At 34.7% G+C, this 72089-nt stretch overlaps 3 protein-coding genes across 3 annotated transcripts; all 3 read left to right on the top strand.

The window, feature by feature from the left end:
* The first annotated feature begins 37507 nt into the window (after positions 1-37507).
* LOC131054371 (MDIS1-interacting receptor like kinase 1-like) lies at positions 37508-37969 on the top strand. Its single transcript, XM_057988873.2, has one exon. It carries the CDS (start codon positions 37508-37510, stop codon positions 37967-37969), a length of 462 nt encoding a protein of 153 aa, XP_057844856.2.
* Positions 37970-39005: 1036 nt separating this feature from the next.
* LOC131054372 (leucine-rich repeat receptor-like serine/threonine-protein kinase BAM1) lies at positions 39006-40028 on the top strand. The gene has a single exon (XM_059217726.1). It carries the CDS (start codon positions 39006-39008, stop codon positions 40026-40028), a length of 1023 nt encoding a protein of 340 aa, XP_059073709.1.
* Positions 40029-45544: 5516 nt separating this feature from the next.
* LOC131054373 (leucine-rich repeat receptor-like serine/threonine-protein kinase BAM1) lies at positions 45545-46885 on the top strand. The gene has a single exon (XM_057988875.2). The coding sequence runs from the start codon at positions 45545-45547 to the stop codon at positions 46883-46885; it is 1341 nt and encodes a 446-aa protein (XP_057844858.2).
* The last annotated feature ends 25204 nt before the right edge of the window (positions 46886-72089 follow it).

Raw genomic sequence — 72089 nt, 5'->3', positions numbered from 1 at the left:
AAATTTATTATGATGTTCTAAATATAAAAATAAGAGTTTCTTAGTTAATAATTAAATTTGTATAATATAGAGATATAATAAAATAAATTAGATTAAATTAAATTTAATATGATTATTGAATAGAAAATCAAAGCTAATGTTAATTTATTTTAAAATGTTATTATCAACACATAAAATTCATTAGAAGAGTATGAGGTTGTATGGGCCTTAAGAGGAATTGAACTCATAATGTATATCTCTCTTTCTTGTCTCCTCCTCTATCTCTAAACATGTCTCCATCTCCCTATCTATTCATCTCTCTTCGTAGACCTCTACATCTACATCTATTTACCTCTCTATTTCAACATATTGCTTCCTCCATCTCTCCCTCTATCTCTACCTCATTATCTCTCCACATCTTTCTACCTCTATATATCTCACCCTCTCTACCTCTATATATATTTATATCCCTCACTCTCACATTCTCTCCCTATCTCTCCCTCTCTATATATTTATCTCTTCCAGTTGTATCTATCCATCTCTCTTGATCTCTCCCTCTCCTCTCCATATCCCTCTCCCTCTCCCTCTCCATCTCTATTTATATCTTCCTCTATATCTATCTCCTTACTTGTCTCTCTCTCTCCCCCTATTGCACACATAACATCAGGTTATTAGTAATGGACCCTGATTGTCTCCTTCATTCAGAGATTTTGTTTTAGTCTTGTTTAAATCCTTATAAATAGTTGCATATTTGATTTAACCCTATTATTTATCCATTGAGATCTTTTGTATCTCTCTATATATCCCTTTATATATCACCCCATCTTTTCTTCTTTATTCATGGAGATCCCTCTCTCTATATCCATATATATTTATCTATCTCTCTCTGTCCACCCTCCTCTTCTTCTTCTCCTCTCTCTCTACCTATCTCTCCCCCTCTCTCACCCCTATTCTCTCTCCTTCCTCTACTTATTTCTCTCCCCCTCGCTGAGCCTCTTCTATCTCCCCTCTCATCTCTCTCTCCCTCCATCCCTACCCCTTCTCTCCCTCCCATATTTATGCATCTCTACCTCTTTCTCTCTCCCTCTCTATACTTTGTCTCTCCATCTCTATCTATATATCTCTACTTTCTATTTCTATGTCTCTCTATCTATCTCTTTGTCTCTATTTCCCTCTCCCCCCCTCTCTCTATATCTTATTGTATTTCCTCATATCTTTTACTCTCTATCACTCTATCTCATCATCTAGATATCTATATCTATATCCATCTCTCCCTCTTCCTCTCCCTCTATATCTCTTTATCTCTCTATCTCTCCCTATCTATCTCCTTACATCAATCTACCTTACCTCCCCTTCTATCTCTCTCTCCATCCCTCTATTTCTAGATATGTCTCCCTCTCTCCCTCTTCCTAGACCTCTATACCTACATGTTTTTGCCTCTCTATCTCTATCTCTCCATATCACTCTACCCATATATTATTCCTCTCTCTATTCCTCTCCTTATATAACTTCCTATCATGATCCATCTCTTTCCATCTCTCCCTCTCTCTCCCTCTCATTATACTTATCTCTTCTAGATCTATGTCTCTTTGTCTTATCTCTTTCTTTATCTCTCCCTCTCATTTTCTCTATATCCCTCTTTACACCTCTATCTCTCCCTCATTCCTCCTTTCTCCTTGTTGCAAGCATAACATCACCTTGTTGGTAATTGAACCTGATTATGTTCCTAATTCAAACATTATTTCAATCATGTAAGTGGATGCATAATTGATTTGTAGCTAACACTTCTCCATTCATACCTATGCTGGACAAACAACATTACTTGCTAAATGGTCAACCAAATGACCTTATCTACACAAATGTAGGCAAAAAAATTTCAAAATTTACTCCAATTGTCCTTTTATGCTTATTCCGCGTACCCATTGCACACCAAGGTGCAATTGCTAGTTTTAAATACATCCATAATTATTGGCTTAGTGTCGTGAGAAATTTTCGCACGACAATGTAGCGAGGTTAAAAGAAAGAAGTTAATGGAGGGAAATTTAGTGCCCATCTCTATCGAAGAAATGAAATTTATTGCTCATGTTTTTTCGCTACTGACAGCAATTGGCCATAGCCAAAGCATTGAATAAAAAATTTATTAATTGTTTGACTCTTTGATTATCGAATCCTTTAAAAATCTGGTAAATAGTTGAAGTGAGTGCGTTGCCATGTAGTAGTGGACTAAGCTATGGTCAACAAATCACTCATACCTTGACCCACTTACAGTTCAAGGAAATTGAGCAATTTTTGCAGGTTGAGGCTATAAATTGAGATAATGGTGTTCTATTTCATGTCTCATCTTTTGTTCTGAGCCTCAAGTTTTGTTTGAGTGGTAACAAAGATTATGCACGCTTGTTCTATGTCTATGTTTTTAGAGAGTTAATCAGAACTGTTTTAGAGTCTTGTATGTTCACTGTTAAGGAGGCTTCTGGATTCGAACATGGAAGGAGGTCTCTGGTTGTTTGTCCTGGTTTTTCTTTCTCATTTGGCTTCATCTCAATCTTCACATTCTTCCAATGCCAAGCTGCTTCTATCCCTAAAATCCGCCATTATTGATCCACTTGGCTTTTTGCATGGCTGGAGAGAGGCAAATTCTAGCCACTACTGTTCCTGGGCTGGGGTTCGATGTGATGATTTTGATCGTATCATCAGCCTGGATATCTCAAACATGAATCTTTCTGGCCGAATTGTTCCCCAAATAGGTCACTTTCATAGTCTCATCAATTTCAGCGTTGCAGCCAATAACTTCACCGGCCCATTCCCTTCAGAGATCACAAATGTCATAGGTCTAAAATCCTTCAACATCTCCAAAAATATGTTTGTTGGGACTTTCCCCTCCAATTTCTCCAGATTGAAGGCCTTGGAGATTCTGGCCGCTTACGAGAACCAGTTAAGAGGGCCATTGCCTCTGGAGGTATGCCGCATTCCTAATCTGAGATATCTCCACCTGGGAGGGAACTATTTCTCTGGAACTATTCCTCCCCAGTATGGTAAGTTGAAACACTTGGAGTACCTTGCAGTCAATGAAAGCAATCTCCAAGGGAAAATACCTGGTGAACTTGGAAATCTCAGTAAGCTCGTGAGCTGTATGTAGGTTACAACAATGGCTATGATGGTGGAATTCCTCCCGAGATAGGCAGATTAAGCAACCTTGTTATTCTGGGTATGGCAAATTGTGGGTTGACCGGTCCCATTCCTCCAGAGCTTGCGAATCTAAAGCATCTGGAAACATTGTACCTGTTTGAAAATAACTTATCTGGGTCTATTCCTTCCTTTATAGGGGACTTGCCCAAACTCGAAGTTTTGGATCTGTGGAATAATAATTCACTGGTGGGGTTCCGCAGCAGCTCGGAAGGAATGGTAAATTGCGGGTGATAGATCTTTCCTGTAACGAGCTCACTGGTTTAATTCCGCCTTATCTATGCGTTGGTGGGAGGTTGGAGAAAGTGAGAGTTGATTACAACTACTTGTTTGGCCCCATTCCCGGAGCGCTGAGCAGCTGTGTGTCTCTTATTACAGTAATCATGCGTGAGAATTATCTGAAGGGGTCCATTCCTAAAGGCTTACTAAACCTTCCCAAATTGGAGAAGATTGATCTTCGGGCTAACCATCTGAGTGGCAGGATAATAATCTGACTTGAAACTAAAGCCGTCCTATTTTGTCTCCAGGAGAATAATTCTGGTTTTGATGATTGTATAGTCTTTGTTCTAAGTTAAGCTGCTGGTTGCATTCAGCCCCTCTACAAAATTGTTGTATTTCATTTTGATTTATTTTTGCTATTATAGAAATAATTTGTATGGTTGTGGATCTAAGCTTGGTGCATGACACTAAACTCTACAAACTTCAAATTTCTAGTATCTATTTATTTTATTCGCCTCCAAATTTATGATTTGTATTACCTTAGAATCTAATATTTTTCTCTATTAAACATTTTATGATTATATGTGTCTAGAATACAAGGTTACTAATTCATTATGATAATGATAGACAATATTTATTGAAATATTATTATGGGTTGATCACTTTGACCGGATTGAATTGATAGTTATCAAATGACAACATAAAAAATTGATAAATATTAATAGAGCTATCAATATTTATAAACCTCAAATAGGATCAATCAAAAGAGGTTGACTTGATCAAAATTGACTAATGAGGATACCAATGGAATTATTAATATTGGAACCTTACTAGGAAAACATCGCACTTAAGGAGTCAAGATAATGTTGTCATGCTCTTGAACACAATGATAATTAGCATTAAATTATTGCGTTTGTGAGAAATAAAACGGTGATCCCAACCCTTTGCTCATAGTTGAATAATTTGGAATGATACCTCTAGTCAATTATGTATTTTTATCTTAAACTATTAGCATATTTGGAGACTCAACAAAAAAAGCTATAATCATATGACTATTTTGTAATTGAGGTTCCCAGGTATTATGAGGTTTATGAAAACTTCTATGGATAAAATCATGGCTTTATATGTCATCTTGTTCATTAGGAGAATCAGAGACGTGTATCTCTATTTGTTAAATAGATGGTCTAACATTGGGTTTACATTTTTAAGAGTCACCAACATAATTCTTTGTCTCAATATTCACTTCAAATTTTTTTAAAATTATATCTTTTTAAATAAGTATTCCAGATCCACAACATGATATAATAAATAAAACAGTTTAAGATGATAATAGATATACATAGGAAAACCATCTCTAGGAAAAACTAGTCCCTAAAAGTGCCCACACAATTTATTATTTCAAGAACAAGATTACAATACATGTAGAGTCTCCATGTAAGATTTTTAAATCACCAAGCACCCTAGGTGCATTAATCCATGTAAACAAGAAAATTAGATCATGTCACCACACATCCTAATCCATTCTTTTTCTACTCACATATGCAACCTATAAGAGATGATTGACCAAAACATATCAAACATGTTAAAGTTTACACAAGTCAATCCAAACAAATGCTCATGTGATTTTTTAGTAGAAAAAATATTACACAAAATCAATAAGTAGTATTATATAAACCACTTATGTCTAAATCATGACCCAAAATTAATTATTTGGTACTAATTTTTGTAATATCAAATATTTCTTCACTGTGATATTGATATTAATATATATTCCAATATCACATATAACACAAAAAGTGACTCCAATAATTTCTAACCCACGTTGTGTCAACATATCTAAGTTGCAACATAATTAAATACTATTTACAAATTATTAGCATTATTATTTTATCATTATACAAGGTGTACAATACATAGTCCCCAAAATTATTCCACTTGTTTTATACCCTACATAAAGGGTCAAATGTAAAATTAATCATCAAGAGAAAAATCAATATAAAAAAATATGTAATATAAAAACATCCAAGTGTTCCATGTGCTCCATCAAGATACTTATAACAATTTAACCAAAATGACAACCATCTTAAATAAGAGACGCAATGCATCAAGTTCCTACCAATAGTGTGGTTAGTTTAGAGTTAAAAATTAAAAAGCATTTGGAAAGATATTTTTTTTATTGAAAACTCATTTGCTTAGAGACAAAATCTTTTGGCTCTAAAATAATTTGGAATACAAAATCAAATTCACCATGCAATATATTTATATGCTAATTCAAGCATATATTGTAGTGGTAATGTTCTTGAATGTTGATGTAGTTGTAGTTGTGAAGTAGGAATTAGGCATAAGGATCATAACAGTAAATTAAGACAACCACAAAAGCCCAAATGTTATGAAATGTAATCCTAACACATTCAATAAAGGAATGAAGATAAAAATACTAAGACTAAAAATTTAAAGCAAAGCATGTATTCCATTCATTGCTCCTCCATTGTTCTTCTTTCTCCTTCAAATTTGTGTTTGTGGATCTCACCTACAAGTCCAAATGCAATTGAAAGCAAATTGGATGGAAAGATGATAGTGAAATAAACAACATAAGGATACCAGAAGCATGGTTGAAAATGTTGAGAGAAGTGCTCAATTTATAGGAGAAATTGACAAACCATCAAATTGGCATGAGTGATTGAAAGAGGAAATTGATTTGAAAAGGCATGATTATGACAAATTATGACAAACTTCTATGTCAAAATTATGACGAATTACTATGTCAAGAATATGACAAGTTACTATGTAAATTTCTTGACATATTTCTATGACAAGCTATTACAAATTAGCCTCAAAATTTCCCCATTGAGTTATGAAAAATTGGAGAGAAAATAGCTTCACGATTATGACAAAATTGAGAACAAAAAGAGGAGAATTTAAGGGGAAATTAGGTGGCACTAATTAATATTTTTTTAATTTATTAATTAGCCCACAAATAGGAATATTAACCAATTTAATTGTAACGTGAGACATAAAATTAATTGATTTAACCTAAAGGTATGTTAGTGAAGGATTAAACGATTAAATCATAAAACCATAGGATATAGAAAAGAGAGGAATGAATTAGGTCAAGACGTAATTAATATAATAAATAAATAACGATGATTGTGATTTGACAAGAAATTGAGATTGATTGAATTGATAATGACAAAGACCAATGAAAAATTGGTCAAAAATGATAAAGGAACTTAATTTGATAAACTCACAAACTAACACGAGATCAATGACAAACATCGATGACAAATAGATCAAAACTGACAAAGAGATTGATAATTGAAGATTGGAAAATAATGAAAATTGACTCAAACTGATTGATGATTGATCAAAGATGATTGATATTGCAAATGACAAATATTTAGGATAAAACCCTAGTTGACACCGATTAGGGTTTCAACAACATCCAATTGATATGGCAGGTTGATCACGATCACTGATTGAGAATCAAGATTGGTATTGACAAGATCTAATTCAAATGCGAGCAATTGGAATGAAATAGGAAAAGAATGAAGAGGAATGGCACAATTTCAACAAATGATAAAGATCAAATGTGTGACATAGAGGAAAATGTTAATAAGTGCAAAAACCCTAAAAGAAGGTAACACAGACATGCTAAAGTATGTCAGTACAAGCATTGACCATTTTTAGATGCCTACAATAGTTAATGCTCTAAAACAATTATTTAAAGACAACTCTCAATATCTTAGAATGAATTCAAAGAGTCCTTAAATTCAATTCCAAGAGTACCTAAGTGGAGGTAAAATTAATACATCCAAAATTAAATTTACATTTAATGACTACCTATTTATACAATTAATCATCTAATTTGAAATGATTTTTTTCTATAAATAAAAAACAAATATAAATTAAATTATATAACATGTTTTAATAAAAACACACTTCAATGTTGGTGGTATCTTTTTTTTATTGCCTAAATTTATACAATTTACTTATATTGATTTGAAAATAAAATAAAATAATAATACTTATACATTCATCATAATATAAACAATAATTAAATTATATTTTTTTACATTAAACCAATTCTAAAAATTCATTTTATTACACATGTCAAGATTCAATTAAAGATAAAAAATTAACATCAAATCAAAAGCTATATGAAGGTAAGACGAGTTTAAAGTTTCTAAAGAGAAAAATTAGCAACTACATTATTATAAAACAAGAGACACAAAGCGTCATGTTCCTGCTGAGAGTTAGAAATGTGGATAGTAGCGGATAAAAGGAAATGTATGGGCGGTAGAGGGGAGCTAGAGAAGGTTAATGTACATGCTAAGTATATGTTATTGTTTCAGTGAAACAATAGGTAATGGATTGTTGTGTTAAAAAACAATTTACTAATAATGATAATTGTTTTGACAATAGAAGGTTTTGATAACTTCATAAAGAATTTATACATAAACATATATGTTTCTGTGTTCTATATCTCCACGATTGTGAGGTGCATTTAGAATATTAAAAATCCTATTTGCATTTTGTTCATGATTTAAAGAAATGCAATTGATAATGAAACTTTGCACCTTTTAAAAGAGCTATGCTACTTTATTCTATAATTAGAGATTACAATTGCGAAAAAGTGTAGCTAAGATTTAATGTCGTGAATGGCAATAAGTGCAGGGTGAATTGAAACCTATGCCTTTTGACTCAAGATCCAAGAAAGGGAAAATAAAACATATCTATTTTCAAAGGAAATGGAGAAAATATATCTTATCAAATGATCAAATGTTTTTTTATAGTTATAAATAAATAAATTATGGATAGACTATAGTTGCCCGGTTTTACATGAATGAGACCCCCATCTATTTTTCTTGGCTCGATCCAAATTTATTTACTAGTTGTACCCAGGCTAGAGTATGAAACAGGTCAGAGTATGGGCATAGTTACTCCATCATCCGACCAAGTCAATATCGAGCCCTAGGGTTGGGTGGGTGGGAGGAGGTAAATTAGTGGTTAGCTTCTCCAAGCAAGAATGCTTGTTGCTTCAAAGAGAATCCAAGTATCAATGCTCATTTTTGTCCCTTAAAGTAGAAAAGCTATGTGCAATTAAAGTTAAAAACTAGAGTATCAGAAGCAGGTATGGGTAGACTTGAAATGGCATACACTTTTGGAAACGTTTGGAAATGGTAATGGAAACATGTCTGAAAGCCAGAAATGAATTTGTAGATTTGAAAAATGGTTTTATTAATCTTACTAAGTGTAATAGTTTCAAGAAAATGGGTTACTTGCATCAACAAATTCATGTCTCACATTAAGCTGGGAACCAACTTGGCCATGTTTTGTAGGGCAAATTTGATTCTCAAATAACTATTGATGACAAATCAATATATTTTAGAGAGCATAATTTTATTATCAGCTTGCCAAAGTTTACAAAGGACGAATGTAATGCTTTTGCTATTACTGTGATGGATAGCTCACAGTGAACAGTTTTGAGAACATTGTGTTATGTAACAACAAAAAATTGCAGCCATGCAAATAAATATACTTATTTTTCAACAAGATGGACTATTGAAAGAAGCAAAAGAAACAAAGCATAAATCGATATCCATAATTTACCATTCTGTATTTTATTTTATTTTTAAATAAAAAAATGGAAGCTTTTCTGACATTTGAATGATTTTTTCCTCCCTTTTTTTAGCATGAAAGCTCACTGCATAGGCCAATCGGGTATTAAAGAATTTCAAAAAACAAATAGAGTTTTTAAAATTTCATTGGGCAGGTATTGTGGCCACACATAAAAATAATATAGAGTCAGTTGGTTTCTCTTGTTTAAAAATTCCAACCTCATACGAATTAAATAGGAATGAATTAAGGCGTGACAAAAAAATGAAACGACATGTTGAGGGCATTGGACAGCAAAAAGGTGGGCACATGGCATATAAGGATGACTTAATTTCTACATTTGGCATTAATTTTATGTATATGCACATGCTTACGATTACAAACAGAGCGATCGATCTTCCCCAAACTGCATTGCAAAATAGAGAATAGGATTGCCATTACAACATGCCAGATAAGTTTTGAAGCCTACAAAGTTTTTTTTTATAAAAGCACTAAGCCTGAGCCTAACACCCAAACAAAGCATCAGGCATCTGCTTTGCATAGAAGAAACATATTTTATCATCAGGAAAAATGGAGAACAGGTGTGATTTTTCACAATTTGGGTTTTAGTATTGACGGTTTTGCACACTATTACCATGCACTAGTCCACTTCTTTTGATCTATTTCAAATCTTCCTAATTTTAGGTTTTCTCCTTGTATGATTTCTGAATTTAGAAAATCATATTTTTCTCTCATGTACATGACACATGGGTAGACAAGAGTATGTCCATTTAGAAAAAGGGTGAAACTTTGTAGCGATGAAATAGGAACGACTCATGACTTTTATAAACATAGGTCAAACCCTTAATTTTTTCTATTTTGGTTTTTTGTAAATTTGTAGATAATCGATGAGATCAATTAAGTACCCAAAACAATTTATTTTTAGAAAAGGGCTTCAAATTTTCAAGTGTTTAACTTAACATAGATTATGAAATGCATGTATACAATATTTTTCTCCCTAGTTTTGATATATTTATGGTGAGTAGTTTGATCCTTGTGTAGTCAAGAATGCACATTTCAAATTTTGATGAAACTTCCAGCTTAGCCAATATATTGTCGGGCTTTAAGTGGTGTAATTCCCCTGTCACCACGATTGTTTATAGCAACTGGTGTTGTATCCCATTGGAGAGCTTTGCCACAACCAAGGTGGTATTTTTTTGAGGTGTGGAGAAAAAACAAAAAGATACAATCTGTCACACTTTTGGCTAAGCTAGAATGATCCAAAGCATACGGATATAGATGTAGAAGAGACAATGTAATTAAACTTGTCTATTTGTATATCTTGTAATGTTCAGTACTAAATGAATAACTAAGCCTAAGTGCAACACATGAAGCTATTTCAATAAACCAGAAAAAAAGCTACAAAAAAGAGGATTTTGTTTTTACCTTTATGAATTTGAAGGGTGTGAAACCTCAGTAAACTTGGATTTAAGCTCAGCTGAAATTTTGATTTTTTGAACAGTGGAGGAATCTGTTTGATCTCATTGAGGCATGAAATTAATGCTATGGAAACTATGTTTTGCAATTGAAGGCTTTTAAAAATCAAGCCTCATAACCAATCTACCACTACCACATATACTACACAAGTGCATATGAATATAATTACTCAAACAACAACGAAATCATAAAAAAAATTGAAGATTTTTTCAATTAGGGTTGAATACAAATTTGAAGTCTTATGGCATATGCTTTCCAATGCATCTTCTTAGACACTTGTTAGCAACCATAATGCTCTTTATAATTAACCCCCACATAAAAATTGGACTGGAATATTTCAACTCTTCTCAATACATCAACCAATTTGGTTGTAAAAATTAACATTTTTTCTGGTTCCCTAACCTGCAACAGCATTAGTTTGAATAACTAGACTGGGTATTCAAAGCTATCCGTCTTTTTCAACTGGCCCAGGTATTCAAAGCTGCATGTAGCTTCCAGAGAGATGTACAAAAACAATTGTCTACCAGGTATTCAAAGCTGCATGTAGCTTCCAGAGAGATGTACAAAAATAATTGTCTACCAAGTATTCAGAGTTGCCCATAGCTTCCAAAGAGATGTGGAGAAACAACTGTCTTCAACTAGATTGGGTATTCAGAATTGAGCCGCCAGTATCTTAGAGAGAGTTATAGAGAAACAACTAGCTTCCATGTGACATTAATTCATGATGAACCACAAAATTTTTAGGTGAAGTGGCAATTTTAAAACTAAAATAAAAATGAATGAATTATGTAGCAATTACCAATAGAATCACGGATAAATAATATTTTTTTTATTATAAAAATATGAAAAAAATCAAAACTATACAAATTCAAACAAATATTCTTAAATCCTGTAAAATGATTGGCCAGCTCTAATAAAGAAAATTGAATCTAATAGTTGCGTTAGTTCCCTGCCTGTTGGTAGGAACTAAACATAGAAATAAGAATTAAATTTTATTAAATATTATTAAATGTCCACATAAATATGCAGACCGAAATGCATTCAAATATGAAATGAGGTCTAAGCCGAATATCTAAAATGCTATATGGAAGGATTCTGACTTGCCTTTATTTGCAACCTTTTTTTGGAACTGTGTGCTCATTATTATTAGTAAATTTGTACTTTTACATTTAAAAATATGTGCAATGACTACACATGGAAATAAATAAATTGTATATCATATATTTAATATGATTGGACATTTGACATAATTAAATATGCATTATAAAATAGAAAAAATGGATTTTTTATCTATTGTTCACAACACGATCAATAGAAAGCAAGAAAAATGATATTTATATAATCATATAAAATAAAAAGTGAACATAGACTATAGAAGTTTGATTCAAATATTTTAATTCTGTGATATGATTGGTTAAACTAATAAGAAAATTGAATGCAATGCATGCATGAATAGGGAAGAGGGGCCAATAGTTGTACGGGGTCCAATAGTCGTTATAGCAGTTATGCTTATAATATCCAGTCTTGCCACATATTTATACTATGTATTGTAAATAAATAATCCACATTTAAATAAAAAAATTACCAAATGTTGGTCAAAATGGACCCATACTTGACCACTAGATAACTTATAAACATTATATAAAAAAAGGCTTAAATACATTTTTAACAAGTGAAATAATTTTTTTTTTGTTTCAAATAAAATATCACAACTATCGACTATAAGTGTGTCATTTATAAAATAAGATGCTCACTTAAACAATTACCCTTATCATTGTGAAAAATATAGTTCTTATGTGTACAACTATTGGGGTAGCAATGTATATGTATTAGAGTATTTAATATTAATAATTTGTCTTATCACAAATATAAAAGGTGAACACAATAAATACCTTGTTTTTTCCCATGAAATGTGAGGGATTGCCCAAAAGTTTTAGTGTTCAATATAAGTAGTATTTATATAATAATGTGTTGTTTTTATAACAACAAATTTTTTTTGTGTTCAGCTATTGGTCCTTTGGTGTTGGATATAAAAGTTAAAGATAACACACATTTATGATTACTAATAGTTATTTGGTCCATTTAAGTTACATATAAGTTCGTGGGCTGGAATCATGATCAGATAGGAATTCATAGTCATGAGAATATGTCTCACTTTCTATGTATGTTTCAGCTTCTGAGGTTGTATCACTTATCTTCTCTTGTACTTGCATCTAATTTTGTTGTAGATTTGTGGGCCTCCTTTGTATGGGGGTCACCCTTCTTAAACCAGCTATAAGTTGTTGTAGTCTTTCTTCATCTGATTCATTGGGTGGAGCTTGAGTTGTTTTCCTTGGCAAAAGTATTGACAACAACCAAGGATTAGGCTCATTTACTAGTGCTAAGCCTGTGGCTATTACCATATTTTCTTGTGTGGATGTTTTAGATACTATATTGCTGGGTGACTCGGTGCTAGGTTCTTGTAGAAGTTGTCTCATATCTTCACCATTTGATTCCGTACTAGGAGATGTTGGTACTTTCTTGCTTGTTTGAGATGAAGAAGGAAATGCTCGTGTTGACAACTGACTTTGAGATATGTACTCTGATGGTAGCCTTGGTTTGTTCAATATATCTAGTGTACGTTGCCTTGCTTCTGTTATATTTGGTACATAATTATATCCTAACCCTTGATTCTTTGGATTTTTCGTTTGGTACAACGGGTTCTAATCTTCCTTGATTTTGTAATCCCAAGCCTGTGGTAACATCATACCCATGTTTTTGTAGCATCTTGAATTCATTGCCATACTAATCTAAAGGTAACCTGGGTATTGTCATGTCATCTTCTTCTCTATATATCCAGTGATTGACATCTTCATTCAAAGATTCTTCTTGTAAATCTACCCACCTAATGAAAGAGAATGAAGATATGAGTATCTGACTATTTCTTTTCCTCTGTCTTGTTTCATTATTGTGTTTTGAGGCTTCCCAAAAGACCTAGGAGAAAGAGATAACTATTTTCCATTTGAGGTACTGATTATAGTGTTGGAATGGATTTGGATAACCTATATGGTGATTTCAATGCCATTATACGAGAATTTAACACATTGATGAAATGATGATGGTACAACTTGCATGGTATGAATCCATGGGCGGCCCAACAACATGTTGTACCCTAATTCTCTATCCAACACTTGGAAAGTAACCTCTGTTGTTATAAGTCCTACTTGCACTGGTAGAGCAACTATACCTTTTGAAGGACGCTCTTCATCATCATATGCTTTGATGTTTATTCTTTTTGAAGGATCAATGTGAAGCTCAGAATATCCCAATGCCTTAACCAACTTTAATGTACAGATGTTGAGACCGACTCCTCCATCTATAAGTACTCTTCTGATTCTTCTCTTATGTATGTAAGCTTCTAGATGTAGAGGGTCATTATGGAGAAGTCTATTACTGGGAATATCATGTTCTGTGAATGCAATACGGGTACCATTTGCCAAATTCCCGACCATGGATTGGAAGGCATTTTCATCTATATCTCTGTCAACTACTGAATCTTGAAGTGCTTTGTCTAGGATAGCTTTATGAGTTGGTGATATATGCAATAGTTCAAAGAGTGATATCTATGCCGGGGTTTTCTTGAGTTTCTCAACAACATTATAGGTCCCTACTACTAGTGGTGGGTTTGATGGTACTCCTTGTAAAGTTACTTTAGATCTGCGAGTAACTACTGCACAATTTCTATCTCTGGGAGTTATCGTGATTGTAGCCACTGTATCATCTCTTGTGAGGGAACTATCTATAACATATGCTGTGTTATCAAGGTTTATTTCATATCCCTTCCTATAGTCATCATGTGCAAGTCTTACATCCATGATATGTGCTATAAGTTCATCTTTAAACCATTCCGAATGAAATGATTCTTCATGCCCTCAATCCATAAGACAATGATTCTTGTCTTCATCATATTTTGGTGCTTCTGATAGCATGCAATTTTGGTTATCATAGTTGTAAGTCTCTTGATATTGTTCATCATTATCGAGTGCTTCTTGTGAATCATCATTTATTACATCCCCTTAGCTAATGGCATGAATAGTACAGTCATATGAGACTTTTGTGTAGCTAGCTGTATTGTCTTGTGTTCCTGATATAGATGCCTTCCCTTTGTCATGTTTGACAAATGGATCCTTAAAGATGGTGTGATTTGTGTCTGTTGAAGTTTTGTTTGTATCAATTGTGATGTCACCTTGATCGATCATGTCTTGGATTAAGTTTCTCAATTTATAGAAACTTACAGTTTTGTGACCTTTAGTATGATGATATTCACAGAAATCACTATCATTCCACCATGTAGGTTTGAAAGGACCTGGTTCATATACTCTTACTTCTGGAAAAGTGATCATGTTTGTCTGTATCAACTTTTTTAACACTGATTCAATAGGTTCCCCTAGAGGTGTGTAATTTCTTTTTGGGGTATTTACCCTTGGGAATTTTGTGTTCATAGTTTGCGTAGCATTTATATTGGTTGATACAGTGTTATTCTCTATACGTGGATAAATGATTGACTTGGGCCTTGTAAAGACAAAATCGGTTGAGTTCTGTTCACTGTACGGGCGTCTACAACACCATCGTTGGTCACATTTTTGTTTTTCGACCAAAATTTGGATTTATTATTATTGGTTTAATTGTTATATTTTATGAGACCCCTCACACTTTAGGGTTTTTTAGTGATTTGTTTAAATGTGGCCAAACATTGCATTTGTATCGGGTACTTGATTTTAGGAATTAAGTTTATTGTGAACATGTCAACTTGCTCCGTTTCGAGAATAATAGTCTTGCATCTCCTATAGAGAGCTCTCCATCTTTGTATGAAGGACGCAAATGTTTCATTCTCATATTGTTTTGTGGTACATAAGTCCATCAAAGTGACTGGGGTTTCAATGTTATGTGAGAAGTTAGAAATGAAATTTTCAGCTAATTCACCCCATGATGTGATAGTTGGTGGTAGATGTGAAAACCACTCCAAGGATGAGCCTCCCAGACTTTTAGGAAGCAATCTCATTAGATAAGTTCCTTTAGTCGTAACCTCTATACATTACGTAAAAAAATGTTTGATGTGATCTCTAGGATCACCTTTCCCTCGATATCTGTCAAATTTTGGTGTTTCAAAATGTGGTTGGAAAGGCAGCATGTATAATGTGTGATCAAAAGGATAAGGAGGTAAGTCCTGCATTGTGTAGCTCTTTTTATCATTACCGGTTTGCATAGTTGCCATCTGTTGTTGTAGATTCCGTACTTGTTGGGACATAATATCTGTTTGGCTCAGGCTTACACTTTGCGCATCAATACTTTCCACAAAAGGATTTGTGGTAGTATAACTAGGAGGTACATTGAAAGGTACTATAATTATAATTCTGTGTTATGGGTTCCGCTAAGTACTATGAAATAAGCGACATGTGAACCCATGTTTGACTGGGTTTTACTCATTGTATTAGTGGAACTTGGATTTGTATTCTGATGATTGTATGTAGATCCTATAGAATAGGAAACTGGAGGTTGAGTCGCACCTGTTGTATGAGGAACTTGTGTTTGAATAGGTGTTGAGACACTTGACATTATCGGTAGAGCCTGTGTTGGTGCGCTAACGTTTATTGTTGAAGATGATGCACTTGATTGAGAAGTCACATTTGAAATGACTTTTGTTTGTATAGATGATGTTGGTGCATTCTGAGGAAAACCTGAGGTCATCGCTTGCCTTTGTGTCATATGTGGTATTTGACTAATATTTGGAGCTAAAGTATTTCCTAGTGGTAATATTGTTGTGATATCAAAATCTTTAGGTAATTTGGCCCCATTTTGTAATAACAACGAGAGATATTTGTCCCTATCATTATGTATAAGAGCGTCTAAGATCATAAGGACATGTGGGTCTTGTTGGGGTGATTTAATCTCTTCGCATGTTAAATTTTGTTGTAGTTCATGTATTGTGGGCATTGCCTGAGGATTTGACTGTTAACTACTTGATATGTCCATGTTCCAAGTTAGATTTATTGACAGGTTGTTGTTTGGGCCCATCTTACTTTTTGCCTTTTGTGACCTTGTGATGGGCATTTAAGACTTCTATATGAGGATGGTTTAGAACCTAATGCAAGATGACAATAATGTAAGACTCTAGACATAAATATGGAATATGCAACACTAGACCAGACTCTCTATTGAGGATTTGGATGTGAGACTTGTTGAGTATTTTGAGATTTTTGCAACACAAGTTTTTCAAGCTCTTCTCTTAGAAGTTCTGTAGCAATTTCTCTATCAATTCCATGGGAAATTTTATACTCTCTATTTAGCTCATATTCGACTCCTATATAATGAGTTGTGTTTCTCTTTAATTTCCAGGCCAAGTTACCTAAACCATCAATGATTTCTCATTGACCGCCGTTTGGCACTAGATTAGGTTGCTCAAAGGGGAGCAAACCATCACCTAGAAGACCCATTAAGACGCATGCTATGACTTTCTAGGATGATTATGCAAATGATGACAGACTAAGATAGATGTATAAGAAATCTAATAAGGACCAAATTAAAGGATGTATATGAGGAAGATGATAAGGATGTAAATGAGGACTTATGCAACTTCTAAGGGCGATAATACAAACGTAAATGAGGACTATGCAACTTCTAAGGATGATAATAAGGATGTTAATGAGGACTATACAACTTCTAAGGAAGATAATAAGGACGTAAATGAGGACTTATAAGGACTATGCAAGGACTGCCTATGGTCACAAGTATGTAAAATTTTGAGTTTGCAGGACTATTTGATGTTTCAAGATGAACTTTGTTTCCAGTAATTCTATGTGTAGGACAAGTTTTTTGTTTTCCAAATGTGAGAACGGTTGTTTGAAGATAGGTATAGCTAACTGAACTGTGTTCTGACCAACTCTGATAATTTAGAGATACGCAAGACAGGGCCTAAAATAGCCCAAAAAATTACTCAATATTGGTATGGTACAACGATACATATAAAAGCACATAATACAATCTTAGACTAGAAAGTGGACACCATTCAATGAGGCCCCCGCAACAAAATACCGAAACAAGATGAATAGATAGAGAGTTTGGTAGCACTGGGTCCACTCCATGGCACACACTTTTCGGGCATGCCTGTCTCTCTTACCTCGAAGATCCAAAGATCTTATCACCAAGGGATTTCTATCTCATAATGCAAGGTACATGAGGAGTATCTATGGGGTGCGATCCGCACTCCCGAAATCACTGAATGTGGGATTTGGGATACTAAGTTGGTTCTTATTGTAAATTTTGAGGGTTCCCGATCCAACGACAGATTCTCAGAGCAAGAGACTTAAGACTTTAGTTAAGCTTATTACTATAGGGAAGACCCTCACATATGTCGAATTCACTCAACACTTTAGCCATCTGACCAGTATATTTTTATAGCGGCTCGAAAAACCCACTCGAGAGTACGCTGGGAGAGATGATATCCCCAACGCATCCCAATTCGAAGTACCTCTGTGGGGTGATGAAATCCCCAGTCAAAGATACCCCTCACTACTAAAATGAAAAAATTGGGTGTTGTTATCACCTTCTCCTTTTCTCCCAAGACCTCGAAGGGGGGTGGAAAGGTAGTTGATGCAACAATAGGTCCACCCCAAACACGATAAAAAGTTATTTCCCTTAAGAAAAAATGAAATGTGAGTTATTCTATTGAGAAGCCCGATTCACATTCATTTTAAAACCCAAATTTAGGTGTGAGATATTCATGTGCATGTCAATTTTAAAACACCAAACTGAAATGTGAAAGCATGCATGTCAATTTTAACCAGGTTTATTTTAAGCCCAAAATTGAAGTGTGATAACATGCATGTCCATTTTAACCAAGTTTATTTTAAGCCCAAAAATGAAGTGTGATAGCATGAGTGTTTATGATTCAGTAATAATCCGATCCTCTATGTAAATTCACCACATGCTGCAAACAGATAATGAGTAACCCAAGAAAATCCATGAAAAACAAAAGATTAACAATTAAAAAAAACAAATGCGTAATGATGCCTGAATGATTACATGATTCTGTATGATCAATTGTGTAATTATGAGTGAGGGATTGCATAATTCTGACAGAGAAATTGCGTGATTCTGACAGAGCAATTGCGTGATCCTATCTTGGAGAATGCATGATACACAAACATACCAAACAAAAAATAAAAATAACAAAGCTAATTCTGATCTTGAACTTGCAAAACAGATTGTGATGCCCTAGCAAGATCTCTCATCATCCACTCTATGTTAACCAAATCGTATTTTACTCTATACGAGAGAACTAGGCTGTTGTATCTATCAATGGCTGGTTGGTCCTCTAGATCTCGTATCTTCTTTTCTGCCTTTAGGATTTTTTGATAGTGTCTGGTTTGTCTTCTTTGTTCCTTCGTCCTCCTGGCACCTAAAATCTTGAATTGTACCTTACGTGCCATAAGATGTCATAATTAAAGCATTCAATCAATATAAACCATATTTAGATTTAACAAATTTATTATAGAATCCAGACATAATAGAATGCAGATAATGAGAAAAATCAGAAAAATAGAATGCATAAACTAGCTAACGAATGCATAACAGGATCTGGTCGATTGTGTGACAGTATCTAGATGATTGCGTGATGGGCTCTGCATGAATGCGGAACCCTTTATGCTCGATTGCGTGATCCCGTCTATGTGATTGCATGATTTTATAAATGCAATTGTGTGATTCTGACTGTTAGGCAATCCATACAAACCTACAAAAAAAGAAAAAAATATGTAAGATCTGCAAAATCACATAGAAAATAGAGAAGGTTAAATTGTTGTTAGTTCACGTCGGGTTCACCAAAATGTCGTATGTTAAAATTCATAATGTAATCAACCAGAAATCAGAGGGAAATCACCAATCCCTATCCTAATAGAATTCAAACAAAAACACAATGAAATAATGCAAAAGCAAGAAACATGAATGTAAAATTTGTCAATCGATTCTCCTTATTCCATGACTGTATATAGCTTCCATTGCTCTTCTCTTCTTTGTGGTATGGTGGCTCTCAGATATCGTGCTGGCAACCTGCAAATGACACAAAGATTCAAAAATTGTGATTGTTGAAATAGAGATTGAATGCTCATTTTGTAGATTTTTGGATGAGAATTGATTGAGGTGGAACCGATTGATCAAGAGGTGGAACTCAGGTGAGCTCACATGTTGACTCATAGTTGAATTGTTGATTTAGAGGTGAAACAAAATAGATTGAATAGATTAATTGAGAAAAAACTGATTGAAGGATGAAAAAGAATGATTGGAGGAAATAAAGAGGAGATAGTTAACTGATTGAGAGCTGATTGAGAGCTTTATTTAGAAAAAGCTAACTAAAACATAGAAATAGGAATTGAAGAGATAATTGAATTAATTAATTTAGCATGTGCTTGAACTTTAACTTGGATTTTCAATTTAATCTTTGCATGAGATTTAATTCAAATATTAAATGTATTTTAAATTCAATTTGATATTTAAATATATTTAGAACTTGACTTTGATTTTCAATTTAAATTTTGAAATCATGCACATGCATTCTAAATTAGGAGAAATTAAAAGTTAAATTAAATTAGAAGAATTTGGAGAATTAATGAAATTAGAATTAGAAGAATTCGAAGAATTAATGAAATAAAATTAAATTAGAATTTGGGGAATTGGGATTTGAATTAGAGGAATAATTATTTAATTAAATAATTTAAATAACTATTTAATTATTTAGAAATTGAATTTAATTAAATAATAAAGATTATTTAATTAAAGGAATTAAATCATAATTAATTAAATAATAAATATTTAGAAAAGGATCGATTGATTAATTGAATAGAGATAGAAATTGAAAATAGAATTTATTTAAATAATAAAGATTATTTAATTTGAAGGATTAAAATAAAGATTTATTAAATAATAAATATTTAATTAACATTAGAAAATGGTTTAAATGATTAAATGATGATAGAATTGAAAATATAATAATTAGTAAGATGATGAAGAAATATGAATCTAGAAGAATAAGTTTAATTAGCTAAATTAAATAATTAAAGAATTATTTAACTAATTGGACGAATAATTAGTACATGATTAATGAGACATTTTTAGGTGTCTACACCCATAACTCCCCCACTAGATGCTGCTCATCTGTCCCTACCTATAGTGGTCATGCGGGAAGGTCTCCTATAGCTATCCGCCCTAAGGTGTGGAGGAACTGCTGCATAGTATAAGTTCCTCTAGTATGCTATCTCCTCTCCTGCCTCTAGACAAAAAGAAAATCTTGATTTGGAGTCACCTTATGCTGCAACCTGTCCTACCATCAATGCCTCCTCTACGACTGTATATTATTGTATAGCCTTGTCTCTCTCCCTCTGCATCTCTCCTAGTTGTCGCCTCAATCAAGTCACGTCTCTCTCGAGATCATTGATCTCATCGACCTGTCTCTGAGTGAGCTCTCGTAGCATGAGAAGCTCATCCTCCTCCTCATCTCCTCCTTGGGCTCCCTCTACATGTCAACCCTATCTCTATCCCTGTCTCAGCCTAATCTGTATCTGTCCCTGTCCCCATCTCTGCCTAATCTGTATCTGTCCCTGTGCTTAAGTTGGAACCTATAATGGTTGTCCTCCCCTCCCCTTAGGTGCCCTCGGTGGTCCGCCTCCCTCCCCACCTCCCTGTGCTCCCTCTAGCCTCCCTCCATCCCTCTGCCCTCCTCTCCCCCAGACAATCATCCTTGCCCCTCCTCTCCTCCACCTCCTCCGTCGGCCACCTCCATCCTCATCATCATCCTCCTCTGTAGGTATGGACTCTCTAGGATATGTCAGTCGTGGAAATGGATGTGCCTTAAAATATGCTTTGTATTCATCATCCATCTCGACATCTACTACTTCTGCTAGCATGTCCCATGGCATAGGTACCATCTCTTGGAACTGGGTAACTGTCACATCATATGACAAAATGGGCCCCTAGTGAGCTTGCTCTTTGATAGTCCATGCGAACTCTCATGACCCCCATGGCATCCACTGTGTCCTGTCGAACTGCCTAGTAACCCTGTCTATCAGATGCCTGTCCAAAATATAAGGAGTCCTACCGATGAGATACTTGTTGTGGAAACAAAAATGATAGCTTTGTGGCATCCTCTTCCCAGGCCTCACAATCAATATACAACTGCCATGTAACACTGTTTATATCATCGATGATGTATTGCCAATACTCTACCTTCCCAATCTGTGGCTGGAAAGTAATCATGCTATATAGATGTATATATGTCTATCTCTGTCCCCTAAATCTGAAATGGATCGGCCTCGTCACTGCTATATGCTCAATATAGGCCCATACTTGCAGTAATGTCACCCCACACCCTAACCTGCAACCACTAAGGCAAACAAACTAATGAAGCTCATGGTATAGGTGTGCTAGTACATAGGGTCCCGAAGCAAATCTCCTCCTCTTAGTGAGTAGGATCTCCAATGTCCTCCCCCATCCAATGGCTAATCCCCATGTTGCTCTATCAGGACATAGATACCTATTGATCATACCCCCTAGGACTGCTGCCAATGTTTGTCCATAGGAATACATGACATCCTAGCTCAAATGTTCTGGTCTGAGCTCTAAATCTGGGTCTCTAAAGATTCGTTAGAGTGCATCCCTGTCTCACTCCCAGTCATATACTACTAGATCTCTATAGATCGATATCTATAGTATCATGTATACATCCTCTAATGTGATTGACATCTCGCCAATCGACAAATGAAATGTGCACATCTCTGAGTGACACCTCTCCAAGAGTAGTCAATAGTCATGTGTTCGTCCGAATCTCTGACATAAACATTGCATGCCTCTCCCATATCATCAATGGCGACATGATCATCACCAATCAACTCTGGTCGTAATCGTTGAGTCAATGAGAATCTCTCTTGTGACTCTAGCTGGGGAAAGTTCTCCTGCATTTGATCAAACCAATCATGTCAATCTTAGTGGTACTCATGTTCATCACATAGTGCTACGTATCTTATCCTATCTATCCCAGTACTTATGTTTATCACATAGCACCACAACCTATTTTTTCTAGAGCACTCACTGAATTCTATCAATTAGCTGACTTATCCTATACTCAGCTTAGCAAACCTATCTACTTTAGGGAACCTGTTGAGTGAGTCCTCTCAACAATTTATCCAATTGGCAATGTATGTTTATCACAAAATTGTCAATTCCAACCTTGTTTCTAGTTTCTCTACCCTAGGGCACCTGTTTGAGTGAGTCCTCTCAGTATCTTAACAAATGACAGCATACGTTCATCACAAAACTGTCACTTTTGGCCCTTTTATAGACATAGAAGTATTTTTTGCAACAAAGACACGATTTTATATAACCTATGTGTAGTTTGGCACCACAGACGTGCTTTATCAACACAAACACGACACTGCTAGACCTAGACATGCTTTGGCATTGCAGCCACACTTGTTAATCACAAACGTGACACTTTCTACATAAATAAGATTTTTCTACGTAGACACATTTGTTTATCACATATGTGACCATACATGATCGCATACGCGATGACATACACAGACATGTGACCCAGACATTCCTGTTCATCAAAGACGCGCTCAAACCTAACCTAGATGCTATTTTGACCTAAAGACTGCTTTCATATTTTTGTCTAACTACTCTTAGAAGGCATTAAATGCATAATAAATGCAAAATGTACAAAGCTAGGTTAGGGTACATACCGACTCACCCATGTCATCTAACCACTGGAACCGTCAGACGCGATCAAATCTGTGAAACCTATCTGTCATCTCTCCTGTATTGTTGACTTCTTTCTAGGTGCTTTAGTCAACTCTGATCTCCTGAGTGTTATGGATGCCAATGAGGATGCTTTCCTTTGAGCCTGTATAAATAGGCAACTCAACCCTACTCTGTCATTTCCATTTTTTCCTTCCCGAGTGAACCTCTTTTTCTCATCTGACTTTTTCATCCTATCCCGTCTAACTTTGTCATCCTATTCCGTTAGTCCTTTGTAGTCTTTCTTTCTTATCGAGAGATTGTTTGCACTTTCTTTTCATCCAATCTCTCGAGGGGGCATATCATTCCCATCTTGTGACATATTTGTATTAGTTTATCTTATCTTCTTTGAGATGATGCCTAAAATTGTCTCATTTAATTAAATAAACATTTTTATTTATTTAATTGTTTTATCCTTAAGTCTTCTAATAATTAAATAAATTCTTATTTATTTAATTAATTCATTTAGCCTCTTCTAGCCCTTTTCTCATTTAAAAATATTTTTATTTATTTAAATTTTCTTTCTCTTAAATTAAATAAATACTTTATTTATTTAATTGGTCCCACTTCCTTTATTAATTAAATAAATATTTATTTATTTAATTAATTCATTAGATTTTTATCTTCATGACAAATGTCATTGATCTCTTAATTTTCCTCTACCTACCCCCTTCATTATTTTATTATTTCTTCTACCTATACTTTAATCTTAGCCGACCATTTATTTTTTTCACCTATTAATCTTATCCTTCCATTTTCTAAAGCATCTTCTATATAAGAGGATTCTTTCTCTCTCTCTAACACCTAATGCATCTACCTAATCAATACTTTATGCAATCAAGCGACTTCACAACCACTATCCGTTATTTGTTGAGATCTTGTGCACATACAAAATATGAGAGCAAATATATCAAACAAGATCAATGGAGATAGGAGACAATGGAGATTAAAACCCTACTTGACATGTGAATGGCATTATTGTTCAATTTGTTGATTTGCATATTCTTAGGTATCTTCATTGGTGTATGGTGAATGCTTTAATGTAGTACTAGGGTTTGTTGTTGCTGGATCTTTGTGGTTTTGCAATAGTTTACCATCATCACATTTCACTGTATATAGGAAGAAGAAGAAGGAGATAAAATTTGGAAGATGTCTGATAATCTTTTGTTCCATGTTTCTCTATGCTTGAAGTGTCGTGTACACTGGTGGGATGGTTGGAAGAAAGAGGAGAATTCAGCTAAAGAGAAGGATGTTGGGATTCTTACTTACTCCTCTCTTGAGGCAACTATGGCATGTATTGGCGAAACTGTTAATGGCCAAAAAATTGTTGCTATTCATATGGTGAAGGTTGAACACCATGATGCCTTGGTTGGAACTGATGATGATCCCTATGTAAACGCTGTAATTTATTGGCAAAAAGATGTTGGAAAAGAAGTTATTGTTGAAGACGAGGAACTTAGAAGATTGCACGAGAAAGATTGTTAAAGAGGAGGAACTTAGAAGATTGCACGAGAAAGATAGTATGCCATCAGAAACCCAAGTTGAATCTGCTATTGATTTTGCCTCCCAGGATGAGGAGGATGCAGATTGGAGTGAGGGAGCAAAGCAAGGAAGCCTAGGAGTTATTGTGGCTTCAAAAATCTCTATAGATGATGTGGCCTTGGAAAAGATGAAGAGGCACTCCCACGATATTGAGAATGACAATAAACACATACATTCTTATTTAATATATCATAGATGACAAAGAGATAGGAGGAATCATAGAGAGGGAATGGAGATCAATGGGATCATAGAAAAGGCCAAGAGAGCCTATGAGGGTAGATACAATGGAGAAGGAAACTCTGATAACCACCCTCACCAGCGGCGAGAAATAGAAAGGGAAGACATGGATGTCAGGATGGACAAGCGCCACTAAGTGACAGCGGCAGAAGATGTCCATTTGAATTTGGATGGTGGTATTAGCTATTCCCTTGATTTGGGGCTATTCTCTTGATTTGGGGTTTCCTGAAAGAAGCAGAACAATCATCGCAGATGTTGGGATAAATGACTATGATATTGATAATGGAGAAGATATGAATTGAGATGTGGACATTGAGAAGTCGTCTCATATTTTAGACGCTGAAAAAGACGTTAGGAGAGGAATTTTGAACCTTGGCAAACTAGTGAAGACCTTGGTTAAGGAAGAGATTTACGTGGAGGTGCATCCGTTTAATCTGCAATCAGTTTCTTTGGCTGTGGGGCTCATAAGCCTTGGAGAAACAATGAAGCTTCCTTGGAAGGGTGTTGTCGACCTGACTCATGCCATTTTGCCTAAGGAAAAGAGAAAGGGTTCGAATGAACAAGATGACTATTCTTTTTTTGTTGTTTTCGAGGATAGGCTTGTTGGGTTTTCAACACATTTGATGAAGTGAATTCGAAGAGGTCCAGTGAGAAGAATATCATTGAAAATTCAAGAGGAGGAGTGTGAAACGTGCACGGATTTTGTTCCTGAAGAGTCTGCCATTAAAACATATGTGATTGAAGTCAAAGCCACAACTAGTTATACGCATTTGGGAGGCGAGGATTTTGATAAAAACATGGTGAATCATTTTGTGTTGGAGTTTGTGTCATGGCATGGCAAGGTCTGGGCATGGTGGCAGCTTGGTCAGTTAATAAAAGAACGACTAGGGAACATGCACAAACAAGTGCTCTACTAGCGAAACAAGATACATATGATTATTTTTTAGGTACAATGTTTAGGGGCATTAAGAAGATTGGGGTCATTCGTTGGCGTTCTCAGCGTCCGACTCAAGCTCAAAAATTGAGGGTGTCTAAGGCAGATGGAATTTTTTAAGATGTTCTGTTATGGGGAGCACAGGAGCAGGAGACTCCGCTGAAGGCGTGTATTTTGCACTTGTTGGAAGTTTTGTTCCTAGTATAGATTAATGGGTGCAGTAATAGGAGATGAGGTTTTTATACTTCTATCTAACTTGGAGAAGATTAATTCGCATCATCTATGAATAGATTTTGGTGAAGTTAAAATATTCACTAGGTATTGCTTTGATATGATAATTGAAGTGGATGCAGGAAATGTTACCATGCATCGCTGTGTCAGTTGGACTTCACGGGGGAGATTGTTGGGAATGTCAATCCTAATGGTCACATGACCTTTTGGCTCCCCCAACTCTTCAGTTCATATATGAATATGAATGTATAAATGCCCATGTATGATGTATTACCAGATAACATTAATAGAGGTTTTCCCTTGCTTTCAAAGTGGACATAGCCAATTTGGTGCACCGCTATTAAATCTGTGTTTGTATTTTTCTTTGTTATTGTTTTTTTCATTTTATTCATTCTTCTGGAATTTACAGTTGGCTCAAGACATGAAAAGAAAGGGAGTCACTTAGTCCAATGTTGATATTAAATTTTAGAAAGGGAATGTCCAACTTTGTGATTATAGAGTTAACCTTACAACCATAGAAAACAACCTTGAGTGAGTAAGTGATTAGGTATATGTGGATAACAACTATATCAAGATGGGTATATTGGTGAGTGTGATAAATATATGAATAAGATGAATGTATTCAACTATATATGTATACAAATAAAATTAGCATATATTTATGTATATATAGTGTTCAAACTTAAATTTACATGAAATTGCATCTTATATGTATATATACTCACTTTGTTTGATAGAACTTTTATACAATTTCTTTTATATCATATTGACTAGTTGAAAGGCAAATAATCTCACCTTTCATAGTAGATTGACATTTTTATCATTATAACTAGTGGTGTAGTATCATAGATCATATGGGTGAGAAAATGGTGAATAAAATGATAAATATTCAAAATATTTATTTGATGGTGCTCACAATTTCAAATTTAAAAGCATATTTTTTTTTTAGAGTTTTATAATATAATGTCATACACAAATAACATGAAATACATGCACAATTAATATTAAAAGTAAATTTTTATTAATTAATTGACCTAGTCAAAGTGAAACACAACACCCTAAGAAACTATGAGAATTTAATGTACAAGAAGTTATTTTCTCTCCTTAATTTACTTATACATTACAATCATTTCATTGAGCATTAACCAAAACAAGGGTTGTTGAATTGAGCTATGCTTTCTACAAGCCTGTATTAAAGACTTAAGTGACTTCAAATTGTTTTGAGGAAACCTGGAACTAATCCCCATAGTTCAAAATAGTTTTGATTTGATCTAGCTTTATAGTAAATATTAAGCTACCATTAATAATTCCTTATATTAAATGAAGATAATTAAACGTATAAAAAAATTTAGTTTGAAATTGGTGAATGGAGGCTTAACTATTGAAATTGAAAGAACAAAAGTGCTTAGCATTCAGTAAAATAAGTGTGGGATGTCAAATGATCTGCCAAAAGTTTAAAGGAGGGTCTATGCAATATCTAGATATAGTGAAAAATATTCCTACTAATATTCATGTTATCATTAAAAATCTTATTGTTACTACGAAGTTTAGAGACAATAACCATCATAGTGGAATGATGTGATTTGATAGTTAGCACAAGTGTTAGTTACATATTATCAGTCTCAGGTTGAGATCACACTCGAACAAATTGATTTGTTATCATCAAATTTCTTTGAGCATACATCAAGGACAAAGATGATGAAATCCTAAAACATGTGTTACATGCAAAGTCAAAGACACTTGTAATACACACTACATCTATTGTTCATGTTTAATCTCACTCTTTTCAAAATCCAATTTAGTACTGAGAAATAAAAAAAATGAAAGTAGGAGTTTCAGAGTACTTATATTTTTTAGCATCCAAAAACAATGCCTTTGAGAGTACTTAAATTCCTATTGGAACTTTTTTTTCAAATATATTTCTAGATATTTGGTGCTTACAACCTATTTTTAAAAATGGGTAGAAATAATGAGTAATAAGTTATTTATAATCAAAACTTTCATAAGCATCACCCATTTACACGTCGTTGGATATAATTCTCATTGAATGCTTCAAAAATAGAAAAAAGGTGTTATAAGCGTCATTTCGTTGCTGTGGCTATAATTACAACAAATCTTATTAGATTGGTCTAGTGGTAGAGAACTCGTGGTCTTGAAAGAGAGGTCCCAAGTTCAAATATCATAGGGGGTAAGGTATCAAGTCATCCCATTTTGGGGTCAGTGCAAGAAGATGAGTCCACTTTTTGGCCAAAAAGTGGAAGTGTTTTCCCTGATTTTCAGATTTTGTCTCATTTGAGCTTAAATTTTGAAACACTTAGAGATTGAATCTTGGAAAAAGTTAGTAATATAAAAGATATCCCTCTGAGTTTACTTTCCAAATATATAATTTATTTTAATACCCACATAATAAAAAATAACTTTTTGAATGGAGTTCTGAAAACTATGTTTTAAAAATGCCTGTTTCAGGACCATACCATGCATGTGTACGACCCACACTTTTTGACACAATTAAAATTATTTTCTCAAACCTCTTTGGGAAATGGTTTGTAACACATTGAAGATTGATGAGCATATTTTTCTGTATTTTTTTTTTCTAATATTTTTTTTTAATTAATTTTTTAATGGCCGTAATTATCTTTTTAAAAATTTGACGTGTACGACCCACATAATTTGATGTAAACTTAACATTTTTTGATTTTTTTTTTTAAATACAAAAGAATTTTGTGTAGATTGATGACATATAATTTTTTTTCCAAAATTCTTTAAAATAAAAAAGTTATTAAATTAACAAAATTAGTTAATATTTCAAATTTATGGACCCGATTTAGTATAAATTAAATGAAAAATAGTTAAAATAATCAATTTTTAAATAAATTTACATATTTAGAATCTAGACAGTATAATCTGAAATGGGTTTTAATTTCGTATAAAAATTCTCTGATTAGAGGCACGTAAACTATTTTTGAAGTTCATATTTGTGCTTTCATTCATGGAGATTTGAATTTGCAGGTCCATGTCTCAGGTGTGGCCATCCCAGGCCTATCCCGGGCCTAATCCCGAGCCAAGTGGCGGGTTGTGGAATCAACTTCCACAAAATGGGCCCCCGTTTTCAAACAAGGGCGGCTTGTGGAAAAAAAGGAAAAATGCCATTTAGAAACGGGGGCCCGCTTTTAAACAAAATGGGCCCCCGTTTTTAGAAACAGGCCCCCATTTTTAAAAACGGGCCCCCGTTTCTAAAAAACGGGCCCCTGTTTTGTTTAAAAGCAGGCCCCCGTTTTAGAACAAAATGGGGGCCCATTTTTTTTTTGCTTCGGACCCCCGTTACCTTTCGGCTCGGGAGCCCGAAGCATAAACGGGCCCCCGTTTTTTGAAAATGGGCCCCCGTTTATAAGAGCACGTTTTCCAATGCATGGACTTACGCGAATTTGTGACTCATTACCTTGCACTTGCCCTTTGCTCTAAGCCATTTGTAGACCCATATACAAAGCACCCAACATTGTGGACTGTCTAAGATTTTTTTCTTTTTTTCTTTTTCTAAGTGAATTATGGACAATGTATCTCACAACTAGTAAGCAATCACTTTGCATTAATAGTAAAATTTTGTTAGCCATTTTTAGACCCATATACAAACCTCCTGACATTGTAGACTATAAAAGAAGCTTTCTTTCTTTCTTTCTTCCGAGCAAATTGCCGACCATCTGTCTCACAACCAAAATAATCACTTTGCATTAATAGTAAAATTTCGCCAACCCACTAAATTGCATGATGAAATTGCAAGCTCTTTGATCGTATGATTGTATGATATTGTTGTTCCTACGAGAACAATGTTTTGATATTTATGTTATTCATATTTATAGGGGATTCAACACAAGAATTATTGTTGCGTAGACTATGAATAGTGCACCATTCAAAATAGTTTCTTGGTAATCTAACAAATTTCCAAACGTAATTATTCTTATCACCATGAAAGATCATCCATGTAGGTTTTGAAATACATGCAAATGTATATAGGTTGCTATATTAACTAGAGAATTTGCAATTGCAAACATAATTTGATTTTATATACAAATATTTATTTTATTCATTCAAAACAAATTACATCATGCTTTGATATAGAAGTCTTATCTTCATCTCAACACACACATCAAAATTTTAGACTTGATAACAACAACAAACTGGCATTTTCATGCATAACTTTTAAAGCAACTAAAACTCTTAAAAACATAAAAATTACTATCCATAAAAAGTTAGCAAAAAATTACTGAAAAGTAATTTAGACAGTCTATCTAAAAACTCTAACTACATGCTTGCCATTAGTAATTTTATTTCTGGTTGCACGCTTGGCCAACATCATTGTCCAATATACTCCTCTTTGATGCTGAGAAAACACACAATTCACAAATTGAATCTTTGCAATGCAGTATTTGGTATTACCATCACTATTTTTCCTAGTCTTATAGACCCACTTAGTAAGCTTCTTGTAGAAGTCAAGTATCCATTTACTCATTTCTCTCTCTCTCATGAGAGATCAAAATTTTTTCCCTTCCTTTCTCTAACACAAAGAAGATTCATGACACTCTTTCAATGTGCTAATCATAACAAGTAGTCATCAACCATTTGTCTCAAGCATTCAAACCTTTCTTTACCACTATTTTGATGAACATGTGAACATGTAGGTTTATACAACCTTTTTAACATATTTGTATCTTTTTGCCAACCAAATCCATTGATCCACCCATAATCAATTTTCATGCTTCCTGTCATACTTTCATTCTTCAACTCTTTGTTCCAACATGTCTTTTTACAATGATTCTTGAATACACATAAGGTACAAGGATGTATATCTCAATACGAGCATCCTTTGTATGATCTTTCCTATTACAAGTAGAACATTGTATATTGTGTACATTCCTTTAAGTGATTTGCCTAAATTTGTAACACTTGTATTAATTTTTTCTTTACCTATGACATACCCAAGGCCTTATACTTTGACCTCATTGTTTGCTCAACTGGCTTTCTCATTCCTTGTTCATGCTTTCCTAATCCTTGACCTTTATATCCATTTTAAAATGTAGGGTGTTCAAAATAACATTAAAATATTTCGATTAAATTGACAACCAAAAAGCATGACTAATAGTTATAAAAATAATTGAAGTGTTCAACAATTCAATGTTTCATGCTTACATTATGCAAGTTAAAGTCAATCTAGTCAAGAATAGTAAAATTTTGGAAAACTCCATTTTAACATAATTTCTAATTAATATTGATTAAACTTTGAAAAAGAATTATATATATATATTTCTTGATACCAAAAAAATTCATACAATTATAATTATAATTATTTATATATATTTTAAAGAATTGTAAAAATATCTTTTTTTTTATATAAAAGATATCAATTTATCTAATAATACATATATAACTTCTACAGTTAAATTCTTGCAAATAGAGTCAATATAGTTTACAATGTTCACAATTTCTTAATAAAAGAATAATTATTCAAGTATTTTGAAAATATTTTATATCTAATAAAATAATAATTTTTAATTTTATAAACGAATCCACAATATTGGATAGTAGTTCTTGTTGGGAATTAGTGTTCACATAGGTGGTAATATTGCATCATAGGATGCATAAATAATTAAGCCTAGAATATTTAGGGGGGTGTTGATATATGTGTTTAAATAAGTGTCATATTAATATTCAGTTGTTGAAAAACAACTTAATATTATTGTTAGTCACATGGTTTGTTAATAAGCTAATATATTGGTTGAACATACTTGGTTGTAGGAAGTTGAGTTGTTAAATAAACTCATATATTTAGTAGAGTTGTTATAAGAGGCTTCCTATAAAATAGGATTTTGGAATCCTATAAGTATTTAATATATTTGAATGAAAGGAGCCCAACATTACCTCGTGTAATATTATTTTGCCTAAAACCTTTGGCCAATTTTCTATTAGTTCCCATTATACTTAAAGATCAAACTATAAGCTTTGACCACTTGGGTGGTAGATGTGGGCCCATTCCTTTCACCAACATCTATTCCTATACAAACAATAACCATTATTACCATTCAAATTCAAAATTTGTTTTCATGTAAAAGTTTGGTGGATGACTATAAGTATTTGATGATATAAAACAACATATACATATGTCTCATGGAAAATGGTTGTTATAATGAATAGAAGACTTGGGCATCCTTGTGATGTAATCATATCATTTCACCATATTCAATAGACAAGTTTCGAGCCCAAACAATTTTCATTTGCCAACATCATCCCAACTTATTGCCAAATATCCATACCCTATTCCAGAGCTCCCATTTTTGCACAGGTTAGGAGTATGCTAACAGATGAAAACTAATTAGGTTAAACTAATTAGGTTAGAAACTTCTTTATTAGATATGGTGAAATGGTGTGACTACATCATGAGGATACCCATCTCGTCTTTTCATTGCAACAACTATTTCCCACTAAATGCTAGGTATACGTTGTTTTACATAATCAAACACATACGGTTATCCCCCAAACTTCTAGATAAGAATAGAGTTTGAATTTGAATATTAATGATGACTATTGATTGAATGAAAAAGAATGTTCAAAAAAAGAATGGACTAATGCCACATAAGTAGTGAAAACTTAGGTGTGCTTCTTAAGCTTGATCCTCCAAATGTTAAATTTTGAAATCTGAAACTAACCTTATGTTCCCATGTAGCTTCTTAACTCTATTTTCTACTTAAATTTAAGCAGTTAAGTGTTCCCATGCAACTTTAAAATTGTGGAAAAAAGGATAATCTAGGATCTTTCCCTACTTTGGTGGAGCAACTATTGTTTAGGAATTAAAAATAAGCCATGGAAGAAAAGGGGGGGGGCTGGAAATAAGCAGTGACTGCTTATTAATAAAAGTGTCATGTGGCTCCACAATTTGCTCTCTCTCTCTCTCTCTCTCTCTCTCTCTCTCTCTCTTTAAGATTTTATTTCTATTTTGTTTTTCAAATTTTAAATTCACAAATTAGTATTAATACTATTAATAAGAAATTAAAATGTTTTGTTTATAAATAATCAGCAAAGATAAATAAAAGATAAATATTCATGGGGCTAGCTGCTCCACAAATAATTCCTAAAAATATTGAGCAGCTGATGCTAGCCAAAATAAGCTAAGCAACCGCATGGGAACACGCCCTAAGACATGCAGCAGTCAAACAAGAGAGAAAATGATTTTTTTTTATCTATTAATACATAGAAATATTCTACAAGTAAATGCTTGCAAATAGAAAGTGGATGGAGCCCAAATATTATAGCATGCTCACATTTTCTTAATAAAATAATAATTAATTATATTTAAAAAATATTTTATATTAAATTTAATAAACTAATAATTTTTATTTTTAAAAAATACATTTAGAATTGGTGGTCGAGTAATGTCGCTCGAAAATTTCGCATGACAATGAATGGCAGCAAGGAAAATAAGTGAAATTCAATGCCCGTTTCTTTCGCGTAACATGGAAAGGAATTGAAATTTAGTGCCAATCATTTTCGGAAAGAAACATTTAAAATTTAGTGCCAGTCTTTTTCGAAGTAATTGGCCAGAATAATTCTTGATGCTTTTCCCTCCAATTTCTCAATTCACCTCTAAATTTATGATTTATATTATGTCACAGTTTTGACTATTAAATATTTACAATTACATATGTTTAGGTCACAAGATTATGATGGATGAATAATTCATTATGATAATTATATTGCTGTTAACACTATAAATAAACATTGTAACAATATGTTTCATATATTTTGAATTAATCTTCACCATGATTTTTCCTTCTTTAGGTTTTCCACGTAATTAATGTTGGTGTCTCTGTGCTATGAATGTTGTGTTTCATCTCTATTTTGGCTAATCTGAATTAATGACTCTAAAAGTTAATGAATAGATGAAAATTGATATATGTTGTTTCACCCCCCACCCTATCAGAATTTGTTTGTGTTCTACATAAATTTCCCCCCGTTAACTTGTTACGTGAAAGAAACAACGATTAAGTTTAATATAAAATATTTTTTAAATATAATTATTATTTTATTTAGATAATGTGAACACACTACAATGTTTAGGCTTTGTCTAGCTTCTATTTGCAACATTTACTTGACGAATTTTATAAAATTATTATGTATTAGGATAATTTGACATATTTAAATTAATTATATGATATTTTTATAAAATTTTAAAATATGTATAAATTATAAATGTATAATAAATTTTGGTATTAATAAATATTTATATTTTCAAATTTTTATTATTATTCATTGAAAATAATAGAGCATCATTTTTCTCCATAGTTAAAAGGATTGGACTTCAGTCATTTATTTAACAATACTTCTTTTAGTAATCTTTAGTTTCACATTATGACCGGACAATATTAACCAACTTTTGTAAGTCCTCAATAGCTTGAAATAATGTTTAATGGTTATATGTCAAAGAAGATATGACCCACAAATTTGTTGTTTGCTTGTATGCTTCTTGTTAGGAATTAAGTGTTGTACACATTGGATATTTTTTTATAGTGTTTAATTTATTATTATGTGTGTGGTACACCTAGGGGGACCTACAAGCACTTGCATAGGAGGAGTTAGCATGTTGGGGCCACTTGTTATGTTGTACATAATATTAGAAAATATATTTAATGTGAGATCTCACATGGGGAAAATGTATTTAATTTAATATTGGGGAAATATTAATAAAGTGAAATTTTAGTACCCAATATTAAATAAGGGGTCAATGGTTTAGTAATCACATGGTTTTAGTCACATGGTTTTATGTAATACCACTTGGTGGTTTTTTGTGGGTTTTATTCTATAAAAACAAACACAAGGGTAGTTTGTCTAAGGTTGGCTAGTTAGGGTTTTGTTTCTTCTTCTAGGGAGTGTATATGTGAAGCATGACATGGGATGTTTGGATTAATGCTTGGACACATGGGAGGTGCATTAGAGAGGCTTTATGTTCAAGAGGTGTTCATGGGGACAATGAAGATGCATTGTAATATTTATTGTTAAATAATACATTGAGCATGGATACTTTTGGAGGTTGGATTTTTCACACTTGAGATTTTTTCTAGGGGTAATACTCATGTTATCTTTTGATGGTATGGATTCTAAATACTCATTTGCATAGATTTCTCTTTTGGGTTGTTTAGAAATTATCGTTATATGCCTAGAATTTCCCCTTCATTAATTAAAGTTAGGGCTAGGGATAGGATTATGCTTAATGGCAAAATAAAAGTTGGGGTTATAGTTAGTGTTAGAGATAAAATTAGGGTTAAGGTTTGGGCTAGATTTAGAATTCTAGAGTTAGAGTTGAATTTAGTTAGGGTTATGCCTAGCATTAAGGTTAACATGAGAGTTATGATTAGGTTTAAAGATAGAATTATGGTTATAGTTAGGGTTACAATTAGTTTTAGAGATATAATTAGGGTTAGGGTAATATTTTTTTTAAACCAATTAACATTATATTTAGGGTTTGGGTAGGGTTGGTGTAGGGTTGTTGCAAATACTGTTAGAGTTAGTTCTAGTTCAAGGTTAAGGTTGGGGTTAGGGTTAGGGTTGCAATTAGAAATAAAATTAGGGTTAGGATTAGGATTAAATATTATTGTTACAATTATGATTATGGTTAGAAATAGTCTTAGTGTCAGGGTTATGATTAGATTTAGTTTTAGGGTTAGGGTTATGATTAGGGTTATGATTAGAGATAGAGTTAGAAATAGTTTTATTTTTAGGGTCATGGTTAAGGTTATTGTTAGGGTTAGAGTTACAATTATGGTTATGGTTAAAGCTAGTGATAGTGTTAGGGTTAAGATTAGATTTAGTTTTAAGGTCAAGATAGGATTATGATTAGAGTTATGATTAGAGATAGATTTAGAAATAGTTTTATTTTTAGGGTCATGGTTAGGGTTATTGTTAGGGTTAGAGTTACAATTATGGTTATGGTTAGAGCTAGTGACATTGTTAGGGTTAAGATTAGATTTAGTTTTAGGGTCAAGGTTAGCATTACGATTAGAGTTATGATTAGAATCGGTATTAGTTTTAGGCTCACAATTAGGATTATTGTTAGGGTTAGGGTTAAAGTTATAGTTATCATTATGGCTATAAATAGTGTTAGTATCAAGGATAGAGTTAGAATTCAACTTAGGATTAGGTTTAAAGTTAATGTTAGGATTAGGGTTAGAGATAAACTTAGGGTTATGGTTAGAGATATAATTAGGGTTAGGGTTACAGTTGTAGTTAGAGATAGAACTCTGGATATGATTAGGACTACAATTAGAATTGGATTTAAAATTAGAATTAGTGTTAGTTTTAGGATCAATGTTAGGGTTAGTGTTGGGGTTAGGGTAGGGTATAACATTTATTTAACCTCTACGATACTTAAATTGACTCCTATGTAACATTTATCAAGCATTACACTTGTTCTTACTCATTGGGTGCATGAATTGACTCTACCCAACATCCATCCATCCATCCAGTCATAATGTGAAATGAAAGTTGAGCAAAATAAATATTAGTATTGAATAAATAAATCCTTTCAATTATGAAAAAGAAATAATATTTTATTATTTTCTATAAATATAAATAAAAACTTAATTATATATATAAATAATTCGTAAATTCATAACTAAAAGAGTTTATATTTTTTAATTTATCATAAAAATATCATATCATTAATTTAAAAATATCAAACTATCTAATACATCGATAAATTATACAAATAAATGCTTGCAATAGAAGCTTTAATAAAGCCTAAATATTGTAATATATTTACATTTTCTTTATATCAAAATAATTAATTATATAATTCAAATATTTATATTAAAGAGGTTGAAGTGAGTGCGTTGGTCTATAGTAGTCAACTAAACCATGGTCAACAAATCAATGATTTATTTGGAACGCTGGTCCACTTACACTTCAAGGAAGTTTGAGGAATTTATGCCCACCGAGGCAATAAAACGGGATACTGAGTTCTTTTTTTTAATGTCCGATCTTGTGTTCTGAGCTTCAAATGTGAGTCAATAAAACGAGATACTTTTTTGTTGTCTGATCTTGTGTTCTGAGCTTCAAATGTGAGTCAGTAAAACGAGATACTTTTTTGTTGTCTGATCTTGTGTTCTATAGTTTGAGTCGTAACAAATATTATGCACGTCTGTACAGTGTCTCTGTGTTTTTAGAGGGTGAATCAGAACATTTTAAAAGTCTTGTACGTTCAGGTGCCTTTTGGATATGAACATGGAAGGGGGTCATTGGGTGTTTGTCCTGGTTTTTCTTAGTCATGTGGGTTCATCTCAATCTTCACATTCTTCCAATGCCAAGCTGCTTCTGTCCCTCAAATCTGCCATTGTTGATCCATCTGGGTTTCTGGATGGCTGGAGAGAGGCAAATTATAGCCATTACTGTTCCTGGGCTGGGGTTCAATGTGATTCTTTTGATCGTATCATCGGCCTGGATATATCAAACATGAATCTTTCTGGCCAAATTGCACCCCAGATAGGTTACTTCCATAGTCTCATCAATTTCAGTGTTGCAGCGAATAAGTTCACAGGCCCATTCCCTTCAAATATCACAAATGGCTTAGGTCTAAAATCCTTCAACATCTGCAGTAGTATGTTTGTTGGGAATTTTCCCACCAACTTTTCCAAATTGAAGGCCCTGGAGATTCTGGCCACCCTTAAACAGCACACACTAAGCTGACAGATTGCTTAGGTGGCTCTTGTGGGGTCCATTCAATCATCTACGCCCTTTTCCGTTTTCTGTTCCCGTGAGCAGTCCCGTTATCGCGCGCATAAGCCAAACAAAATTCAAAATCATTACTCTTCCCGCGCTGCAGTACTCCACGTGCCCAGTCGCTTCCAGCCCGTACTACAAGGGGAGCTTCTGATAATGGTGTCCCGATAAATCAGGATATAGGCAAAATGGATTTGTTGAAAGGATTTCAGAAACTTTCAAGCAAATGCAATTGGCAGGTGTAAAGCCACGGTCTGCAGCCTTTTCCAGCATTCTCCTTGCCTGTCCCAAAACAGAAGATTTCGATCAGGATATGGACATCTTTCAAAGCTTAATAGAAGGTCTTGTTTTCCAGATTTTAAAGTTCATACGCTCTGGTATATATGTTTGCAAAGTGTGGAAGCATGGGTGAAGCGCGTGAACTGTTTGACATAATGCCTCACTCAATGATTGTAGGATATGCTAAAAATGGATTTCGTAAGGATGCTCTCTAATTCTTTGATTCAATGAAAGTACTCTGAAACACATTCTAACATTGTAAGCTTTGCTTGTGAATTTTCATGCAGCCATGTGGGTTTAATGACTGAGAGCTGTGCATAATTCAATCACATGATTAACCCTTATTGCAATCGTTACAGGTTAAAGCAAAGAGGATTTTGTAGCTGCAACTAGCCTAGTAGACATGTATCCCAAACGTGGAAGCATAGAAAAGAAACATGAACTGTTTGACAGAATGCCTTCAAGAATTGCTTGATAAAATGCCATTATCCCAGGATGTACAAAATGGATTTGTTGAAAGGGTTTTAGAAACTTGCAACCAAATGTCAGAGCGTTTTCTGTGTCATTGGCTGTGTTTATTATATGAGTTGAGCAACAATAGGTATCTGTTCTTGATGGTTTGTAATGGTCTTTATGATTTGTATCTGGCTTGGTTTGTTTAACCTTTCTGTGTCATTGGCTGTGTTTATTATATGAGTTGAGCAACAATAGGTATCTGTTCTTGATGGTTTGTAATGGTCTTTATGACAACTACTTAAGAGGGCCATTGCCTTTGGAGGTGTGCCGGATACCCAATCTGAGACATGTCCACCTGGGAGGGAACTTTTTCTCTGGAAGTATTCCTCCCCATTATGGTCGGTGGGAACACCTGGAGTACCTTGCAGTCAATGGAAGTATTCCTCCCCATTATGAGCTGTATGTAGGCTTTTACAATAATTTTGATGATGGAATTCCTCCCGAGATAGGGAAGTTGAGAGACCTTTTTATTCTGGATATGCCATCTTGTGGGTTGTCTGGTCCCATACCTTCCGAGCTTGGGAATCTAAAGCATCTCCATACATTGTACCTGTGGCGAAACAAGTTATCTGGGACTATTCCTCCAGAGTTGGGAAGCCTCCCGAGCTTGAAATCCATGGGTCTTTCACACAACGACTTAACAGGAGAAATAGCAGAAGAATTCTCAAAGCTCCAGAAGTTGACTCTGCTACAGCTCAGCTGGAACATGCTTCATGGAGGCATTCCCTCCTTTATAGGGGACTTGCCCAACCTCCAATTTTTGTACCTGTGGAATAATAATTTCACTGGAGGGATTCCAGAGCAGCTCGGATGGAATGGTAAATTGCGGGAGATCGACCTTTCCTTTAACGAGCTTTCTGGTTTAATTCCTTTGTGCTTCGGTGCGAGGTTGGAGTTACTGAGACTTGATTACAACTTGTTGTTTGGCACCATTCCTGGAGCGCTGGGCAACTGTGTGTCTCTTATTAAAGTAATTATGCGTGAGAATAAGCTGAAGGGATCCATTCCTCCAGAGTTGGGGAACCTGGTGAGCTTGAAGCATATGGATCTTTCACACAATGAGTTGACAGGAGAAATCCCAGAAGAATTCTCAAAGCTCAAGGAGTTAACCGTGATGTATCTCTCCAGGAGCATGCTTCATGGTGGCATTCCTAAAGGCTTAGGTACCCTTCCCCAATTGGTGAATATTAGTCTTCGGTATAACCATCTGAGTGGCAGGATAACCATCTGAGTGGACAAAACCCCAAAAAACAGAAAACAGCAGAGAACCAATAAGCACTAACTAGAGACTAGTGACAGAACTAGAACTAGATATATATGTTATTGAAATAAATGTTTAAAATGGACTGAAATAATAGTATTTGGTTAGAAATTTAATGTAAATATTTTGTGAGAGACGTGAAAAGGTATATTTTTTTATTTTTTTAATTTTTAATTTATTTTTTAATTTAATGTCTGATAAACAACTTTTTAACATGATTGGTGACGCTAGTATGACACGTCCTCGCCATTGACACAATGGTCCAACAGGGGTTTGAACCTTAGTGGCCGCTTCACCAACAAAATGTTTTGACTGCGACACTACATGTCCCGAAAACTGAAAAAGTAGTTTCTTATTATGTTGAAAAAATTAGTATTAATTAGAATACAATATTATCATAGGTGAATAATTGATTGTGATAATGAGAGTGTTTTTATTAACATTATATTATATTAGTGGTTATTGAAATATTATATTAGATTGAGTTGATAGTAACCAAATGCCAACATAAGAAAATGAAACATAGTGATAGAGCTATGAATATCTAGAAAAATCAATTATGATCACTTAAATTAAGTTGACTTATCATAATCAATCAATGAGGATACCAATGGAATTAATACTATTACAAATTATTAGGTTAACATCATCAATATTGGTTGAAATGCCAATCAACTTAAAATGATTATGTTTGTGAACAATAGTATAGCAATCTTAACTCTCTAATCACTCATAGTTGACTAACCTAGAATGATATAGGTCTAATCAATTATACATTTTATTTTAAAAGTTCAGCATATTTTTAGACTTTGTAATAATAAACAAAAGGCATAAGCACATTTTGTAGTTTGGTGTCCTAAGTCTTAAAGAAAGTGGAAAATAGTAATAGAGTTATCAGTATCTATAAAAACCAATTAGGATCACTTCAACTAGGTTGAATTTATATAAAGAAGGATACTCGTGGATTTACTAATATTGGAATTAATTGGGTAACCACTCTAGTTAAGGGGTTAGGGTGATATCATTACTATTGAATATAATGACAATTAAATTAAAATTATTATGTTTGTGAGCAACATTATAGAAATCTAATCTATTTAATCATTCATAATTGAATAACCTAGAATAATATGTCTAACTGGTTATTCATTTCATCTTAAATTATTGACATATTTATAGACATTGTAACAATAAATTAAAATCCTAAGACAATTTTGTAATCGAGTGTCTTATATGTTGTGACATATGATAGTCGTTGTGGAGAAATAATAGTTTTCTATGGTATCTTGTTATTTATGAGGATCAAAGATGCAAAATTCTATTCATCCAAGAGATGACTATAGATAGAGACTAGATTGTTAAGAGTCCCCAACACAATTATTTTTCTCAATGTTAAAATTTAAATTCTTTTCATCAACCTCAATTTCAAGGGCATAAATGAATTTATTGTTTATCTTTCTTTTTCTTATAGATTCTTAAATAAAATATATATATATTTTTTATCCCATTACCTTAATTTAGTCACTAGTGCACAATAATCATAAATTTTAGATTTCAATTAATACAAAGTTTTTTTTTTTGGAAATTGCTACCAGGGGTAGCTCCAGTTATATTAAATATAGATAAATTTACAACATGCTCCTATATGTATAGAGAGAGTACTAGGATTCTAATGCCTTCTATGAATTTTTGGGTTCTTTCAATCTGAGTTGGAAGTTAATACATTGAAATTAATGAAGTAAGGATAGGTCTCCATGTTATTCCTTGTCAAAGCATAACACAGCATGGCAAAGGCATCATACAACATATTTTTATTCAGAGAAGTAGTGATCCATATTGCATTGAACCTATTAGCCCAAATGTTAATTATTGTTGCATATAAAATGATGGCCAAAATGAATAAAGACAAAGAACACATTGATTGTATAGCCGATGGGAGGATGTCATTGTTTTATCATTTAAACATCCCATCTATTCATCTATAGATCACATTTCTACTCAACTTACCAAATATGCTTCAATTCTTTACCATTGTTGTCATTTCTATAATCATGGAAATCCATCTATATCATCCCCACCATCTTGATCCATAATTTCTTAGAGAGATCCTTAAGACAAGAAATTGTCTAAAACTACATTTGTGAAATTTTGGTCAATGACCAATTTAGAGAGAAGATCAACAATTGAGTTTCCTTCCTTGAAAATTTATTTATTGAAAATTTGATATCCTTTCCAAAAACACTCACATGCAATTTATCAACATTTTAAGTTTCCAACTTGGGGCATGGTTTGATATAATTTCCTTCACAACTATGAAAGGGTCACACTCAATGTCAATGTGGTTTAAATTATGTTTTCTATATCTTTTGAGGCCTTCTAATATTTCTGAAAATTCTATGTTGTTATTGGCTGCATCTTTCAATGTGTTGGATCCTAATGCTCCAGAGTTTCCCCTAAAGACACCATCAAATTTGAATTTCAACCTTCCTCAAAGAGGAAGTGTCCATCTTACTGCATCTAAATTGAGTTTTAGCCTTCCTAAAAGAGGGAGCGTCCATCTTATCTTTCTTGGTTTTGATAAAACCACATTTCAATGGAATAAGGTGCTTCCAAACCTTTGTCATTTCATAACAAGTTGAAAAGTACTTCATTTTTTTATTGATTACCTTTGTATTTTGGTGTTCACAAATTTTGGTTTCAATAGTGACTTTATCTCTTTAAATTTTCTCATATTCCTCTACTTCCAAATTTACCAAATGACAATTGTCAGAACTACACCATCCCATAGGGAGCCACTATGCAAAATTGGCCAACATGAGAAAATCTCCCAAATGTGTTGGGAAGGGGACCTTGCAAGGCTAACATTCACTGAAACTTGGACAAGCAAGCTTGGGCCATTTCACAATGGACAAAGAAGTAGTCCACCATTTCATCACAAGCTTTACATATTGGGCATATGAATCAACCAGAAAATCCTAACTTCATCGATTTGTCCCTTTTAAATTTGATTGTGAAGAGCGGTCCATGTAAAGGCACCTACTTTTGGAAGAATATTCTTATCCCAACATAATTCTATGGGCCAGGGACAAGTCTCTCAATCCATTGTTGCAACTTCGTAACTAAGCCTTGTAGAGTATTTGCCCATCTTTGTTGTGCACCTGATTATTTTGTCTTCTTTGTTTGAAAGTATCACATGCCAGTTATTGAATTCTTCTTAAATATTTTCTGACTATCTAAATTTATCATTTTAAATTTTTCCCATTTGAATGATCCAGAGCCACCATTCCACAATATTCCTATATGATCATGTATCTTGCTTCTGTATTCCATTTTATTAATGTGATTGGTAGCTTCTGAATTGGGGACTAAAGATAGTGGATAGTATCTATTTCACAATTCGATCCAGAAGGAAGCTTTGTGTCCATCCCTAATCCTCCATGTTATGTGATCCATGATTAGGCTCCTGCATCTGGACATAAAATTCCAAATAGATTAACCATATGAGAGATGTGCAATGGTTAGAATTTGATTGGGTGTGTCTTCTGTAGGCATATTTTTTTGGTAAAACTTTACACCACATGGCATTAGGATTCTTGTAAATTCAAGAAACTGGATTTTCTCCTAGGGCAATGATTTGTAGTTGTGTATCCCAAATGCTGACACCGCCACTTGCTTTTTGGTTTTTCTCTTTCCTCCCAAAAATCAATGGAATTCACTTCTTGTCATTTGATCCTTATCATATAAATTTCCTTTGTTGGAATAAAAAAAATTTAGCCATGCCTTTGGTGATTTCGACATAAGAAAGCATGTAAGTCGAGATTGCAACTGCCATGACTTTCAACATAGTAATTCTTCCCGCGAGTGAGAGCCATCACCATTTCCAACTCTTCATAATTTTCTTCTATGATTTTGTTCCACAAAGTATCTCCAATTGGATAATGAGACATTGAGGTATGAGAAATAACTTTTGGTAGAAATTAACAGGGAGTATTGGAATAACTATTAATCTATACTATCAATAATTAAATGATTTTCAACACAAATAAAAAGAGTTTCAATCTTGAATTTTCTATGGATGATCATAATTTATAATTTTCTAAAATTGTAAGAATTTAAAAATATACATGGATTTTTTGTGAAATCAATTATTCATGTTTGTCTTGAGATCATCCTCAAGGATCTATGAAGATTGATTTGAAGGATCTATGAAGATTGATTTGAAGAAAACTATTGTTGAAGTAATAAGAAAAACTTCTTGGCTGTATCTTTTAATTTTTAAATTTGGACATTTAATTTTTTCTTTTCTACATTCATTCTATAATAATTTTTTATTTTTTTTTCCACAATAAAATTCTGTTATAGCATTAAAGGCGTGTAATATAGATATATGCTAAAAACATATAATTTAATCTAAAAAAATTGAAAGGCTATAAAGACCAATTGAATTGCATCCATAGATGTGAACATTAACGTTGGAACACTATTATATTCTAAAACTTGTTGAATTGATTGTATAAATCATTGCTAAATTTTAAAAAAATTGAACCTGTACGCTCCCTTAAAACCTATGATATGTCATAAATTTAGAATGAACCCAAACTTACATTTGGACTCTTCAGTGTAAATGATTGTTGTTCTAGAATGCCAAACAGCATGTTTCAAATGTTCCTCTCATATTTCATTATAAATTAGAATGTTGTCAAAGAAAATAGTACAAGTTTTCTCAATTATCTATTGAATGCTTGATTGATATTAAAAAAAAAAAAATTACATCCAGAATTGTTAAATGATTAGTGTTATTCGAAATTTTCGCAGCAGCAAGGAGGAAGAAATGAAATTCAATGTCCGTTTCTATCACGTAACAAGAATAAAGAAGGAAAATTGAGTGCCCATCTTTTTCGAAGAAATGAAATTCGTCGCTCTTGTTTCCTCCCCAATGCAATTGACAGCAATTGGCCATATGCAAAGCATCTTCACGAATCTACAATGCGACCGACAGTAACAATAACTATAGGTTAAAGAAATTAGTCTACAATAATCTTTTTAAGGATTAAACTAAATTTATTATTAATTGTTTGACTCTTCCATCACTTAAACCTTAAAAAACTGATACTTAAAATGTAGTTTCACGGAAAGATTTTGGATCTAAAATATCGGGTAAGTTTGATAACTGCAGGTTGACGTGAGTGCGTTGGTCTATAGTAGTTAACTAAGTCATGGTCAACAATTAATTTACTCTTAACCTATTTACACTTCAAGGAAATTGAGGAACATATGCTCGTCGAGGCAATAAAACGAGAGACAATGGTGTTGTTTTTCATGTCCGATCTTGTGGTTTGAGCCATAGACTGGAATTCTCAAGTCTCAAGTATTGTGTGAGTAGTGACAAGTATTATGCACGTTTGTAGTGTGTCTTTGTGATTTTAGAGAGTGAATCAGAACTGTTTTAGAGTCCTGTAATTTTCAGGAGTCTTTTGGATTGGAACATGGAAGGGGGTATTTGGGTGGTTGTCCTGGTTTTTCTTTCTCATGTGGCTTCATCTCAATCTTCACATTCTTCTAATGCCAAGCTGCTTATGTCCCTCAAATCTGCCATTGTTGATCCAGCTGGGTTTCTGGATGGTTGGAGAGAGGCTAATTCTAGCCACTATTGTTTCTGGGCTGGAGTTCAATGTGATGCTTTTGATCGTATCATAAGCCTGGATATCTCAAACATGAATCTTTCTGGCCAAATTACGCCCCAATTAGGTCACTTTCATAGTCTCGTCAATTTCACCGTTGCAGCCAATAAATTCACAGGCTCATTTCCTTCAAACATCACCAATGCCGTAGGTCTAAAATCCTTCAACATCTCCCATAATATGTTTGTTGGGAAATTTCCCTCCAATTTCTCAACATTGAAAGCGTTGGAGATTTTGGACGCTAACGACAATAACTTAACAGGGCCATTGCCTTTGGAGGTATATCACATTCCTAATCTCAGATATTTCCACCTGGGAGGAAACTATTTCTCTGGAAGTATTCCTCCAGAGTATGGTAAGTGGGAGCACCTAGAGTACCTTGCAGTCGGTACAAATGATCTCGACGGTAAAATACCTGCAGATCTTGGAAATCTCAGTAGGCTTCGTGAGCTGTATGTAGGACATTACAATGATTTTGATGGTGGAATCCCTGCCGAGATAGGGAGGTTGTGCAACCTTGTTATTCTGGATATGGCAGATAGTGGGTTGTCTGGTCCCATTCCCCCCGAGCTTGGGAATCTAAAGCGTCTCGATACATTGTTCCTGTTTAAAAACAAGTTATCTGGACCTATTCCTCCCGAGTTGGGGAGCGTCCTGAGCTTGAAATACATGGATCTTTCAAAGAACGAGCTGAGTGGAGAAATACCAGAAGAGTTCTCAAAACTCAAGGAGTTGACCCTGCTGCAACTGTTCGTCAACACGCTTCATGGTAGCATTCCTTCCTTTATAGGGGATTTGCCCAAACTCGAAGTTTGCTGCCTGTATAACAATAATTTCACTGGTTGGATTCCGCCGCAGCTTGGACGGAATGGTAAATTGGAGATCGTGGATCTTTCCTTTAACGAGCTTACTGGTATAATTTCACTGGATGTATGCGTTGGTGGGAGGTTGGAAATATTGAGACTTGAGTACAACTTCTTATTTGGCCCCATCCCTGGAGCACTGGGCAGTTGTATGTCTCTTATTACAGTAATCACGCGTGAGAATTACCTGAAGGGGTCCATTCCTAAAGGCTTACTAAACCTTCCCAAATTGAAGAAGATTGATCTTCGGGCTAACCATCTGAGTGGCAGGATAATAATCTGAGTTCGAAATCTAGCTGTCCTATTGTTACTTACTGGAGTCTTGCTACAGCCTATGTATGCTTTTAACTGTTTAACTAAACATTTGATGATTGTATAGTTTTATTTTATGTTTGGTTGCTACTTGAATGAAACAATTGTTGCGATAGATTGAGAGTAGTTGCACATTCAAATTGATTTCTTTGTACTCTCCATCTATTTTTGAATTATAATAAATCTCGCTTTAAATTAAACCATAAAGGATAGATTATAAGCGGTTTGTTTTTTATAAGATATATTATTGTAATGAATAAAACACCTTCATACAATAAATTAGTACTAAAATAAACTAATTAATTTACATGTATGAGTTGGTATTGGAATATATATTAAAATTAATATCTGAAAATGAAATGAATGTAATAATTGTACTTAGTTTAAAATTTATTATAGATATATGGTGATAGATGTTAAAGGTGATCATTAGTAGTATGTATGTATGTAGGAAAATTGGTATTACTTAGGTAAATATTTTAAAATCTATAAAACTATTGTATGTCATTTTGATATGATTTTGCAATTACAAAATTTTTTACACAGCTATGAATCTAAATTTGATGCATGAAATTACTAACTTCTAATACCATGGTGAGAGACAGTGAGAGACAATTTATCCTAGGAGTTTTCCTAATGTAACCCCCAAAACACATTCCTGCCAGAGTGGAAGAACAATTATGCTTTTGTCTATTTTATGTACTTTCAATTCAAATCACAAAATTTGCAAGAATACAAGCCAAGCTCAACTATGGAGCATCCAAAGACCACTGTGCAATATCAACATCACTACAATGATCTCTACAATTGCTATACAATGAAATGCCACTCAACAGTAGTCTAAACTATTCCTATAGTCAATGCAAATTTTTCTCAAACTATAGATGACATTCTTGGGCTATAGCATTGATGCTTATGCTTGCACAAGGTTAAGCATCACAAGGTTATCAAACAGTTGCAAAGATCTCTAGTCAACAAACCATTTTAGCATTGGACCACTTCCACTTCCATTATGAGTGGTTGCAAATTCTCAATCAGTTATGTTAAACGCATTCAATAGCTGCCAAGCATGCCCAATTGGTACTGTCTGAATTTGGCAGGAGCTGAATCTGCCTACTGTAGTTCCATTTGTGAAGCAGGCATTGTTGAGACTTGCCTTGGCCATCCTAAGCATCCCCAGTCTAAAATGCACACATTTGTCCATATTCAGAATACTCCCTAGCCAAGATCTCTGTAATTCCCTTTCAACTTATGGGTGATCCCAGACCTGCATTGCATAAAGTCAGTCAGAGAAAAAAAAAGAAACATTAGAACACTACCTTGTTTAAACACACAGAAATTAATTACAAGTGTTAATCTGTGGCATCATTAAATTTCTTGCTGTTCAGAATAATCATAAAAAATTGATCAAATTAGAAAATTTATCCGTAAGGTCGTATAATAATATGATCATAATTTAATTCAGATAATCATTTGTTGAAAGTACATATTCTTCCATACAATTTGTGGAAAAATATTCAACACAATTTCCATACAAAATGATGGCTAATTGACCAAAACAAATAATTGGTATGACCATCAAAATTATGAATATCAACATGTTGATTTTAGATCTAGGTGGCTTTAATAGAATTCGTCTCCACAATGATCTTTACTTCCAAAAATCAATCAATGCATCAGTAATTTAATATTTGTTGTCAATGGTGCTGCATTGATGTTAGTTTTAGGTTTGTTGAAGATTATGAAGAGTTGTGTTTACTGTGAGGAATAGAAGCACAATCAAATCTAATTTCAGTAAAAGAGCATTTGAAGAATGATCATAAGTCGATTTACCTGCTATTGTGTTCCAATCATTGTGATAGAAGATCAAAGTAACCAGCTGTTACTACTGCTTCATTATATATACATACAATGAAAATATGCACATACATGCACATGAACCATCAAATATTGAGCAACTTCACATGCATAACTGCCAATAAATTGACCCATTTTCTATTTTTATTCACATATGAAACATACTGGTTGCCAACTTATTCCACTCACTCAACACAACCTAGACATCAATCTAAATAGCAAGATTTTTTATTGACATGAAGTATTTCTCCATGTTGTGGCTGTATACGAATGCCCGTGGACATAATTAATGTTATCTAAAATAAAATTGTAAGGCATATTTTACAACGTGGTTGGCATGGTCATAGGCTATGCAGATATTTTTGTTTTCATGCACATGCATTATACATGATGATTTCCCCTATTTGTCACACATCTGACTTTTCTATGTAACATACAATCCCAACCATACTTTACCCAACATTCAATTATATTACATATTTATTTCAAAACTAACTTAAAATTTCATTTTAAAGTGAACTCTATCAAAAAAATATAGGTGGTCATAGATTGCGTCAATGTTTCCGAGGCATACAGATAATGAAATAAAGAACTTCTGGTATACCAATTTGAAGAAGTAGCCCAACTTTTCCGCCGTTGATGCAAATGCCCACAACACTCCCAACAATTGAAATAGAAAGGAAACATGCACAAATAATGATATGTAAAAAATAATTTAGGCAATAGAAACACTCCTTATGACACACCTGAACAAATTTTAACTGGCATCCAATATTGTTCTCGCAGTGACATATAACTTGACCTTTGAATACAGGAAAGACATCTATTTTCTTTTGATTTGCATGGCCACTGGCAATGCTAAATACACCAAATCTGTGACTATCTATCTATCCTGTTGGTTTTCTACAGATGAAGCTTGGTCCTCTCTCTTTGTATTATCATCCTGCATCCCTCCTTGAACCTTAGCCCCAGAAGAAAGTTCAACTAGGATTCCTTCCTCCTGGACCAAGTCCTCTAGAACATCAAACCTGTTAAAAGTATCATCATTCTGTCATTATATTAAACTTAGTAAATTAATAATTTTTTAATTTTAATATGGTTTCTATAGAAATTTTCTCATGGCAATCAATTCAGCAAGGAAAAAAAGACATTAAATTCAATGCATGTTTCTTTGAGGAATCTACAATGTGGCCAACAATAATCATAGGTTAAGGATATTTAAATAATTTTGATCTCAAATCTCTGGTAAGTTTGATAACACCAGGTTGAAGTGAGTGTGTTGGTCTATAGTAGTCAACTAAATCATGGTCAACAAATCAATAATTTATTTGGAATGCTGACCCACTTACACTTAAGGAAATTAAGGAATTTATGCTCACCGAGGAAATAAAATGAGATACTATGTTCTTTTTTCTTGTGTGATCTTGTGTTTTGAGCCTCAGGTGTCTATGTTTTTAGAGGGTGAATTAGAACGGTTTAAAAGTCATGTATGTTCAGCTGTCTTTTGGATTTGAACATGGAAGGGGTTTGTGGAAGGGGTCTGATGAAGGGTACTCCTTTTATAAACCCAAACACACAACATAAACAAAGAAAATAGATAGAAAAATGCAAGAAAGAAATTCTTTTCTATTATCTCAATGAAAGGAAATTACAACATTCAGATTAATAACATGCAACAGTCACATGGGCATTCTCATTACAATAATATGCAAGTCAAATCCACAATTTACACTATGGAAACTGCTCCCCTGTAAACCCCTAAAGTTTAATCACCTAGAATGTTCTGGAAAGTGTAACACCCACTTTGCGACCGACTACTTTTGTATCTCATTTCCCTATATTGGAATATGCCAAGAATATGCCCATAATGGGTTTTGGTGTCCATTGGGATATTTTGAGAATTTTTATTTTTATTTTATTTTTTTCCTAAAGTAGCACAACTTCTAGAGGCCGTATCTTTTAATCTGACTCTTGGATTTTCAATTATCATATATATCTTATATGATTTATGATATACAACTTTTGACCCCATCCAGGGTCTCTAAGACCCTCAAAAATGCATTTGAAGTTTTATTGGAGAAATTTCTCCACAAAATTTGAATAACTCCCAAATGCCACAAGACATTGGGATAATTCCTTCACCATTAGCTTCAGTTTACCAAAAATAGCCCTTATTAACAAATAAACAATATTTTTTTTTGAGTTATGCAAAATTGCTCTTACACCTTGGATGCTCCTGTATTAGAGTTATTGGGTGCTTGTCATGTGGATTCATCTCAATCTTTACATTCCTCTAATGCCAAGTTGCTTATGTCCCTCAAATCTGTCATTATCGATCCATCTGGGTTTCCGGATAGCTAGAGAGAGGCAAATTCTAGCCACTACTATTCCTAGGTTGGGGTTTAATGTGTTTCTTTTGATCGTATCATTGATTTAATAGTCTCATCAATGTCACCTTGGCAGCCAAGAACTTCACAGACCCATTCCCTTCAACAATCACCAATGTTATAGGTCTAAAATCCTTCAACATATTCAATAATATTTGAAAACTCAAGGGTTTAGTCGAGAAGCAATGTTTAACAGTGCGGAAGGACTAAAAACAGTTAATGACAAAATTACCACTCAGGAAGCTCAACTGGTCATATTTGATCTATCCTTAGATGTCAAAGTGGACAAGAACAACCAAGATATGTAAACCTCTATAGGACCCTCCACTAGGACCAAGAGCAAAAAATAAGAAAGTCAGTTCGAGATTTATCATGGAAGAGCTCCAGGAGATCAACAATAAGACGATCCAGAAGAATGTTGAGCTCATGAAAGCTCTCAGTTAGTTGTTTTTGGCTTGTGTATTTTGCTGTCATTTTGTTTTTTGTTTGTTGAACTCTGCAGGGTGCTTCCCCTATTTTTGTTGTTGTTTAGACTTTGGTTTAAGTCTGGTTGTGTTTTGATAGATTTGGGTTTTGGGTCCCTATAAAACCCATTTATATTAATCAAAAATAAATAAATAACCAGTAAATAGATGAGTCAACAATGAATAAATAAACAATAAACAAATAATTAAATGTACGGATAGATAAAAATAATCCAGCCAATTTGATTTAAACTTAATACTATAAATATCTCGCACATACAAATTAAATATAATAAATAAATAATATTTCACGCTTAATTATAAAGACCAAATATTATGATCCACAAAATAACATTAATAAATAATAACCCTCAATAATTAAATTACACTAATATCTAAATATTAATGCCATCCATTAATTTAATTTAATATTTAATAAACTATATGAATCAATTAATTATTAATTAATAAATAATCACAACTTCCATAAGACAACCCGCCATAGGGTTGAACAACATACCACATGATGACAACAAGACGACTCAAGTCAAGACACTAAACTGACAAGGAAATCAACTTAAGCCTAGAGTGTGTAGAAGGAACTCATGTCACCTTCGATCAACTTGTCATTGGGATAAAGACACGCTTAGACTTGTGAGACCAGGTGGAGTTCATGTCTAGTACCTGCAAACCTGTATCCACCAATATCCATGAGGCAACATATACATTGCATATATCATAAATAATTAGATAAGTGAAGAGAATCACAACATCATATCATGCTCACAATGAGTGATATGACATTTCTCTAACATGAATACAATAGTAAGACAATCACATCATTATCTCATCCAAAATAATCATGTGTCACAACTAACAACATACCATTGTCACCATAAGCAATATAAATCACACATGTATAATAAGTGCTTTATAGATCACCAAATATGAGTCCATCCTCATAATTCATAATGTATCATCTGTCAGTATGAAACGTCTAGGACAAATCATCATAGGAAATAAACGTTAATCTCATGTCCTAACCAGTGAAATAACCATGAAGCTAATCATTCACCTATCTTCAATAATCAAATTAGAGCATGGAGTCAACATAGTCCTCATAATGGATCCACCATTGTCAAAGAGAATATCAATATTAAGAATGAAATAAGAGGCGTCATAAACATGAACTAATCTAAAAGTGTTTATCACGTCCTCTCATAAGGGATGAATCAGGAAGGGGCACTACAAGAGTCATCAATATAATTCTTTTCTTTTTCAATAAAAGTGGAGAACCATTAATTTTATTAATTATAAATTTATACAATCCTGGTTCAAAGAGCACTGATAGGAAAGAACTAGGCAAAGAAAACCTTCGATCTTGGTCATAAAAATCCCATTGGGAAGATAATATGACCGATTACATTGAAGAGGAGAAGTGAAATCTCCAAACCAGCCCAACCCATCCCGAAAAATCCATATAAGCCAACACTGACACAAAAATGATACCCAGCCCCCCAAAAATCTATGTACTAGATACAAAATCGCCTAAGAAGAGACGAAACAAACAAGCATCAAGAGTACAGAAACCAAGTACTAGGACCCTCATCTGGAGGGGGCAACATCACTTCATATTGAGAATCAACCACAACCTAAATATCTGGAGCAACCACCTGCAGAGGCTCCACCATACTCGTAAGAGACATAACTACCTTCATAGAATCAAGGAGGAAATGTATACCTGAAAAAACAATTATAGTCGCGGCCAAAGTATCCGGAGAAACATGATCTAAAAAGGCTACAAGAGTGTTGGCAAGGGTTTGCCTATATCCTAGGTGTTGTCGTCATCTTTAAACTTTTGCATCCTAATTTATGTCATGATCAAGGTTTATTTTAGGGAGGTTAGTTCTATGGTAATTCGTATCTTCATTTTTAAAAGTAAGGTTCGCAGGTTGTAAAATGTGTACCTTATTGAACTTATGTGAACCTAGTTGAACTAGCATGAACTGCCTTGTACTTTTTGTTTTTCGTTTGAGTCGGTCACGTCTCCTTTCTTTTGATCTAGTCGGGAGTCTTTCTTGATAGATACATACACATGCTCAAACATGCGTGAACCAACTTGAACCTTTGTGTTCAATGGGTTCATAGGGTTCAATAAGGAAATTTTATGATTCATTTTGAATGCCCAGGACTCTTCTTTTAAAGATAACAGCTGGCCCTGATTTTCACGAGGTACATGATTGGATGTTTGTAATCATGGAAAGTTAAGCTCATGACATGCGTCATAACACTTGCATGAGTGGAATGAGTGAGGTGAGGAAAGTTAAGAGATTGCATTTAATGCTTGTTATATCAAAATCTTCGGCATGTGTGGGCCAGATTTCTTTCTCATAAATTTAAATTTGATATACGACACTGTTACAAATGATGATTTTATTAGCAACTCAGTCAGTTTTTGGTAAGGTGCTGGAGGTGGCGAGAGGTAAGCTTTTTCTGCAAGCATAGGGATTTCAGGAATTTGTTGACACAAGGTGAGTTCAGTTTTTCCATTTTCCTGTTGGTTTTTTCATTTATTCGGTAATGCTGCTAGTTTATAATGTGTGCATCTTGAATTCATTGACACTGCCCTAAGAGACTTTGACATGGGTGACCTCTTAGAGAGGTTAAAAAATCAAATGTTAGAATTGTTCATGACTGAGATAGCAAATAGTGGTTTGGTGGAAGCGACAACCTTCCATTTAGCAGTCGCTTGTCCAAAATTGGTGAGAGAATGCATTAACAGGTTTGATATTAGACACCAGTGTATAAGGAAAGATGATGGTCAGTTCTTGTTAATAGTGATCCAAGAAACAATTGTCTCAGTTTTTTGGAATTCCTGAGAGGGACGCATACTCCAAATTTACCCCTTCTCTCTTTGTTACAATATTTCATGAGAAGGCGAACGAGTATATAAATGTTATTGCTAGAAGTTGGTTGATTAAACATCATAGAGGGGGTTCTTGTTTACCAAAATCCTTGAATAGAGATCATGTGAAACCCTACATTAGGGATTTGATAGTTCTATTGCATAAGGTTAAATGAGCGGCTGATTCGTACCTATTCGCGAAATGGATGTATCATTTCATTCAAGTAGTCTTAGACAGAACTTGTTACATAGATTGGGGAGAAGTTATTGCAGAAGAGCTCCAAGATCAATTGAAACAAACACGGTTCAAGGATAGAGATTTCTACATGTCTTCATATCTTATATATTGTTTGGCATGCACAAAAGAATGGCAAGGAGTACCTCGAGCCCCAACGTTTGAAGGAATTTGGGTTTTTGAATTCTATCCCTGTTTTTAGAGTGAGAAGGATTTGGGAAACTATAGGTGGGTTCATGATGTTTTTACTGGAAGAATGTTTGCAGAATTGACAGGGAACCTAGAAAGAAGGATTTCTGAAGAGGCTCAACAATTAATCAGAGTATACGGGAGCTACTATGTTCAATATCCCCTCTTCACCTACCTTCGGGTGGGTGGTATTGAAGAGGAACCCATGAAATTGCCTCGATATGCTTTTGATTGTTTTGTGCTAGCAGATCTTTGTAGGCAGTTAGCTCATGTGATTAAAAAGTATGCAGATTTGGGTGATCGTGAAGCCCTCTTTTCCCCTAGAATTAGGTTCTTTTTCTTGCAAGTCATTTGCAGATGCAACAAGTGTTGGAGTTGATTTAAAGAGTTTCAATTTTGGTTTCTATAAAGCTAGGAATAGTTTTGATAATAAACTCTTTGCTGTTCAGACCTACAAATTAGGAAAGAATTATGGTCCTTCTGCCCATTTGGAAGATTTTTGAGAAGATTATAAAGATGAGCTTGAAGTCCGGTTAAGAGATTATAGAAGGTTGAGGATCCAACATATTATTGATTGGAAGCTGGAGGTGAATGTTGAAGGGGTTATAGATCATGACGAAGACATCCTTGATCCTGAATTTGATAGAATCAAATCAAAGCCTTTAGATGAGATAAGTTGGTTTGAGTATGAAATGGATGACATCGATGTCAGGGCGATAACTGTGATTCAAAGAACCGTACATTGGCTTTCTAGAATGAGATGATTGGATGCTCAAAGTTTAGAATCACAAATGATTAAGCAAGTTGTTTTTAGGGCTCCTGATGCTAACATTTCTGAAAATATTTGTCTTGCAGGATTAGAAACAAAAACCAAGAAATCTTCTCACCATAAGAAACCCATCTCTATAGCTAAAGAGGCTATTAAATCACCTGTTTTTGTTCGTGTGACTAGATCAAGGGCCAAAACCGATAGGAGCAAAACACAAGTTGCATAACACTTTATTGATCTAGACCCGAGCAAGGAAGGCGTGAAGGATAAGTTGCTAAAAGTAAGAAATTTGTTAAAGATGGATCACCTTGAAGATGACATTGATCTGGATTTTGCTGAAAACCTTGAGACTTCTCTTGGTTTTAAGGAACAGACTTAGGAGAAGTCTTTAACCCTAAAAGATCCTGCTGTCAGTTCTCCCCAATGACTAGTGTCTTCTGTAAACAAAAGGAAAAATATTGTTCCCATGACTTTGGCAATCGGTGATGTTGTGAGTAAGTATGTAATGAAAACACCTTGGCCAAAGAGGGCAAAAGCAATGGCAAGGTTAGAGATTGATGATAAAACAAGTAAATGGATGGCGGAGGTTGCGAAGCCAAAGGTTGATGGAGAAGCATCTAAGCTTTCTGTGGATAGTTACCACGTAGAGAAAGTACAACTTGGAGTCGCTGACAGGGATACAGATAACGACCACTTTGAAGTTTCTGCAAAACGCATGCTAACTCAATTGCAAAAGGATGGGAGGGATAAGGAGCTAAAACAGATAATCAGAGTGCTAGCGGATTACATTGATGCGATCAGTGGTGTATCTTCTTCTCCTAAGCTGTTAGCTCAAGCTTCCCAATCTTTTGATCCCACATCACCTGACAGTCAGAAGTTATTGAGTTAGATCCAAAGGGGAAAGGCAATCGCAGCCGTTTTGATGATTGGGTGAATGGAGTCATTAATGACGGATGCAAATTCATTTAGTTTGATGAAACATCACTATTAATAACAGACATTTAGTCACAAGTTAAAACGTGGGAAAGGGAAGAAAGCAAATGGATGTCTGCCTCTTTACAAATTTATGAAATTCAAAAGTATGGGGTCACTAAGTTCTTTATAGAAAAACCACTCAAAATAGTGGATGAATCACTCTTGTTCACTGGCAAGCGCAATATTGATTGGAGGAATGCAACACTCAAGACAGGATGCGTAGAATTCATCAAGTGGGAGAAAGAACTAAAGGGGATATGTTAGAATTTAGCGATTGAATTGAGACATATTCATACCACTTATGTCTGGGGTGATGGTCAAGTCGAGAAGAGCATGAATGCGGTTGTAAAACTTTTCTGTGATACCATGAATGAGGTTAAGAAGAATGCAACACCCACGACAACTGATTTCACAAAGGTTGCCAGGGTTGAGGTTGTATTATACATGTATGCAGATAAGTTACCTAGCTACGTGGATGAAATCAAAAAGATCCGGCTAGAGGTAGAGGCGTGAAAACAGAGGATGGCATATGTTAAAGTTCCCAGTGCTCCATCTTTACAGGAGTTCATCGCGACATACAAGGAATGGAAGGTCGTGCTAAATGTGGATGCTGAGGATGGCGTAACTCAAGGATGTCCAACGCCTAATTATGATTTGTTTTCGTTTCTAAGGACGCGTCCTCTTCAATATTTCTTAGGAGACTTTTCTGTTATTTTTGTTTTACAGTTATGTTTTTAAACTATTTCTGTTGGTATCGGTTTTACCACAAAAAATTACTCTAGATGGGTAAACAAACCATGGATGCTATTTAAGGGATGTTGGAAACTATTGAAGGGTTCTAATTTTTGGAGAAATCCAAAAGGTTTTTGGGTTTAATATTGTTTTGCTATATGTTTCTTTCGAAAGGATAATCATGTGTTATTAATATTTATCTTTGAATGAATGAATGAAGAAAGCAGTTTTTTTTTACTGAAAGATTTGAATCTGTGCATTCAATCTTGAGTATTTGCCTCTTTGTGGGTTAAACTATTATTGAATCATATCTGTTCATGTGAATGATTTACCTGAGAAAGGGCATTATCTAGCAATACTGATTTGCCAATTCCTTATTTATGTATAGTTAGAAATCTGTGAAACTGTGTTTTCCATGATTAGCAGAAATATTTACATCTGCTATGTTCATTGCATGTTTATGGATGAATGTATCGCCTTAACTTCTTTCTAGTTAAAAGTAGGCACAAAGTTATAATTGAGTAATTTATTGAATATGATATAAGGGAGCTGTACCTGTTTTAAAATTCAAAGGGAAAAGAATAACTGTGTTTTCCCAAATTGTTAGTGCACAATTGTGACTTTGTAAGGGCGTGGATTTTAATTGAATAAAGATCAAAGAAGCATAATATGTTAACTAACAAAGAGAAAACATCATATCATCATATATGTTAGAAATCAACCCACCTCTCAAGAGTGAAAGTAATTCACAATGCCAGCCATTAGATAGTAATTCAGACTGAGATATAAAAACCACCATAAGGAAAATCACCAAGCTCAAAATGATAAGAAGACAGAGCATTATCCAAATTAGAAGCAAAATAAAAAAGAGGGATGAAAGTATGCATCCAATAATGCCCAAACCAAATAAGCATCCATGAGCATATCCATACACACAGTAATAAAATGAGAAGCCACTTCAGCGAGGAAAATATTAGCATTTTCCACCAACAATCGCCTACCCACCACCTTACGAATAGAAATAGAAAACTCCAAAGAATGAAATTTAAACAATCTATCAAGCTTCTCATCGTTGAAGGCATGAGGATCCTGAAAATCACAATTCTTAACAGGCAAAGATATTTTGTAACCAGCAACATCCATCAAAAACCGGTAAGGGAAAACAAGACACAAAGCATAATGTTGCAAACATATAAAAGAGAAGAGAAGCATCATTAATAAATAAACCTATCGCACAAGCAACCATAAAATCACACAAGTTTGACAGGAAATGATACAAGATCATAAAACCACATGAGCCATATCCCAACCCCCATACCAACAAACAAACACAGGCCGCCACATTTGAAGAAGGCAATCATTAAACAATGCCTAACAACAGAAAGATTGTGCGAACATAGCAATACAAGAGATATGATAATAAAATAAGAGAAGATCCCCTCAAATAATACATTACCCCAAAGAACACATCAACTCAAGAGCTAAGAATCGGCTAGCACATGCCTTGTAGTTATGAACAAGCAAAATTGATGTGATCAAATAAAGAGGGCAAAAAAAGGCCCCGTACATCATCCCACCCAAATGCATACATATTAACAATTCCAAGCAAAATGCAAGGTCAAGGCAAAGCTGAAGAGTATGACAGAAATGAAAAAACTTAAGATTTCGAAGGCAAAGAAGGGAGACAACTCTCATCAATATCTTCCAATATTTGAATATTCTCATTTAAGGCCTTATTCGCCAAAAAAATTACAACGAAATTGGCTTCCCTATAGCAATGAGAAATAGAATAAGAATTAAAAAACTTAAGCTGCAATAAAATCTTATCCAACCAATATTGTAAATACCAAGAATTACAAGCTCGATTAGTAACAACATAAAAGACCACCATAGAATCTCCTTCAATCACAACATCTTTAAAATCTAGTGAAATTAGCAAATCTAATCCAACAGAGAGAGAATGGATTTCTGCAACATTATTAGTCCCATCTAGAATACACTGGCACCTAACTCTAATAACTTTGGAACTATCATCAGTAACCACCACCCCAATAGCAGACTTCACCGAGTTGCCACGAGAGGCACCATCGAAATTTAACTTGAACTTGGACCTGGGAGGTGGTAACCAAACTACCTCTTTTTTGTTAATTGTAGAAATCATTTTCCTAAAAATAGTCCCTTGAGAAGGAAGTAAATGCAAAGCCGACCAATGCCTTATGATCCAACTATCCCAAGAGGTGAAAGTGCATCTAGAACTAAGACCCTTATAAATAAAAGCCAAAGCAGATTCAGAAATGGATTTCTCAATGTAGAAAAGTGCATCCGATAAGGAGGAAACCTTCTTCCTAAAGATTCTATTGTTCCTCTCTAGCCATATCTTCCAAATCAAAATAGAAGGGGCAATGACCCACAGACAAGCATAAAAAGAAGATGAACATAAAGACGGCCAACCCCTAAATTGGGACTGTAAATCCCCTTATAATGCAGCAAACCAATTTAATTTATCAAAAAGCTAGTACCAACATTCTGAATCAAAAGGATAATGAAGAAAAAAGTGATCGGCTGATTCCAAGGAACAACCATACAAAACACAAGGAAACACAATAGTGATGCCAAGTCTATCCAATCTCATACCAGTGAGGACTCTATCTTGAACAGCTAACCACGCAAAATCTCCTGCTTTTGGAAGACATGCAATATGCCAAAAATATCTAGAGGGCCATACTTCCCCCTACAATTTGCAGATAAATACTTACACCCATCTTTAACCAAATACTCCCCAGACTTAGAGTGAACCCAAATTAGCTCATCATCAGAATCAGAAAAGACAATATGATGTTTATTTAACTCCTCAACATATGCAGACTTGATCTCTTTATCAACAGGGGAAGAATGTATTGATTTCCATCTGGAAACCGACACAAGACCAGAAAAATCCAAATAAAAATAATCTGCCACAAAGATCCCCCAAGAAGAATTTAATTGAGACATGAGAATCGACCAATCTCTAAGACTAGTTAGAGCAGAAAAACCATTCCAAACCTCCTCCCAAAATTTATATTTTCTACCATTGTGCACAAGCCAAGATAAACTAGGTAGAATAATAGATCTACATTCAGTCATAAAATTCCAAATTGTAGAACCTTTGGGAAGCGAGGAGGTAGTAAAAATAGTCTCCCTGGGGAAATCTCCTAAATATTTAGCAAACAAAATTGATGCCCACTTAGAAAAAGGTTGTTTATATAATTTCCACACTAACTTAGCCCCTAAAGACAAATTTTGATTATCTAAATCTCTAATACTAGCACCTCCCCTGTCCTTTAGAGAGCAAACCTTATCCCAAGCCAGCAAAGGTATTCTAGCCCTACTACTCACATTATCATTCCATAAGAATGACCTCAAAACTGATTGCAAATTGATAATTGTTTTTTTAGGAGCCTTTAAGATAGACATCAGATAAATAGGAACCGCATTCAAAACAACCTTAATACACACTCTCTTACCCGGGAAAGTAAGCCACTTGTGAGTCCAAGAAAGAATCCTTGATGATATGGAAGAAGAGATTCTTTCCCAAAAGTTATGTTTTTTAGAACCAGTATAAAATGGAATCCCTAAATACTTGCAAGGAAAGTGATCAACCTTAAATCTCCAATAGTTAACCAACCTCGACTGCACCAAGGGAGAAACATTAAGAAAAAAAACCTTAGATTTAGCACTATTCTCCTTCTAACCAGAAAAAGATGAATAATCTCTTATTATCTTACTAATAACTTTTGCCTCGGCCATAGTGGCATGACCAAAAAATAAAGTATCATTAGCAAAAAGACAATGTGAGTGTCTAACAACCATATTTGGAATACTAATACCCTTCCAAAGGCTAGTCTCCCTTGCTGCCAAGGTAGCTTTGCTAAAGGCTTCAGTTAAGATGATAAACATGAAAGGAGACAAAGGATCTCCTTGCGTAAAGCTTCTAGATGAGGCCAAAAAACCACACGAAGAATCATTCAAAATCATAGAAAACCTAGCAGTAGAAATACATGCATTAATCCATCTGGGTTAGTGCAAGATCAAGGGGGGCCAAAAAGTGGCGATGTGAAAAAAATAGCCTTCTTCACTCGCCTAAAAATGAAAAAATCCGTGTTGGCTTTTTGGTTGGCCTGGGTGTCAGTACACCTTGGCTTGGTAATTACCAATGCAAATCGGATATCCGATTTTTATTTGTAATTTTAATTTAAAAAATATTTATATATTACATATTATATAATATATATAATGTAATAATATATTATATTATATATATTATATAATATTATATTATAATATAATAATATATTATATAATACGTATTATATAATATATTATTATATATATTTTTTGATCGATAAAAGGCCGAGGCCAAAGAATTTTATTAATCTAAAAAATAGATAGATTTACATTTACACCTCCATTCGGTGTGGGCACCGGTAGGAAAGAATGGAGGGAAGAAAACCTCTGGTCTAGCCCAGATCCCTCAAGGATCAAAAAAATTAAGAATGCAATACAAAATGGAGGTACAAGATCACAAAGGGAACTTGTCCAAAATAATGAAGATTGTTTGTAGAAATCCTCTGTGTAAAGATGAGCAATAGATTGCCCATCTCTTGGGGTGATACTGCCATTTGTGGGCGACATTTCTTGCTATTCTTGAAACAAAGGGTTAAGTAAGATCCGCTCCTTATGCTGCACAAAATCTTGAGAAAATCTTTCACCAGAATGTTAGGAAAAGGAAAACCGAACATGTCAACTTATACAATATATCATACCTGCCTGGGTGGTTACCCTGTTAGGATACACAACTCAAAATATTAGTCTCAAAAAATCTCTAGAAACATAATGCGAGAGAGATTACCCATCGAAGAGCATAACTTAATAAATATAAATGAGGCAAATTCCATAAATAATTCTGCAGAGAGATCGCTAGGATCTAACATCCTAAAGAAAATGATTCAAGAGCCTTCAAGGCCCTAATTGAGTATCATGGGAAAGCTTTAAGTAAATCAAGCATGCCCTTAAGAATTTTGATAGAACCCTTGAAAATTCCACCGATATCAGAGTCCTAAAAGTTATCGCCCAAACCAAGGCCATCGGATGTACACGCTAATCCTCTAACCGAAATGTCTAGTTTTACCGAAATGGTACACCTGTTGAATCGAAGAAACCTATCGATGTTTCATCGATAAGATGATTTATCGAATAGACTTGGGCCTTGATGAAATTAAAAGGGACTTATCGAAAGCGTTATTTTCATCGATAGAAGGTATATTGAAGAAACCAAAGGAGGTTCGTCAATGAAGCAAGGCTACCGAAACAATTCATCGAAGGAGATAGTTCTACCGAAACAATGAGATCAAAGAAACTGGGGAAGGATTCATTGATAGGACTTTTCGAGAGAAGAAGGGTGTCGAAGAGATACTAAAGTTGTTGATCGACAGTGATAGTTCCATCGAAAGACAAAAGGTTGATATAACATAAGAGATTCTCATCGAAAACATGCCATTGGTGAAAACAAAGTCGAAGGAAGATATTATTCTTTCACCGACATAAGGAATTTCATCGATGTCAATGCAAAAGCTGGATAATGAGGAACCATTATCGATAAACTTAAAGATCGATAAGACGGTTGTGAATTCCTATCGAAAACAGGGTTTCGATGAACCGATGGAGGATTACATTGACACAAACTCGTAAGGTAAAGCTTTCGATGAAAATAAGGAGATCGATGAAACCACAAAGCTCATTGACGATAATGATGGTTTCATCGAAACTAAGGTAACATCGATGAAACAAAGGTACACGCTAACCTCTCACCAAGATGTCTAGTTTTACCGAAATGGTTCACCTGTTGTATCAAAGGCACATATCAATGTTTCATCGATAAGATGATTTATCGAGAAGACTTAGGCCTTGATGAACTTCAAAAGGGGCTTATCGAAAGCACTATTTTTCATCGATAGAGGGTATGTTGAAGAAACCAAAAGAGGTTTCATCGATGAAGAAAGGTTATCGAAGAAACTACGGTATTGGTAGGACATGTAAAGAATTCACCGAAATAATGAGATCAAAGAAATTGGGGAAGGTTTCATCGATAGGACTATTTGAGAGAAGAATGGTGTCGAAGAGATACTAAAGTTATTGACCGACAGTGATAGTTCAATCGAAAGACAAAAGTTCGATAAAACATAAGAGATTTTTCATCGAAAACATGCCATATGTAAAAACCAAAAGTTGAAGGAAGATATTATTCTTTCACCGACATAAGGAATTTCATCGATGCCAATGCAAAAGCTGGATAATGAGGAACCATTATCGATAAACTTAAAGATCGATAAGACGGTTGTGAATTCCTATCGAAAATAGGGTTTCGATGAACCGATGGAGGATTACATCGACACGAACACGTAAGGTAAAGCTTTCGATAAAAATAAGGAGATCGATGAAATCGCAAAGCTCATTGACGATAATGATGGTTTCATTGAAACAAGGTAACATCGATGAAACAAAGGTGCACACTAACCTCTCACCAAAATGTCTAGTTTTACCGAAATGATACACCTGTTGTATCGAAGAATCCTATCGATGTTTCATCGATAAGATGATTTATCGAATAGACTTGGGCCTCGATGAACTTAAAAAGGGACTTATCAAAAGAATTATTTTTCATCGATAGAAGGTATATCGAAGAAACCAAAGGAGGTTCCATCGATGAAGCCAGGCTACTGAAGAAACTACGGTATCGGTAGGACATGTAATGAATTCACCGAAGAAGATAGTTCTATCGAAATGATGAGATCGAAGAAACTGGGGAAGGTTTCGTCGATAGGACTTATCGAGAAAAGAAGGATGTTGAAGAGATACTAAAGTTATTGGCCGATAGGGACAGTTTCATCGAAAGACAGAAGGTCGATAAAAGATAAGAGATTTTCATCAATAACATGCCATCGGTAAAAACAAAAGGTTGAAGGAAAATATTCTTCTTTCACCAACATAAGGAATTTCATCAATGCCAAAGCAAAAGAGGATCCATTATCGATAAAATTAAAGATCGAAAAGGCAACGACAAAAGGATTCCTATGAAAAACAAGGTTTAGATGAACCGATGGAGCATTACATCAACACAAACATGTAAGGTAAATATTTCAGTGAAAATGAGGAGATCGATGAAACCACAAGGCTCATTGATGATAGCGATGGTTTCATTGAAACAAAGGTAACATCGGTGAAACATGACATTTCGAAGGAAGATAAAGTGATGCCATCGAAGTGTATGACTCTAAGAAATTATGAAAATGAGAAAAGGCATATATGCCTTCAGATAAATGAAGAGATGGATAAAAGGATTTAAGCCGATATTCAAGGATGATGAGAGTGCTTATTTGTCCCAGATAATTCATGAAGGGTCCTGGGTTGCAAGAATGTGAGATAAAACCTACATATATATATATATATATATATATATATGCCAATGAGAGGCTGAATATGAGGATGGATGACTGAATCAAGGTGAGGGTTTTATAAAAATATTAGACGAGGGGCCTCTCCTTAGGCTAAAGGATGGAAGACTAAATAGGTATGAAGGAGAGGAGTAAATATATATGATTGAGATTTGTGTTTTAATGATTATATCCGACAATGGGTTGAGCCTAACTACCTGAGTTAAAGTCTGGGAGACCAGATATATGGGCATATTTAAACTGAATGTTTGTCTGAGTATCTATACGAAAATACAGGAGCAGGAAGAGGAAAAAATAAGGGGGTTAAAACATAGTCTTGGCAAGAGAAACATAAGGGGATGAAAGGAGAAACATGCTAACAACCACTTAGGACATGAAAAAAAAAGAGGGGGTTGCCTTAAGGTGGCACAGACATGAGATTGATACCATCGGCTCCCAAGTTGGCCAACTCATCTACTCTTTTATTGCCCTCCCTATAAATATGATTGACTGTGAACCTAGCAAAATCTCTTCTTAAGTCAAGAGCTTTTGACAGCAAAGTATTTAGTCTTCAATTAGGCATACTACCTTTCCTAAGAGCATTGACAATTATAGCTAAATCTCCTTCAATTTCCAAGTTCTTAACTCCTAGTTTCTTGCATAAATGCAGACCCTCCACCAGGGCCATAAGTTCCGCCCAATTGTTGGTGTTGATGCCAACCGGAGAGGCAAGGGTTGCTAGTTCCTTGCCTTCCCAATTATGAACAACACATCCTATCCCTGCTTTCCCTGGGTTACCATGGGATGCCCCATCAAAGTTTAGCTTCATCCAACCTTTGCTTAGGGGCTGCCACCTGCATGCATCCCTTGATTGAAGACTTGCAATAGGACCATCTCCTACAAAGGGATGAAAGGATAAGCCTTCCCAACATTTTATCATCTTTTCATCCCAATAAGTAATAGAGGAATTCTTCAATATGCTTGATGACAGTTGGTTGTTCATGAGCTCAGTGATAGCTGACTCTATCCTGTTAATGATTCTAGGAACCTCTAGTTTTTCATTCTTAAAGAGACGTCTATTTCTCTCCTTCCATAGTTCCCACATAATGGAAGAAGGAAGAGTTTTCCATAAACCTTCAAAGAGACAGCCACGCTTGAGGAGAGGCCATCCCTTGAGCATGCCAAAGATGGTGTGGGGGAAGGCCGCAGACCATTCAAGTTTGTTGGTAAACCAGATCCAACATTTGTGAGCAAAGGGGCAGTTAAGGAGGATATGATTGGTGTCTTCCTCATCTGCCTCACAAAGAGGACATCTACTAGGGCCCTCATACCCCATTCTTCTAAATTTGTCTGTAGTTAGGAGCTTGTTCTGAACCACAAGCCAGGAAAAGATACCTGCCTTAGGCAGATAATATTTATCCCAACAAAGTTTCAAGGGAAGCTCAGTCATAGGTCTTATAAACGATTTGGAGATGAGAGAGTACCAATCCTTGGAGTTGTATTCTCCTCTTGGGGAGCCATCCCAGACGAGCTTGTCCTCAACCTGACCTAAGACAATGTTCCTTGATTTAAGAATTGCCATAAGTTTTTGTTTATCCCTTACCAGGATATCTTCATCTTCCTTCTCGATCCACTGCCAACCAGCCCCACCCTTTGAAGGGGAGATATAGTTGTTTAGCAGGGGTCCTCTATGAGATTCAAGAAGGATGTGAGTAGCACCAAAGTCATGGATCTTATCAATAGCCTTATATCCACCCCATGAATCTGACTAGAAAAGAGATTTATCCTCAAACCCCAGGTTCCAAGTAAGTTTGTCAGAGATAATCCTCCTGCAGTCTAACATAAAATTCCATAGGCAGGACCCTCTAGGAGGGTTGGTTTCTCTGAAGGTTTGGATAGGATTCCCTCCATTAAGTTATTTGTGGTGTAGCAAGTGAGCCCATTTGAGGTGGGGGGTTTTGAACATCCTCCAAACCAACTTGGCACCTAATGCTTTGCCCTGATCATGAAGGTTTTTAATGCCAACTCCTCCTTCTTCTTTAGGTTTGCATATCTTGTCCCAGGATATGAGTGATATTTTACGTTTTTCATTTGCAACTTGCCAAAAGAAAGTCCTGAGATGCTTATTGAGCTCTGCAAGTTTAGAAGAAGATAAATGTTGATAAGAGAGCTGGTAAATGGGCATAGCTGACAAGACCGATCTAACCAAGGTTGCTCTACCTATAGATGAGTGCCATTTTCCTTTCCAAGTGTTGATCCTGGAATTGATTTTATCCACCAAGTTGTCCCATAATTTTGAGGGTCTTCTACCCTTGTCAAGGGGAATGCCTAGGTATTTGCAAGGAAGAGTTCCTTCACTAATCTCCAAGACATTGTTGATCACTTTTCCTAAGGAGGGGTCTATGTTGAACATAAAAACTGTAGACTTGGCCAGATTCACCTCTTGACCCGAGGCTAGCATATAGGAATTAAGGATGCCTTTAAAGGCGCTCACTTCCCTTACACTTCCTTGCCCAAAAAGCATCGTGTCGTCAACAAATTGCTGGTGCGTAAAGGGAGGAAGGCCGCTGGTAATGGGGATTCCTTGGATCCTACCTTCCTCTTTGGCCTTAGAGATGGATCTACCTAGGGCTTCAGCCATGATGATGAAGAGGAAGGGGGACATAGGGTCTCCTTGCCTGAGCCCTCTTGAGCTACTGAAGAAACCCTCCAGGGAACCATTAACCAAGACCGAGAATTTGGGGGTGGATATACATTCAAAGATTAGGTTGATCTAGGATTTGGAAAATCCAAAGGCCTCCAAGAATTTTCATAAGAAGCGCTAATCAACTTTATCATAAGCTTTGCTTATGTCTAATTTGACTAGCATACTTGGGGCCCTGTTGAGTTGGACAGAATGAATGGCCTCTTGGGCTATAATAACCCCATCATAGATTGATCTATCTGCTACGAAGCTGGTTTGTTCTTCACTAATGATAATGGGGAGAAGATTCTGGATTCTGGCTGCTAGGGTTTTGGTTAAGAATTTGTACAGAGTGTTGCAGAGGGCTATTGGTCTGAAGTCATTAAAGCTTTCAGGATTCTCTTTTTTGGGGATGAGAGCTAAAAAGGTATTGTTGATTTCTTTGAAAATCTTACTAGATTTCCTAATACCTTCTAAGGCATCCGTGATCTCTGTCCCCATAAAACCCTTACATTTTTGGAAAAATCTAGTAGGGAAGCCATCCGGGCCCAGGGCCTTGTCAGGATTCATCATCATAAGGACAGATTTAACCTCCTCCTCAGATAATTTCTTTGACAAGATTTTGTTGTGGTCATCGTTAATGAGTTTTGGAAGATTCTTGATAATATTGAGTTGGCCTTTGAGGTTGGAGCCTTCAATATTGTTTAAGATTTTATCAAAAAACCTTGCTGCCTCGGAGGCAATATCATCTGGTTCAGATAGGATGGAACCCTGGCAATTCTTAATTTTAGAAATTCGATTGACCCATCTCCTCTGCTTAGTACTATTGTGGAAAAACTTAGTATTTCAGTCTGCATCACTCAACCAAGTCTCCCTCAATTTTTGTTTCCAAAAGATCTCTTCATTTGAGAGTATCTTTTCATATTCAGAGAGTAGAGCCTTTTCTTTGAGGAAGAGATGCTCATCCATCCCCTTCTCAAGGACCTCAATGTTAACATTCTTAAGATCATTTTCTATTAGGAGTTTTTTATCGAAAATATTTCCAAAATTAGTCTTGTTCAATTCTAAGAGCTTCCTTTTGATAAGATTTAACTTGCTTGTGATAATAAACATCTTTGAACTAGAGAAAACAGAGCTTCTCCACCAGTTCTCAATTAAGTTTAAAAAGTTATCATCTCTAAACCACATGCTCTCAAATTTGAAGGGACATTTTTTAGGGGAGTGGTAATATAATAGGGTTAGTTGGAGTGGGAAATGGTCAAATCCTGCTAAAGGGAGGAGTTCTGCATTCAGGGTAAAGTTAAGCTCTGAGAGCCCTCCATGGATAAAGAACCTATCTAGTTTCTCAGCAATGTTACATAAACCAAGCCTTCTGTTGTTCTAGGTGAAGGCATTATCTGTCGTCTGTATTTCCAATAGGGAGTTCCTATTGATCCAATGATTGAAATCTATAGTCGCTGGAGGAAGTTTGTTGCTACCTCCTCTTTTCTCTACTACCTTAGTGATAGCATTGAAATCTCCCCCAATGATGCATACATCATTTGGGAAACTTCTGAGGAAAGACTCTAGTTCCACCCACACCCTAGCCCTATCCCTATTTTGGATAGGACGGTAAACGTTAATCAATTTGAATCTTAGGTTATTTTTATAACTTACTACTTCTCCTCCCATCCAATTTTGCTTAATCTCTAAAGGCGTAAACGAGATGAATCTAGAGTCCCAAATGATGGCTAAGCCCCCAGAGGCCCCTGTAGTAGGGGAGTGCTTTAGCCATCTAACACCTAATTTTTTCTCGAAAAGGGCTATCTCAAAGGAGTTCATTTTGGTTTCTTGTATTAACATTATATCTGGTTTATAATCAGAGATGAAACGCTTTAAGATGTGTTGTTTGTTAGGGGCATTCAGACCCCTAACATTCCATGTTATGATTTTCATGGCTCTGTGGGGAGGAACTTCCCCTCCCCTGCATTAAAAAGAGTAGATATTTTAGACTGACCCTTGGCATCTCCATCGTTTGATCTTAGTTCAACAAGGGATCTCCTACCTCTTCTCTTACTGTGTTTAGCATAGTCAGGAGAGTCCTTACTTCTATCAAAGCTGAGAATGCCTAGAGTATTTGGGTTATCATTTTTTAAGTTATCTAATGCTATAAATAATTCATCTATTTCTAGTTCGGCTCTGGTAACATCCACTAGATTTTTTATTAAGAGATCCCTTTGTCTTTCCAACTCCTCATCATCACAAATTTCAACAACCAATTGATCCATGAGGTTGTTTACTACTTCTTCCCCTACAAAATTGGCAATGATGTTAACTTCCCTAGCCACTCGATCACTCTCAGATTCTACAATTGAATCAAAAATAGCCTTCAAAGGTGGAGGGCAAGCCTCTACCTCCTCAAAGCCCTCCAATCTTGAGGCTAGAGAGATTGGCTGATCCTGCAAGGATACCATTCCTGGGTCCGGGGAAGGCCTATCCAATACTACTGATTGCTTAGGGGTAATTAGTTTCATTAAAGGGGGGGACTCTGAGGGACTCAGCTTCTTTGGAGGGATGAGAGAGCTAGATGACATATTTGTTAGACCAAGTTGCTCTTTCTGAGGGATACCCTCATTGATTTCACCTTCTTCCAGATCTCGATCCTTGAGAAGAGAGTCAGCTATAGGTGAATTTATAGTAAGCAGTGGAGGAAGAGGGGAGCGAGAGGGCTTAATAGGGGAGCTATGAGGATATAGGTCTGTGGTGAGATGATTAGGGTTAATATCAATCTTATAGCCCTCTAGGGTGAAACCCCCTCCTTCCATGAATCTGAATGGTGTGCCATTAGACTTAAACAACGAATCAGGGAAGGGTTTCTCGAAGGGGATATTCCCTGGCTTAGAATCTTCAAAGGGACCATTATAAAAGGGTAATTCTAGGGTTAAACAAGATTTATCACATTTCAGAGTTATAGGCTCTAAAGATTTAATGTTAATATTCATATTAACGATTAAGAGCTAGTTAAAGAAGCTTAGAGCTAATTTTTTGACTTCTACAAATTTACCTATTTTGTTGCCTATTATTCTTAAAAAATCATTATTTCGCAATTCTACAGGAAATTTATCAAGTGAAATTGCTCTGTTAACCATGCAGGAATTGAATTGAGATGGGAGAAAGAGATGTTGCCAATCCCAAAAATCAAACCCTAGACCCTTAAATGATAATATATCTCCGTTTAGCAATGAATTTCTTAGACTCTTATTACCACATTCAATAGCTAAGAATTTATCAGGAAGGACGTCAATTTTACCTAGTTATTGAAGGAGGACGACACCCAGTTGTCAATTTGTTCAGACGGGATCCCCTAACCTTTCCACCGAGAAAAGATCATTCTGTCGCTACAATGCATTTGATACCTGGCCTGGGTATGATTATCAATTTCAATGACCAACCTGTTAGGGGTAGCTGGGGGATTTGAAGGTAGATCTGACATTGGGTGCTCGACTTCCTTAGAATTATGACAGCCAGGGGTTTCCATATCCTCTGATAATTTACCTAGAGATTTTCGTGGAGGGGTAGTATGGTAAGGAGAGGATCTCTTTGACTGGTTAGGTTTTACAAAACCCTCCTCCCTACAATTATTGGAAATCCGTTTGTGGCCATTTGGTTGCCATTAAGCCCTTTTGTTTCTGTGGCTCACAAAATGCCAGTCCTGATCCCAACCCTTGTAAAGAGGAGGGGGAGCCCTAACCTCATTAACCAGAGAGTATTTTTTTTTTTGCAAAGAAGGCCTCCTAATCGTGAGTCCGCGAAATGACCCTACCAAGATCCTCAATCCCATAGTTAATGGCCAAAACAACAAATTGATTTGCAGATCCTCTATAATTTCCCCATGGTGGATAAGAACACTCTAAAAAGGAAGTCGATACATTGCATCTCTTTTTCGCATGCAGAGGCATTTTTGAACAGCAACAAAAATTACATAATATAATATATTATAATATAATAATATATTATATTATATTATATATATTATATAATATAATATTATATATTGTATAATACGTATTATATAATATATTATTATATTATATGTATAATACGTATTATATAATACAATATTATATTATATATTATATAATATATAATTATATTTTATAATATAATACAATATGTATTATATAATATAATAATATATTATATAATATATTATTATATTATATTATAATATAATAATATATTATATAATACGTATTATATAACATGTAGAAAAGGGAAGTTTAGTACCATAACAATGATGTGAGAAAAGCAAAATGGCGAGGAGGGATGGAGAAAATGCTCTACAAAATTAGTTACACATCAATGGAGGAGAGAACACCAGGAGGAGTAGTAAATTTTAGGAGACAAAGCGGGAGAGATGCGAAGAGGAAGCCTTTGAAATTGATCTTTCCTCTGAAGCGGAGGAGAAGAGAGGCCTCTGGACAGAGCATGCATTAATCGACAGAGTGGTTGGACCAAGGATGACCAGAGC

Source organism: Cryptomeria japonica, chromosome 3 (assembly GCF_030272615.1).
Source record: "Cryptomeria japonica chromosome 3, Sugi_1.0, whole genome shotgun sequence".
NCBI classification, from domain to species: domain Eukaryota; kingdom Viridiplantae; phylum Streptophyta; class Pinopsida; order Cupressales; family Cupressaceae; genus Cryptomeria; species Cryptomeria japonica.
Note: the sequence above shows the minus strand (reverse complement) of the source record. Positions and strands in the feature narration are given on the sequence as shown.

What these genes read in the sequence shown, in the direction of transcription:
- LOC131054371 (XM_057988873.2), top strand. Translation starts at nt 37,508, where the DNA reads ATGGAAGGGGGTCATTGGGTGTTTGTCCTGGTTTTTCTTAGTCATGTG.
- LOC131054372 (XM_059217726.1), top strand. Translation starts at nt 39,006, where the DNA reads ATGGTTTGTAATGGTCTTTATGACAACTACTTAAGAGGGCCATTGCCT.
- LOC131054373 (XM_057988875.2), top strand. Translation starts at nt 45,545, where the DNA reads ATGGAAGGGGGTATTTGGGTGGTTGTCCTGGTTTTTCTTTCTCATGTG.